This window comes from Rhipicephalus sanguineus, chromosome 7 (assembly GCF_013339695.2).
Source record: "Rhipicephalus sanguineus isolate Rsan-2018 chromosome 7, BIME_Rsan_1.4, whole genome shotgun sequence".
In the NCBI taxonomy this organism is placed as follows: Eukaryota; Metazoa; Arthropoda; class Arachnida; order Ixodida; family Ixodidae; genus Rhipicephalus; species Rhipicephalus sanguineus.
In genome coordinates, this window is record NC_051182.1 from 31,337,445 (window position 1) to 31,409,533 (window position 72,089).

Sequence of the window (72,089 nt, forward strand, 5' to 3'; positions counted from 1 at the left end):
TATGCCTACATTACAAATAAAGCGGTTTCCGGTCGACACAGGAGGTCGCAGCAAGTGTGTCGCTTTTACCGTCGCAATGGTAATTGGATCGTTTCATCAGACGCTTCCGCGGATGGCATTGCAAGTGCTACTGAGCGATATATATTAATACAGCTGGGCCTGAGCTGATCCAGAAGTAAAAAAATGTAAGCGCGAAGTGCTGTAGCATGACTAAAATTTTCCGGTTTTTGTTAATGCTGCAAACAACAAACATGACGAAGCAGGAAACGTCCGATACACGTGCGCAGAAAAAAAAAATAAAGGACATCACTAAATTTCAGGAAATTGGAGTATAATGAGAAGCCAGCGAACTAGGTTAGTCCTATTATTAGAAACATCAACACGCTAATAACGGCCATAAGGACACAGGTGGGACTGAAGCAAACATACGCAAATGCCCAGCTCTCGTATTACACATCTCACGCGTTGTGTATTCAAACACGTGGCACAAATCAAGGACAATACTTCAAGGTGTGTTCATCACAAAGTCGCAGATATTCGAATTTTCGTAGCACGTGTTCGGTCCTCAACGCACGTGTCAAAAATACAAATAAATGACTGATCATGTCAACGCATAAATAGGTGGTGAAAGCCCCGTCAAAAACACTCGTAGGGACCTGAGGCTTCCGAGATAGTACAGTACGTCTTGATCCGGTTCTGCCATGGCATTCGCAACCTTCGCTTTGGCTCTTCTGATGTCCGCTGCCATGGTGACCGGCAGCTGTGAGATGTTCCTTCTTCGCCGTGTTTTGTATCGTTTTCCTTATGTTTGTTGCCACAATACGAAATGATGAGAAATGGCTCGCCATCTCATTGGTGAAAGCAATGTCGAAGTGCTCATCAACTTGGTAGCCACGAATTTATTTTTCTCCTGGGTGGGGGGTGGCACCCGCACGAACGGGCCGGGAGGAGGGATTAGGAGGGTCGGCCGGTGGTGGGCAGTCGAGTGCTGCCTTGCGTCGTTTCATGCTGGGTATCCTATGGTGGAGAAACGCATCCTGCAAACCGAAGCCCAGTCGTTGAGCCAGCTACAGCTTAGTCGGTCAGAAGTTAATAGTTGGGTCAGGAGTTTGCGGGATTCCAGTTCCGTGCGAATGTGAAATGTCATCCAAGCTTAAATCCGCTGTCACCAAAACACTGCAACAATGTCTGCTGGGTGTGTACGCTAGAACTTGCGGGGCCTTTGAGGCTGCGTGCCCAGGATCCGCATCTATCCTATTTTTCGTAATTAGATATCGCATCCCAAAAAACGCCAGGCCTGCGCTGAAACCGCAGCACAGTCACAGCGAAAGCTGGAAGAGTGGCATTTCTAGAGCCCGTTGTAAACTCTTGGGGCTACTAATACAAGTACACTAGCAAGGTACCCACCGCGCCATAAATCACAATTTTTGTAAAGTTGTGAAGCACCTACTAAGCCATTATTCGTCATTCTGCGGAGAAGCGGGGCACCAGCTACACGTCTGTGAGGCATTATGCGCACTTTATTGAAGCGACGACTGATGACAATGAAGAATTATGGCTCAGCCCTTTGTAATTAGTTGGAAGCTTTAAACGGCCCACCAGTTATGTAATTTGCATTGGGTGACGCCCTGTTGCTGTTGCCCTCTCCCGTCATGCTGTATAACATACGTTGACGTGGGAGAGAGACGAAAGGGGGCGAAGAACTTTACTGAGACCCCGAGGTAATGGATCATGCGCTTATGGGCTTCCTTGGCAACCAATACAAGTGCGCTTGCGAGGAACCCACTACGCTATAAATTATTGCAATTTTTGAGAAGTAGGGCAGCAGGTACTGTGCCATTTTTCGTCATTCTACGGAGAGCCGTGGTACCTGCTAAACGCATGTAAGGCATTATGCGCATTTTGTTGATGCTGTGCCTGATGACGATGAAGAATTATGGCAGAGCCCGCTGTAATGGGTTGGAAGCATTCAACAACCTACTCGTTGCGCAATTCGCATTGTGTCACGCCTGGATACAGAATTCGCGTTGTGCGACGCTTGGTGCTTATTTTACTCTTCTACCACGCTATATTGCATATGCTAATGTGGTTCCTTCCCGACATGAGGCCTGTATAGGACCTTTTTGCAAAGCAGTTTCAAGCACCGGCATGGCTCAGAGGTTGAATACTGGGCTCCCACGCAGAGGGCCTAGGTTCGAACCTCGTTCGATCCTGGAATTTTTTTCTTATTTCGTTTTTTTTTCTTATTTCGAGCGATACTGGTTACGGACACCGGCGGCGGCGGCGGCGGCGGCGGCGGCGTACAACTACGGCGCCAAAAACGGCCGGTGAAATGATCTCATAACAGCTTTCGCTGTAAAATGCTTTCGGGCTTACCTGTAATGCGCCAAACACCGCAGCCTTATTACCACTTTCTTGTGTTACTGAGACTTTCCGACGGCTGATTTTCGAGTCAATTGTTTGTTAAGATCAAGAACGTTTCCCCTTTTAGTCATAGATGCTCAGACCTTGATCAAATGCTGTAGTCTTATTACGAGGAAAACAGTCTCGTGTCCTCCAGTTGCATTTGTATTTATCTCCCTACATTAAAAAAAAAGAAACCTTGCTGAATAGCGGAGAAGTTGCGAAAAGGCGATTTGGTATTGTTTTGTCGTTTACCGCTCTTTTCCAAAAGATGTCAAGACTTATTTTTCAAGACAGCAAAGAATAACAAATACTTTCACTTTTATATATTGCCATTCCTTGGGCACATTTTCACTTCATTCAGCAGTTCATTCCTATTTCTTTACTTCTCCAGCCGACTGCATCGCTGCAAGTGTGCCTGGCATTCTGGACCTTGGAACGGTATGAATACGCCAATGCATTTTATCGCGTTTAAAGAAAAGCTGAAGGCCTCGCCTAGAAGATCGTTGTCAGTACGATTCCTATCAAGCTGTCTTTGATTACAATATTACGGCACCTGCTGTTATTAAGTGTAGTACTAGCCAAGTAGTCGTTACTGGTCAGTTTGTACAAAGAACAAGTGAAGAAATGGCCAAAAAGTTATTAATTTATTATTTAGAACTTCAACCAAAACCACGTATTACCTGCGCTGTCCATTTTTTGTTGCGTCCTCTAATAGCGCCATCGCGATGCTTCCAAAGACGTTAATGCACGTATAGAAATATAGGCGTACTGAATTCAGCTTAATTAATTTCCTTCATGGTGGACGTACACAGCAACAAGCCTTAGTAACAGTGCGCACTTTTTGTAATATAAGCATTACATGAAACAAAACATGTTTCTCATAGAACACACAGTTCAAAATATCAACGTCTTCACGGAAGACACGTTGTACGGATAAAAGACGAGTTACCGCGTAAGACACAGAAGTTAATGAAATGTAGGAAACGTGACCATTGGTCAAATTTAGGCGAGGTACAGAAAACGCTACAGCGGACATAACTGCGCAGAGGAAACGTACCTGAGGACAACATTATGTTCAGTAAATGCTCGTATCTAGGAGTAGTAGCGGGATGAGTTGTGTTGTTTTTGTGCTAATTAGTTGTCAGTCCTGATCATAGGTCTGCAAAAAAACTGGAGCCCAGTCAGACTCACTCAAGAAATATATTTTGCTATGAGGACTCACTCGGGCTCAGACTCGCCAAAATTTTCCTCGACCGGACTCACTTGGACTCATACTCACTAAACTTTTTATCAAACGGACTCACTCGTACTCAAACTCACCTACATATTCCTCAGCCGGACTCACTCAAACTCAGACTCAAAGCTTGACCTAAGTCTGAGTCAGCCTGAGTGAGTCGACTCATGGGTCCGTTAGCGTAAAATTTTTCGATCATGGTGTCAATGCTCTTTAGCACAAGTATCTCAAGTAACTGGTGTTCTACGACACGCCTTTGATCATGAACCTTCAAATACGGGTTATCAGTGGTTTCAATCTAGTAAGGACATCTTTATTAAATACGCGACTCACGCGAAATATCTTGGTCAAGAACTTCCCGTGAAAGAGTTTGTGGGGAGAGGTCATGGCATCCCCCACCCCCTAACTCACATCTCGATCAATAAATATTAAGGTGATGCATGAACGCTAGTGCATTGAGATAGAGATATGTGTGAATAGACTTCAGTATAAACATAAGCCGATATAAGGCTGCAAGTAAAGCTGAAGTTGAGTGGATATAGGACCATAGGTCGGAAATAAAAGATGGACCTCACTCAGATTCACTCAAGAAATATATCTTGCGCTCAAGGCTCGCTCGGACTCAGACTCGCCAATATTTTCCTCAACCGGACTCACTCGGACTCAGACTCACTAAAAGTTTCCTCAGCCCGACTCACTTGGACTCAAACTCACCAAAATGTTACTCATCCGCACTCACTCAGGCTCAGATCGAGCCGTGAATCTGAGTCTGAGTGAGTCTGCGTGAGTCGACTCATGAGTGAGCTTGCCACTCTATGGTCCTGATTCAAGCGATATCTTACGCAACAGATCTTCACTCAGTGGAAAGCTTTACTATCAACTAACTGCTGCTCTTTCAAGCTCGGCAAGCTCAGGTATACGCACTAATAATGTGCTATGTATTGGGAAACTCTCAAGACCTGGTTGCAACTCCAACTTGTGTCTGAAATGAGCGAAACTTCGAAATAAAAATGATATTTATTTCAGCCTCCGGGGTAGCTTAGAGGGTAAGGTGTTGCAGTGCTACACTCGAGGGCGAGGGTTCGCTTGCAGGCCACGGCGTCCGGATTTCGACGGGGGCGAAATGCGGAAACCACCATGTACTTAGATTCCGGTGCACATAAATGAAACGCAGATGGTTTACATTATTAAGGCTAAAGCCTTTGCCTCATTAAGCGCGAAATTTGACCTTCGGCGTCCCGCGGAGTTGGGCACGAGTGATGCAAAAAATCACGTGATGGCGTCACCATATGACGTCACGATGGCTTAAAAAATCACCCAAATTTGTGACGTCACTATGACGTCACGTGGCGTCACTTCACAAGATGACTTCACCACATGAAATCGTAGCTTGGTCAATGGTGGTCCGATCGCGGAGGCAATGCAAAACCAGGTGAGGTGCCTCCGATCTTGAAGGCAGTGCAAAACCACGTTAGATGCAGAAAGCTTTCGAAGGATGGCGGGTTAGGATCAATGCATCGAATGAGAAAAAAAAGCGTGCAGTGTGCGCCGGTGTTTCCCACAGCACTGCTAATGAGCGATGACAGACAGAAGAAATATTACACACAGAGACCCGCAGTCCGCTTTTAGTTAACGTGCACGCTGCGAATCTTTATTTTTCAACTACGCAGAAGAGAAATCTCCCACCGGCACTACATTGCAGGTCAAGATCCAGTGCCTATATGTACGGGGTGGCCGGTGATGGTTATGCAGAGTTTCCATGTGGTGCAAAAAAAAAAGTTTGTATTTTTGTACTGCGCGCACAGTGAAATCCAATATTTCCAGTTTTAGTGCATCTAAACAGATGTGTAAAAAATATTTTTAATGTGACAGAAGTTTCTTTTTTTATCTGTGACAGAAGTATTGTTGCGTATTGCAGCTCTGAAGAAACTTATGAACGTAAACAACGCTATTGAAACGCAGACAGTAACCATTAAAAATGCGTTGTGCACATTTTTGGTACTTTGTATGTATCTTTGCGTTGTCTACATGTATGGTTTATTGCTTGTACGGTTAATGTAATATAGACAGCGCAATCTCAAGGAGTAATTTTAGTAGGTTGGGAATTACAGTCGGAAGTACAAAAAGGAAAATTGGCAGGTACACAATATTTCGCAAAATAAAATCATTCAAAAGTACAAATACAATTCGAAATTGGGGATTTGTGTGCTTGATATCTGTATGGTATGAAATGTTTGTATTGTTAAAAATAACAGCCGGATTTACCATTGGCCTAAGCATTGTGTTCCTAATTTCAGTGTCTTGGAGACTCCCTGGAGCTCTGCAATGCGACGTCGGTAAGTAGCAATTAATCTTTTTTTTCTTTTATGTAGGAGCGTTTCGCTTACATCCCGGGACGCTTGAACCGTCCGGAACACGAGCTAAACTATTATCCGACCTACAGTGTTCTTTATATGCTCCCAGTGACGTGAGCATGTGTGTCAGGCTACAGCACATGGTTACGTTGAAAAATGAAATAATGCTCACACTGCGTGCCACCGACACACAACAAACACAACACATGACAGAACACGCAGCAAAATGCAAAATAAAGCCTCTCATTGATGAAAGCCAAAATGCCTTTCGTTAACCGTGCCGCACAAGTAGCATTATCCGTGGAGGCTACATCTGTACAAATACATTGAAAAGTAATCTTAACTAATAAAGCCATAGTGATATCATCATCAATTGTTTATAAATTAAAGTACAGAACAGTCCACATCTGAAAACATTTTGACATAAAAAATGTGCACAATAAGCCACGTATGAAGGTTAAAGCTTTTAATATTTTAAGGAAAACACACAGCTTGGAAAAATTACGTCTTCCACTAAAAGGAACCATGTAGGGATGCGAAGCAGCGCATGGGTCCATTTGAAGTTCCGTTCGTCACGGGCACCTTGCCCGATGTTAGCGCGTCCTTGCAAGTGGAGCACACCATGAATTCACCGTAATTGCTGTTGCTGTTACTCGTCCCGAACTCTTGTTGGAGCACGCCACGCGGGTTCATAGCGCGTCTGCAGAATCTCGTTCCCCGACGCCATCACGTGATTGCTGAGAGAGTATAAGGGGGAGAGGCCACAGCGTCTTACCCAGTTGCCCTTACACAGGCCCGAACGCGCTAGCGCATGCCAGCACACGTGGTTTTGTCTGCGTTACTCCATGCTAGGACAGCATACGGAAGCCCGGGCCCCTAATGTGCTCTGCACGTATCATTATCAAGGCGGTCAAAGAACAAGAGGAACAAGACTTCTCCTTGACGCGAGCGCGCGCTCAGATGGCTCTGCTAGGTGGGACGGTCGCCAATGGAACTTCGGACACAGACAGCCCAGCGCAAAAGCTGCTTCGCATCTAAAAAATTATACCTCTTTCATTATAGGCCTAAGTTTTTTAAATATTTTCCGGAAAATGAATTTAAAGGAAGTTTTAAAGAAAAAAAAACGATTTACCTCATATCAGCACATTACTTTGTCACAATTCCAAAATCGCCAGGCTTGGTAAGCGACAAAATGCGCAAAAAGAAAATACGGGTGGCGACGCCACCTTGAATTTTCCGCACAAAACGCCGTGACGTCATAGACTTTGACGGTGTCCACTAGCTACTACGAAGACCCTAATCAATAAAAGTGAAGTACGTCGTCCTCTGAGAGGGCCATAGACTTAACGTGCCAAGTTTCAGCAAATCTCGTTGAGCCAATGTTGCCGGAGTACGACAAAATACACTTTGAAATCCGTCACGTCACACGCGAAGATTTCGACGCGAAATTTAAAACTGAGACTTTCAGCTTGATTTTCTCCTCTGTTGAAAGAAATTACGGCAGCTTCGCCTTGGTTGTGCTAAGCCTGAAGGGAGGGCGCAGCTGGGTAGCCTTCCTTGTTTCTTTCTTTCTTCTCTTTCTCTTTCTCTCTGTTTTAGATGCGAAGTATCTTAAGGCGGAGCTAAATACGGTGGTGGTGTGCGGCGTGGCCACCCTTACTGCGCATGCGCGTACCCTCTCCACACACCTCCTCTCCACTCCCCCTCACCATTCCCCTGCCATCTACCCTCTCCCATTCCCCCTCTCCACTCACCCTCTCCCCTACCCCTCTCTACTTTCCCTCTCCCTTCCCCTCTCCACTAGCCCTATCCCCTCCCCCTCTCCCCTTCCCCTTTCCACTCTTCCTCTGAAACGCGGGCTAGACATACCGAAATTCTCTCCTGCGCAACGCCGCGATGAGCTCGAGCGCATGCGCGTCCCCTCCCCTTCTCTCTCCTCTCCTACGCTGCCCCCTCTCGCCCGCCTGTCGACCGCGTTCCCCGCTCGCCCTGTGAGAATTAACGGCCAGGCTAGATGGAAGATACGACGCGCGTAGCGTCGCTCTTCGCGTTCCACGACGCGAGCTCGGTAGCATGCCCAACGAACGCCAACGGAACGCGATCGTGCAAGTGCTCCGGCTTCGCATCTACTCATGGTCCCCTTTAGCGGGAGATGGTGTAATTTTTCTTGAATGTGCTTTTTCTACCTGTTGTTTTCTATTTCTTCTTTTTGTATTTCTTCCTCTTTCTCGCTCATTCTGTCTCTATTTCTCTTTCTCTCTATGCTTCTTTCTCTCTCTTTCCTTGTTTCTCGTTATTTCTCTTTCTTTCTCTTTCTGTCTTGCTCTCTGTTTTCTCTATTTCCTTTTCATGTCTGTTTCTCTGTGTCTCTTTCTCTTTCTTTCTGTGTCTTTCTCCGTCTTTCTATCTTTTACTTCTCTATTTTTTTCTCCGTTCTTTCTATAGCTTTCTTTCTCACTCTCTCTCTCATTCCTCGTTCTCTCTCTTTCTTTCTCTCTCTGTTTCACGTCCTCCACTTCGCCAAGCAGAGTGTTCGTATAATGCTCGCACCTGCTGTGCTCCTAGTGGGGCTTGCACGATTCCTGTGGCGCACACCCACCTGTGGTTTTCTGCGTACACCAAAGGTTTTACGGCTGACTAAAGGTTTTACAGCTCCGCATTTAAAACCCGTGTTCGTGAAATGAACGACATTGGAGCTCTCAGAGTGCAGTTTATCAATCTAAACCGATCCATTGCTTCACTTGAGTGTTCTTTTAACCGTCGAACGAGCGCCCATTATAAATGCCACCTGCATATGATTGCGTTTTATAAGCGGGAACTTAGAAAGAGGGACTTCGTAAGCAGAGATTCACAGAGAGAGGGAACACAGGAAACGCGGGGCGGTTAATTAGACCGTCCAGTTTGCTTCCCTTCACGCGGGGAACGAGGGGAGGGGAATGAGGGACTAAAAATAAAGGAAGAGAACGCATATGAGTACAGTCAGTTTCGTAATAAAATAATTACACGCTCGGAAAATCATTATTGGGTAATGCACTTGGACTCACATTTCTCCAGAGCAGTCGAGCGTGTGGCTCTTTACGCTAGCACTACCTCGCGTTAGCTACAAGCTTCCGTTCATGTTTCAATTGTAGCACAAGGACCTAGCATGCAGTGCGACTATGTTTGGTACTACTATGGCATCGGTCTCCACATAATCTTGCAAAAAAAAATGCCGGATGAATCGGCCGATTGGCCGCTCTAGACAAGTGTGATTCTTACTGTATTTCAGTAAATAGAGTTTTAGTACTTGGACCCCAAGCCGGCGGCGCTTGAAGCTCTTGCGTTCGTTTGTACTCACAGCTTTCTTCTGTTTGCCAGCCGGAGTACAAAAGAACGCTGGAGTTTGGGTACGCGAGCCGCTTTGCGAAGCCTAGGCACTAAAACTCTCTCTTGGAGAGCGAAGCTTTTGCGTTCTTTTGTATTCTCCTTGGGCGCGCCTGGCGAACAGAACAAAGCGGGGAGACTACAAACGAAAGCAAATGCTTGGGACCCCAATTGCTTGGGTGCCCCAGTGCTATATCCCTCTTAGATGCACCTCCAGTTCAGACCATCAGACAACTTAAATGCTGACCGAAGCAAGAGGGTGACGAGCTGCTTCCCGAAGCCGCCGAAGGCTGTTCACAAGGATTGCTATTCGGGAGAGTTGGTGTTTCCTAACTACAGCATGTATCAGCGCGACACGTCCGAGAAAGGAACCACGAGAAACGCGAAGAGACAGGTACGCGCTAAACTTCCAGCTATTTCTTTCGTGCCTTTCAAACTGCTTCCTATATACGAAAGAAAAACACAATTCATCATGCACGCGCTCGTAATCCAAGAAGCAGTTCGAAGGGCATGAAATGAACAGTTTGAAGCTTAGTGTCCACCTGTCTCATCATCATCATCATCATCATTCTCAGCCTGTTTTATTCCACAGCAGGACGAAGGCCTCTCCCAATGATCTCCTGCTTATTCTATCCTGTGCGAGCTGATTCAGTTTTATGCCTGCGAACTTCTTAATTTCGTCACTCCGTCTAACTCTTCCTTCCTCGACTGCGTTTCCCATCTCGTGGTAACAATTCTGTATTTCTTACTGTCCACCGGTTTTCTGTCCTACGCATTCTGTGGCCAGCACAGGTTCATTCCTTTCGCTTGATGTCAACTAGGATATCTGCAAGCCCTGTTTGCTCCCTGACCCATTCTGCCGTCCCCCGATCTCTTAATGTTGTTCCCATCATTTTACATTCCGTTGCCCGCTGTGTGGTCCTCAACTTTTTCGCTAGTTGTTTTGTTATCCTTCATGTTTCAGCCCCATATGTTAGAACTGGCAGTATGTATTGGTTTTATACTATTCACTTTAATCGCAGTGGCAGATTTCCGGACATTATTTAGGAGTGCCTGCCGAATGCACTCCAGCCCATTCTTAATCTTCGGTGTATTTCTTCTTCATGATTAGGCTCTCCTGTTAGTAGTTGTCCTGGGTATACATACTCTTGTATACACTTCAATGTGTGGTTTTCAGTCTTAAACTCTGTTTCGCCAGGCTATTCAGCATTACCTTTCTCTTCATCATATTCATTTTAGACCTACTTTAACGCTTTCTCGGTTTAGTTCCTCAATGATATTTTGCAGTTCGTTGCTATTGTTACTGCAGAGCACTATGTCATCTGCAAATCTTAGGTTGTTGAGCCATTCTCTGTTAACCATGATTCCTTATTTCTTCCCAGTCTAGCCATTTACACTTCCTCCAAGCACGCAGTGAACAAAATTGATGATATTGTATCTCCTTGTCGGACTCCTTCTTTTATTGCAATTTTATCGCTTTTTTCGTCGAGAAGTAAGGTGGTTGTTGAGCCTTTGTAGATGTCGGCTAAGGTATTGACATAGGATTTAGTTACTCCTTGTCGACTTAGTGCTTTTAAGACTGCAGATAAATCTACTGAGTCGAATGCCTTTTCGTAGTCTATGAAGGCTAAATAAAGGGGTTTGTTGTTTTCAGCAGCATCCTTCATTACGTGATTTATCACGTGAATGTGATCCATTGCCTTTCCTGCACCCCGCTTGTCCTTTAGGTTGGTTAAAGCCAAGTGTTTCTCTTATCCTGTTTGAAATTACCTATTACCTTTGTAAATATTTTGTATATCGCCGAAAGTAAGCTGATGGGCCTATATTTCTTAAGTCTTTTATGTCCCCTTTCTTGTGTGTTACTATAAGGTTGGCAATTTTCCAGCTCACTGGAACCGTTGCCGTTTTGAAGCACTGAGTGTAGTGAGTAGCAAGTTTCTTTGAAATAAATTCTCCTCCACCTTTAATTAGATCGGCTGTTGTTCCGTCATCACCAGCTGCTTTTCCGCGTGGCATATCGTGTATGGCATTTCTAACTATCTTGCCCATCGCTACTTCCGCTCCAGAGTGGATGACGTATTTTCGAACTATATAGTTCAGCGCAGAATTGCTCTGCCACCAGAAATATGCCATTGAAGTTGTTGATAGCATTTCCCTGCTTGTCTTTTAGAGCGTGCATTTTATTCCTTCCTATACAGAGTCCATTCTTCACTGTTTCGATGCTGGTACCTTTTTGACTGCTGCTTCTATCGCTTTGACGTTGTAGTTCCTTATGTCATTGATATGTCACTGACTTTCCTCTCGTTCATCAGCTCTGTCAGCTCAGCGAACTGTATTTTAGACCTTTAGTTGGTCTCCTTCATGCGTTGCCGTTTCATTATTAAGTCTTTTGTGGATTGGGAGAGCTTGCCTAGTTCTACAGTTCCTCCTTTTGCATTGAAATATACCATGATTATGGTGTACTGGGTACGTCTTTTTCTCATTACTATTTCCTATATGTGTCCCGCTAATACATGCTGCAGTACAGTTCAACAGTCGATTCTGCCACGGGCGAAATTTTCTAGCGCCGAATTCGCAAAGTGTTTTCAGGCTAGAAGTGTTGTACAGAAAAAACATGAGCTAATCCTGACGTAAGACGTATTATTAGCACCGATTATTGTTATTAGCCAATAGAAATCATGTGTTAGGAAAACAAAGCTACCTAAATCGGAGCCCTTAATTACCTTATATGACAACGCTACGCGCTCAAGCGACATCCATCCGTTTAATGACATCGGTGTCATGGCGTTACCGTTTTACGAAGTCGCAAAAACTGAACCGCTTTCAATGCGGTTTCTGTGGAAAAAAAAGGGAGAATAACCACACGTTTTTGTTCTTTCCAATTCTACAGGACGAAGTGATGGCAACCGTAATGCAGCTGGTTCAGGTAAGTAGATTCCCCAAAATTAGTTTATATCAGAAACCGCCCATGCTATTTCATTTTCTGTGCAAAAGCTACGGGATATTGCACCAGTGTCGAGAAACATGCAATATGCTGGAGAGCTGAGGTGGTTGCGTTACACTACGGAAGAAGGAAAAACGCTAGGAGGGCGCGTGACGTGACAATCTTGAAGCCTAGTCATAAAAAGATAAGGCAGAAGAGCCCCACCTAAACAACTCATGTTATTAGTTTTGTCCCGTTCAAAAAGAGCAACACCATGTGATTTGTCCGTGTTATTGGAACTTTATTCGCCATGGAAAAGTCGCATGGTTGAAAAGTACGACAAGTCACCACGATCGACGAGGTCCGTCTTCCGAGAAGAAGCTTCTTAATTGCACAGTGTTGTTGAGACTTTTTGCCTCATTCCGCAGTGGCTTGCACTTCTGGACGCTTGTGTTCGTTTGCCTGACTGTCGAAATGCCTTCGTATGTGTGAAATAACGTGTGTTTTGTGCATGTTGCAATAGTTATAATATGAGGAATTATGTTGTGCACAGTTGACAAAAAAATGCTAGTAATATTTCCATGCATTCAATAAAAAACAAAGTAATGGCTAGGCTCCGTAATATGGTACTTCACTGCTAAGCAGAACGCCTGGGTTCTATTTCCAGGTCGAGTAACTCGTTAAAAATTTTTGCGGTCTGTTTTTGTGATGGCGTTGGTCTGCGCGGACACACTCGACGAATCGATTTAGCAGATGGCGCATGCATGTTTGCGTGTAAAACTGCAAGCGTAAAATAAAGTACGTGCGAGTTAAGCTGAGAAAATGAGAGATGACTGTAAAAAGCCTCCTTCCTTCAGTGGACATAAATATTAGCTCATTATTATGAAGACTAATAAGATGATGATGATTAAATATTTCATCTGATTGCTTTTATTCTTCGCCTAAGAAAGATGCAAAGGCAACTGAGAAGGAGGTCAGCAGCTCTTGGTTGTAAAAGCACCCTTAATTCCTTGTCCATGCTAGTTCTTCCCAAACGAAGCGTTGATAAACATATGCTAAAGGATCTATCGTTCATTGGTACATTTCTCTTCGTTCCTTCTGCAGTGCCTCGTTACAACGCTGACACAGATTAACGCAGTGGGTGCTGTGGCAGCGTTGATTGACATCGTTGGGATAGTCCTCGGCGTCCTGGGTGCAAGTGAGTACCTCGGTTCTTTTATTTTAGATATCTGCTGCACTACTAGTAAAGAAGCGTTTACAGGCTGCCTTTAAAAAGTGCTTTCAAGTGATCTGCATGCAGTCAATCGTATCAGTGCTCAATTTTCTACTCCAATAATATTTAGACAAAAGTTCCATCGTCTATATCATCTGACAAGTATTTTGTGCATGAGGAAAAGGAGGAGGAGACAACTTCATTAAAGAGAGATTTCAGGCGTTTGTAGACGGCCGCTTGTCTGCGATCACCTCTTCTACCCAGGCAATGATTGCTTTTTTTAGTTTTTCTTCGGGGGCCCGTATTAGGTACTCCCGTGTCGTTTCTGAGGGAATTGGCGATAGCTCCCTGGCTGGGGAGAGGCTCTCCCATTCCCAGAGGATGTGACATGAATGCAAGGCATTCTAATTTTTCCACAGGAGCCTTTTGCATGTAGGGAACTTCCTAGAATGCTGAGAACGACTGCTAGCGACAATTATGGCCAGGTAAAGAGGTTCAAAAACTCATGTAAATGGGTGTATTGGCGACCATTCTCTGCGACTGTGTGTGAATGAATTAAACAAGAAAAATTTTATACCAGGCCATCTCGATCACTCACTTCCTGTAAGACTGCGAAAGCTAACCTGACGTTGCATGAATAGATTTTAAGCTGAAGATGTGCCAACTATCTCAACTCATTCTAAATTATCAACATTGACTCGCAACTCCTACTCAAAAAAATGCTGAGATAATGTAAAAAAGCATAAACTTACACATTTGGCGCAATATTTCTGTCTTCCCCAGAATTCCGCAAAAGCATCTGGTAACTTAACCATTCAAATTTTAACCCTTATCTGTAAATATTACACTCAAAAACTCATTTTAAAAAATCTGGAGATACACTGTTCTGTCAATAATACGTAGCTTTCGTATGCTTCAGTAGTTAGTAAAGGACATTCATTTTAGGTTCACCGGACGAATTTGAGGATACATAGCCAGAGGGGCGACAGGACATTTTTTTTCATATTTTTTTTTTACATTCCCCGCTCAAGCCGCTATGTGTTAAGAATTGACAGGCTTCTCCGGTTTGATCACACTCGCTCATTGAGTTGGAGAGTTTATTGTTTTAACGGAGGTTCAAAATTTATTGACCTAATTACAATATCTTACTTCTCTAGAAGGTTCAAGGTTTCAACGGATACAGGGGCAGGTAAAGTTTTGCTCAAGCACGGCGAAAATGGACATTCATGAGTGTACTGCGTGTTGCATGCGAGGACACGAAACTAAACCTATAAATGGAGCACATTCCTTGTCGAACCGACGGCACTTCCAACGCATCTGTCTTGCTTCATTTGTCTTGGTGCCCTCGTAGTAGTTTCATTAAATGTTTCACTAAGTGGGTCAAGTCGGGATGTACGAGGCATGGTACGCATGTATGACCACGGCCGCTACATAAAAAAAAACAGGTGCGGCCTGCTGCGTGGCGCCGAAACGGCGTCCGGAGCCTAGTTCTCCTTGCGCCCGCTCTGGAGCCACCACACCGGTCCAGCTGTTCACGGAGAAGCGCTTCGACAGCCGCGTTTTTATGGGCGACACTTACTCCAATCAGGCCGTAGATTACGCGTTTTATAGCTTCACATTACAGATTGAATATTGAAGTCGTTATTAGAAATGCCAAGAGATGCGCAAGATCTAATGTGGTTTGGCAGGCCTTATCTACAGGAAAGCTACGTTCTGTGCTCGGTTCTGAGGCCGACTGTGGAACGAACGCTTCGATCTCGTCTTTTCACAGGGTGCGAGGAACTTTTGATCTGAGGGCTTTCTCCTGAGCTTTCACAATGACCTGCCCCAACTATTGCGTCATCAGCTGCATTCATTCGCCGACGTTTTCTGGGCTGCGCGTTCTTTTTTTTTGCATGTAGTGCGGATAACCGGGAAACACAGTTGGGACCGCAGTCGGAAGCAAAATCCTAATTATCGTGTTCTTTTTATAGTCATCTTTAGTGATATGTAATGCACATACCAGCGACCTGTCGCTTGGCTCCCACTTACTTGCTTTCCCTGATGGTCCTTGGCGAGAAATATTCTTCAGCCACGCTTCGCGACGCTGCAGATCGCTAGGGAATTCGTGGAACTTCATAGTAGCGTCTCTTCTCGCGTTTGAATTGCACAGCGGCACACAACAGCTTCGCGGCATCTCACCGCTGGAAAAAACCGTCCGCCACAGACGCGCACACCAAATAAACGCACTCAGGCGCAAGAAACATGAGGAAAGCTACTCACACACACGATCACACAAAAAAGCACACGAACAACGCATAAATTCCGAGCCGACCACATTGTAGCACCACGGCCGCTGCATAATGGTAGCACGAACTGGCCTCTGCTTTGCGGACCGCGCTAGTGGCGTCCTCACCAAAAACTGCGGCCGCAACTGTGAACTCGACCGGGACGCGCTTGTCCATTGACGGCCACGCGACGCAGCAGGCCGCACCTGTTTTTTTTATGTAGCGGCCGTGGTATGACATAGATTAATGGTAAAGAGTTTTATATGCAGGGTTTAAGCGGCTCGCACATGCTGGCCGACGCTTCGATGGGTGGACCCATCTTTGGTAGTGGGTCCACACAAAGGCAGATATCACTGGCCCCACAAGGGGCAGAAAGGGGTGTTGAGTCCCCGCCGGAAAATGATTTCTGGCTGCACATTGCAACCCACCAGCGCACAATCACGACGAGGACAAGAACGAAGACACCACGACGCTGTCCTTCCTCCTTGTCCTCGTCGTGATTGTACGCTGGTGTGTTGCCACGTGACACCGACAAGCCCAAGTTTTCAATACCCTGGCTACGCCCCTGGTCGACGCACCTATCAAAGAGTCGTCCAGCTTGTCTGAGACATTTAACTCCTTTTTATACAACCTCTATTCAATCATCTATGTCACATAGCGTTTCCATCTGTCAGCTCACATATTTACTACAGATCGACACCATCCTATGATATGAGCGACGTCGCGTGCGCGTCACCTGCACTATGACACGAACGGCACAAACGACAAGATACCGCTGCGTTCGTTAACTTAATATCAGAACATAACTGATATAGCCTAAGTGACATGGCATGATATGCATGCCCTGACATGTACTGTATTTACTCGTACACCACCAGCATGCTGATGCTGTCAACTAGTCTAAATTAATAAAGTGTTGGCTATCACTGGCTAATGGGTCGCCTAACTGTTAGCTAACTATCGCTATCTTCTCTTATACCAGTGTAATAAATGATGCAATGTACCACTATGCCTAGATCTTCTCGTTCCATTAAAGATGCGTCGCAATTTTTTCGGGAAAGGAGGGGGGGGGTCAACCATACTTTATGTACGCTAGTTCGTGAGCTTATATATGGGCGTGTATTTATACATATGCTAAATTGAAAATTTTCCTGGGAGGTGCGGGAGTTGCACCCCCCAGCATGCTGGCCGACGCTTCTATAGGTGCTACGCCAGTTGATGCATTGCTTTCGGTTTTCGTAGGAATTTTTCGGAGTTCATGTTTAGGCAGTTCTTGCGGAGAAACCAACGTCGACGTGCACTGCGATTGTCCTTTCTTATCCCCCACAGATCTCAGCGGCCTCACGAATCTCCTCATGCCCTTGTGCGCGGAAGTCAATGTGCCAGGATGCATTACGCTGCTGTCTCCAGATGACACCTGCACGGCACCCATCAATGTTTCTCTTCCGGACAACCTCAACCTCGGAGAGGTAAGCTTTCTTCTTGAGCTTTTCCGATAGCCCGAATAGTAAAACAAAATTCTATTACAAATATAATTCTGAAATTGCGGACAGTCGATAATTTCACAAATATTTGAAGGAAGGTCACCTAAGATGACCTTGTGGGATGTGGGATGCTCTGGACGTCTGGTACGCCTCCCAGATTTCTACAGACCCTGAGGGCTCTGTAGAAATCTGGGAGGCGTACCAGACGTCCAGAGCGTGTTGTGAAAGGAGCGGGCTGTGACGTCGGCGTCTGTGGATAGATGCCTGTGGATGGAGTGGCACTGCCCGGTTCGTTCGCAGCTATGTATGCGGGCTTGAGTCGGTCAATTGAGACGCGGACGTCGTTCCCGTTCAGGCGCAGAGTGAAGTTTTTATCGTCGCGATGGACGACCAGGTAGGGTCCGCTGTAGGGTGGCTGGAAAGGCCTGCGGACGTTGTCGTAGCGGAGGAAAGCGTGCGTGCATAGCTGCGAACGAACCGGGCAGTGCCACTCCATCCACAGGCATCTATCCACAGACGCCGACGTCACAGCCCGCTCCTTTCACAACACGCTCTGGACGTCTGGTACGCCTCCCAGATTTCTACAGACCCCGAGGGCTCTGCACTCCGCTGGGGGGTGATGTGGCGACACAATGCGCACAAACCGGCGCAGACACCGCCTCGTCATTAGCCAGCTCGGCGTGACATGGCCGCATGCTGCACCACGCCTCCGATAAGGGACAGCGCCACCGCAGCGTCACCGGAGGCTTACGTCACCGACGGCGGTTATAAACCCGAGCTGCTAAGCTCGGAGGTTATCATTCCTTCGCCACCCGACTAAGCGCAGCGTCGCTATGCTCGCCCCGCTGCTACTACTACGTTAAATAAACAGTCGTTATGTTTTATGTTGGGATGCGTCCTTCCATCGACACGGCATCCCACAAGGTCATCTTAGGTGTGCATAACATCACAGGGCTCCTTTATGGAATGGATGCTAATAAAAGGTAAGCCGAGAAGTGCATGGTACAAGTTGGGCGTGCGATGATCCTATCCCACCTCCAAGCGTAGAGCAGGAGGCATTGGGTAACATGAGAGGTTGATGTATCCATGCGGTCCACTTTTTCATCCAGCTATGAGAGCCTGTCCTGTTGCAGCTTTGGCAATGTTCACAAAAACACACGTGTTGCCACTGTACTATTGCTTTCGAGAAGGCAATAACTTGAGCTCGCAAGAGTCGAGACACAAGAAGGCGATGTGGTGCGGTCCTCGCCAGAAGGCTGTATATTGTTGCGGTGCAGGCGCTAGAATTTACTGTACATGCGAGTATATAGAGTAAGTATAGCGTAATTTGCTATAGTTTAAAAAATAAACCATTCACTTAGTATGTAAAGCTTGATAAAAATGGAGAGTACTACCGACCTAACTTTAAAATTTTATTTGATGAATTGCCATATTTCTTTATTCACGCAAAAAAGCTCCTTAAATCTTTAATTTGGGAGAGTTCGTTCATACTTATGTAAAAGCGCAAACCGACTCGGACGAGGACACGAAGAGACACATCACAAGCGCTGACTCGGACTTTAAGAGTTTCTACGCTCGCCCACAACGCCTCCATGACTGCTGGAGGACACAAACAGCAGCTTGAACTTTTAACGGCCCAACCTTGGGCTTGATGCAGTAGGAGGCCACTCTGGACTAGCTCGTCGATACGACGATCAAATTTGCATAAGTCGAGACTGGACCTGTGTGGTGGGGAAGTTCTAGAAAGAAAGCGGTCCACTGTAAAAAAAACATATATTATATTTGTTCTACATACTCACGAGAAGTCATGTTGAATCGTTGTAGCCTTAATTTCCTCAACTAAATTTTTGGCAGAGCTGCTACACGCCCAAAGTTAGCGATGTTTGACCCGATAATTTCGACAACAGTCAATATTGATGGTGTCCTAAATCCTGAAGTCGGAGTGAGCGCTTTTCATGTGCATTTGTGTTTCTTCGCGTCTGTCACTCTGTCGCGTTCTTCACTAAGTTCACTAAGAGTCCCTATGGTAGACAGAGAATATATGTTCAGTAGCAGCAGTGTTAACTGGAGTGCAAGAAACAGCCGTTACATTCATCAGTATATTTCCTTCCTCCGGGTAGTTCGGCTTAGTCTTGAAATAGCATACACAATGGATAAGCAAAATCTAGTTCTTTGGGTGGTCGCCTAAATCACGCACCGAATCGCTTCTTTTCAGTCACTTTTCTTCCGTTCCTAAAGCAATTTTTAATACGCATGTACGGGTGCTATTCACACACCAAATGGAGGCGAAAATGTTTGAGGCCCGTGTACCTAGATTTAAGTGCACGTTAAAGAACCCTGGGAGATCGAAATTTCCGGAGCCCTCCACTACGGCGTCTCTCATAATCATATCGTAGTTTTGGGACATTAAACACCAGATATTATTATTATTCACACACCAAATATGGGTTAGACAATTTTGTTTGCTTGAGGTGAAATCAAATGAACATACCGAGCTCAAAAGCTCGAAATAAAGGAATGCGTTTGTCTTGAATAACAAACGCCATTATGAATGTACACAAAACTGTAGTCAACAAACGATATGCGGAAGCATATTGCCAGATATTGTAACGCTGCTCACATAATAGTTTATGTGGCGTCGGCATTCTTTCTTCAAACGTTCAAAAATGCCTATCCCTGTGGCCTTCTTGTGTCTCCGCAGTGCAAGAATGAAATGGACAAAAAAAGCACAATGTGGCGCCTGTGAATTGCACTGTGTTCTGTATCCGCATCGTTTTGCACTGCGTTGTTCATTCATAGACCAGTTATAGTTACACCAGTTATAGACCGAACCATGAGAATGAAATAACTAAAAGAATAAGGATGGGATGGGGCTCATTCGGCAAGCATTATCAAATCATGAATGGTAGTCTACCACTATCCCTCTAGAGAAAGGCATATAACAGCTACATCTTACCGGTACTTACCTACAGAGCACGTATATATACGACTAATAGCCATTTATGGCTACGAATCAGCTGACGCAGGAGCCAGAACAAAAACCCCCGGAGCGCTTTCCTGTCATTGGCACGTCCCACAAACAAATACGTGAGAAAGTGCTTCTAGCAGCTCCACAGAACCCAAGTGCCGTGTGCGCTGCTGCGGATGGTAGCGAGGTGTAGCGAGCATAAAGGATGTTTAATGCTTATATTTAAGTAGTCGGCTACAAAAATGCGCCTGTTGATATACATTCCATTTACAGTGTCTCAACGATACCCTGCTTCTGTGCAAAGACGGCGAGCCTGTCACGGTAAGTAAGCGCATGACGTCACATTTTGTGAGCTTACATTTAAACAGACTTAACCGAAAGGAAGGCAAGTTCATCGTTTAGATCAGAATGAAGCATCTTGCGGAACAATTAATTTTATTTTTGGTTGCGTATTTGCAATAATAAAAATTGAAAATCTGCTGAGAACTTCGCTGAACATTAAGATGACCACGCAACACGGTAGGCATATATAGGTTCTATGGTGGTATTGATAAGAATACGACGCACTATTTATGTTCGGCTGACACGCCGACTGATACGTTTTACGCCGTTTGACAGGCTTACGTTTGAAAAAAATGCATAAGTTCTACCGCAGACCAGGATATATATTGGTTACAAGCCTACATTGGCTACTTTTCACATCAATTTCGCTGCGTACGATCGACAGCGCATCCTGAAGACGCAAGCGGTGGTCGCACAAACTTCGAGAGCGGTAACTGAGTCTTGATTTCAAATCTACACAGAGTATAGAACCAAGACTCAACTAGTCCTGTCGTGTATGTTCTTTTCATCTGTTGTTTGTGCGTTTGATGAACGTTATCACTTATACATACCTTCAAGGCAAATGCGGCAACACTTAAAAATGTATTCACCTGTCTTTCTCGCTTAGTGGTCGGTCTGTTATTCGTATTTTTAAACGGTCACCTTCATGCTGCTTAATAAGGACGTAGCGGTGTCAGCTCACGACAAAATTCAGGCAAGTACAAAATACTTAATCTTCACAGCTCTACGCCAAGAGCACAAACCTACTAATGTGAACATGTGAATGACATCGGTAGCATTTTTATTCGGCACAGTTGGTACGTCGAACGATGAGGGCAGGCTGGGTCAGGGCGATTTTATGGCATTTTCTGTGTGCTTGTCGCCCGCACCTTGTACGTATACGAAATAAAGTTCAGGTCATGTGAAAGCGCGGAATTCGTTGAACAGCGCTAGCACAAGTAGGCGGAAAGAGGTACAAGGAAAAAAAGCCGAGTTACAACCAAACACTTACGTTATGCATAAGTACAGCTGCACTTCCTATCTGTTCAAGCCTTGAAGAAGACAAGTCCACTTGTCGAAACGTCGGCTCGAGCACCCACCCCCTCACATGTAAAGGTTAGACCACGTGATTCAAAGGTAAAACCCTGAGTCCCACAGATTTTGAAAACGTTGTCGGGATGATTACCTGTGTTTTTACCTTTGAACCACGTGGTCTAACCTTTACATGTGAGAGACCAATTGACAACAGTATGCAATTTTTAGATCTCAAGCCACCCACCCCCTGTTTACGGATTTTTTCATCGTTATGCATAAGGTAACACAAAAAAGGGAAAAAAATTGACGATGATCGGATGCTAAGTGTAGAAAAATTTCGTGCGCGCGCTACTATTGAGATTCTTTCGCTATTAACATGCTATTTAAAATTGGGATACAGCTGCACTTCCAAAAATAGGTACTGCGCGAGAATCATTTAGGTGAAGACGCATGCGCACACTTAGACGGTCATTAGTACATATACCAGTGCCCTCGTCGTAACTACGATTACAAGTTAGCGATATTTTTATTATGCCATCTACTTGCGACACTCGACAAACTGGCGCGCATGATTCTTTAAAAAAGGTTCTTTCAATATTACTTGCATAATTCTGGAATTCAGTTTCTGTATCTATTTACCCGGGCTCTTGCTGGTCTCAGATTGTTGGTCTGGCTGGCTAGATGCCTGTAAATTGTAACAGTGGAAGCGTCGCTTAGCTGTCAGATGTGTTATGTGGAACGGATCAATGGGTCGTACATGTAGCTTTTCTACGGAGTTACTTGCTAAGGCACGTTGCCGGGCTAGTTGGTTGTGATTCGTAGTTCGTATGGCGTAGCGCACCACGACAGGGACAGAGAAGATGGACGCACACACACACAGCGCTAACTTGCAACTAATGGTTGTATTTGCGATCACGCATGCCTTTTATACGATAACAGTGAATCTATAACACCGAGAGAACAACATGTAAAGATACAGCACACAGCCTGCACGTGTCATCACTAATCACAACAATCTGCACCCGCCAACGTCAAAGCGAAGATTCCAGATACATATTTTCTTTAGCTGACAGACCCACGCGCCTGTTGACCGCCGTCGCCGAAAATGTGAGCAGGAAGGGAAGGGCAAACGCCGGGGAGCAGGCAGCCGCTACTAAGGCAGCCAAGGTTGCTGTAGTGCCCTACATGCATGCCATTTCGCATAATTTGCGAAGGATAGCGAGGAAGGCCGGTGCGGACGTGGTTTTTCTACTCCCGAACGATTACAAGAGATGTGCAGAAAGGTAAACGCAGAGAGTAACGGGAAGCAGGATTGTGTGATCAAGCACCGGAAAAAATTTGTCAATTGCAGTCGAGGAGTTGTGTATTGTATCCCTTTGACATGTGAACGCGTATACATAGGCCAGACTGGAAGGTGTGTGAACCAAAGACTTAGGGAACACCAGTACAATGTGGAAAAAGCTGTATCTGGTCATTTGGGAATTCACTGTCAGAGGTGTGGTTGCGCCCCAATGTTTCCAAATACCCGTATTCTCGATAGGGCCCGCGGCAGAACCACACGGGAAATAATTGAAGCCTACGAAATCGACAAAAGGAAAGAAAAAAGTGTGAGTGTGCCTGCTTTGGCTCTGTCAGCTAAAGAAAAGATGTATCTGGAATCTTCGCTTTTACGTTGGCGGGTGCAGATTATTGTGATTAGTGATGACACGTGCAGGCTGTGTGCTGTATCTTTACATGTTCTTCTCTCGGTTTTATCGATTCGCTGTTATTGTATAAAAGATATGTGTGATCGCAAATAAAACCATTAGTTGCAAGTTAGCGCTTTGTGTGTGTGCGTCCCTCTTCTCTGTCCCTGTCGTGGTGCGCTACGCCATACGAATTATGAAGGGTACGCATTTGGGCTGGTTGGTTCATAATTACGGGTGAGAAACAGCGCTAAAAAGACGGGACAAGAAAGGACACGAGACGACGGCGCTGACTAACAACCAAATGTGCTTTATTCCTTCAGTCAGCATAAATATACTTCACCACTAACGTAATGAAAATACAGAAAACTCAGCCTGCGCAGAGGCAGTAGGGCGATCAACGAGACATGAATTCTATCTCCTTCGGAAGGAGGGAAATCGAGGGGAAGCTTACACATGCCTCGCCGCTATTGTAGATGTGATAAGCTTCTGAAATGAGGCGCGCGCGCTCGTCGTGGTATTTTGACAAGAAAGTGGTATCGTTAAAAGATGGATGGCAACCGCAACTGTTACAGTGAAGAGATAACTGACTATCTGTAGCTTGTTTTTGAACCTTGTTCAAATGCTCGCGCATGCGGTCATTAGCGCACCGCCCCGTTTGCCCGACATAGTAACGCCCGCAAGAAAGTGGAATCTTGTATACAACTTCTTGACAACATTCAACAAACTTCTGCCTGTGCTTCTTAGTGCATCTTCTTTTCTTCTCTTCTTCTCGGTTGACTTGCTGGCACAGGCTACCAAGCTTATTTCGGGCAGAAAACAACAGCCTAACGCCTGCCCTGCTGACAACTTTCTTGAGATTGTGCGCGACTTTGTGCACGTACGGAATAACCGCGAATAACGGTTAAGGTGATGCGATACGTGGATGACTTTTTAATCTTTTACAGCACTAACCCTTCTGACGCGCAGCCTGCTGCTGCTACAATTTTTGACGTGTTCCTCACGGAATTAAGTTCTTTTGAACTTACCACTGAGCATCCCTCAGACAGCAAACTGCGCTTCTTAGACTTGGAACTCTCGTTCTCAAATAGCCATTTATGTTGGAGTTATGCGCCCAGATCTCAAAAGAGCCTTCTCCCTTTTTCCTCTGCGCACTCGAAGATTGTAAAACGCGGAATTGCAAGAGCTTCCATGAAGGCGGCGCTAGACAGGTCCTGTGACCACCTAGTTGAAGCAAGTTTTCTTTCACAAGTAGCACGCCTGAAGCTCGCAGGTTTTCCAGCAACGCTTTTGACTAACATTGCCGAAAGCCTCGTAGCAGGCTTTAAAAACAAGCGCTCAGCTGCTGTGCAATCCGAGACAAACTCGAAGCAAACTGTTGCGGTTATTCCGTACGTGCACAAAGTCGCGCACAATCTCAAGAAAGTTGTCAGCAGGGCAGGCGTTAGGCTGTTGTTTTCTGCCCGAAATAAGCTTGGTAGCCTGTGCCAGCAAGTCAACCGAGAAGAAGAGAAGAGAAGAAGATGCACTAAGAAGCACAGGCAGAAGTTTGTTGAATGTTGTCAAGAAGTTGTATACAAGATTCCACTTTCTTGCGGGCGTTACTATGTCGGGCAAACGGGGCGGTGCGCTAATGACCGCATGCGCGAGCATTTGAACAAGGTTCAAAAACAAGCTACAGATAGTCAGTTATCTCTTCACTGCAACAGTTGCGGTTGCCATCCATCTTTTAACGATACCACTTTCTTGTCAAAATACCACGACGAGCGCGCGCGCCTCATTTCAGAAGCTTATCACATCTACAATAGCGGCGAGGCATGTGTAAGCTTCCCCTCGATTTCCCTCCTTCCGAAGGAGATAGAATTCATGTCTCGTTGATCGCCCTACTGCCTCTGCGCAGGCTGAGTTTTCTGTATTTTCATTACGTTAGTGGTGAAGTATATTTATGCTGACTGAAGGAATAAAGCACATTTGGTTGTTAGTCAGCGCCGTCGTCTCGTGTCCTTTCTTGTCCCGTCTTTTTAGCTCTGTTTCTCACCCGTAATCACGAATTATGAGTTACTTAACGTACTCTGTATTAATGAGAACTAACAGACAATAATGCCAAAGAATGTACAGGGGACGTTATTCGTTGTAGTTAGGATAAAGTGTGAAGAAAGTAAAGTGGACGAAAAGATAACGCCGCCGGCAGGGACCGAACCTGCAACCTTCGAATAACGGGTCCGATGCTCTACCACTGAGCATCGGACGCTATCACGTGCTACGTGACCCCAAAAAGGCAGAAAAAGTGTTCCACACTCGCCGCTATGGCTGCGACTGGCACTAACACTCCTAGGTTTAAATGCACATATATACCCTATAAAGTGGACGAGAGGATGACCGCCGCCGTAGCTCAGTGGTAGAGCATCGGACGCGTTATTCGAAGGTCGCAGGTTCGGTCCCTGCCGGTGGCGTTATCTTTTCGTCCACTTTACTTTCCTCACATTTATATCCCAATTGCAACGAATAACGTCCCTTGTACATCCTTTGGCATTAATGTCTGTTAGTTCTCATTAATATTGTGTCTAACAAAAACGAGCCCTTAAAAGTCATCTTCTTTCCTTCATTAACGTACTCTGGCCTCTTTACTTTCATGCAACTTACAACAGCGCACCTCGTCTAACTGAACCTCCAGTGATCGCATGTATACGGCTGTAACGCCTCGACGAAAACGCAAATATTAGAGACGCTGCCAGTGACAATTCATCTAAAGCATAACAGCATTGGGTGGGTGCGCTAACTTTTGTGAGAAGATAAATGTGACTTCTATATTAAGGTACCGGGAATGAGGTAGAAAATGTTCACAGAAAAAAAATTGGAAGCCCTTCCCATATTTTACCTTCGTCCACGTGCTTAGCCGACCACCACTTCTGTTGGTACAGGCAACAACGACGATCATGCCTGAAACAATGAAATGCAACAATGAAATGTGGCTGCGTGAAATGACAGGTGACCTCGATAAAATATGAGATGGCCATATCAGAAACGGCTAATCGCCGACAAGACCACGATCGAGAGAGCCTCAATAAGGCCTTTTTGCAGGCCAGTTGGTTCATATCATTGAACGAGCAGCGTACTGCGCAAGCACTTAAGGAAGGCAGCGCTCTTTCCTGACTTTATCTGCTTCCTTCCTCAAGTGCTTGCCCAGTACGTTACCCGTTCAATGAGAGAGCATCAGTTATTCGAAAACGGCGCATACAATATTGGGAGCACTGGCTGCGGCCGAGCCGTAGACGACAAAGACTAACAGCCCTCTGCGCATGGCTTGGGCAGTTGCGAGAAACGTCAGTCGTGGCCTGACTTTCGGAAGTAAAGGTTGCAATATTTGTGCTGTCGTTCCTTCTGTGTCCTCTGTGAAGGCTCCGGCCGACCACTTGCCTTAAGCCTATAGATATATACAAGAAATACTCATGTGACCGGCGCACCTTTGAGGGCCACATTTCTTTGCGCTCGCAGGCGCAGGGTTAAAGAGCTTGTTCCGAAGAAATTCCGGCGTCGGTGACGCCGTCGTTCGTTGTGAGCGAAAGATCATCATCTTGTCCGTGACCGAATAATCGAGAAATGTTCAAATAAAATTAATAATAAAAATCTTCGGGTTCGAGTGAGAATCAAACCGAGGCCATCTGCGCGGCAAGCAGGTGTTCTATCACAGAGCCACGCTATTTCTTAACGCATGCAACGTTGCGTCCCAGAAGCGTAGAATCGCGCCGAGCGTGAAAACGTGAATTGCGCAACGAGTGCGTGTTTTAAAGGCCCACCCATTACAAAGCGTTCAGACGAATTTAATCATCATCAGCAGCAGCAAAAGCCTCAACAAAGTGAACAGCTGCGTAGGATCACGTGTTGCTTTACGGACGCGTAGTGGGCGCTTCGCTGATTCGCAAAAGTAATAATTATGGCGTAGTGGGAACGCAACAACTGTACTTGCAGTAGGCATTCTTGGATACTTTGAAGCGGCCGATGGTAAGGGCACAGTCGTTCGTATCTTTGCGGCGTGGTTGAGGCATGCACCGAGAACCGAAGGCTAGCAGTTTGAAGGCGATGCGCACGGGGCCCGATTAGGCTATCGCATTCTACTGTTCAAGGCGAAGCTCAAGCGTCTCTAAGTTTTTATTTCCTTCGGTCACACCTACAACCCATCCAGCACTTGTGAGGCCATAAAAGCTTCGCTTGAATATTTGTTAGCTCCCACAGTTACGTATACTGCAAAACAACGAATAGCGTTTGCTCCGCACCGTATACATAATTTTCAGACAGGTGGGGCTAAAAGTAGTCAGGGTGGTATCGGAGACAGATTTGTAGATGAGCGAACGTAAGTAAGACATAAAGGGATCATCATTCACTCATGGCAACGAAAAGATTGGAGCATTTAGCAGAAAGAAGCATTCTGAAACTTACGTGCATTACTGCGCGAGCTAGGAATATAATTGTGATTTCTACTTCAGTATAGGCCTTACAACGCCACTACTAATGAAACCGGCCGAGTGAGTGAGTCAGAACTTTATTGTGGTCCAAAAGTGGCATAAGCTGAACGCGACTGGAGGTCCCGCTAGCTCACCCAGGCGGCTCCACCCAGGAAGGTGCCGGAAGCTGGAGCCTCTCGGCGATGTCCCGGGCCCTCTGGACTGCCAGGAGTTGTTTGTTGAGTTCCATGCTGCGCATGGCAGCCTCCCAGGAGGTTTTGTCCGATAATCGTGACCCCGAATTAAAGGGGCACAGCCACAGCATGTGTTCGAAATTGCAGTGCTCGTGATTACAGTGCTGACAGTGAGGTGAAAAGTCTGGATCGATTCTGCTTAGCATGGCTGGAGTGATGTACGTTTTTGTCTGTAGTTGTCGTAGTGTGACCGCTTGCGCTTTATTCAATTTAGGGTGTGGAGGGGGGAAGAGCCTGCGCCCTAGTTTGTGAGCTGAGGTGATCTCGTGGAATGATATTAATGGATCCTTGAAGTCCATGCATCCCCGTTCCCGTCCCGTCTGAGATGGCCGGTCACCGCCGGTAGCTAGCGCGTGAAACCGGCCGAAGAATGAACCTGTCTGCAAAATAGCCCATAAATGGAGTTTGTCCTTTCTGAGAGGGCGTTTCTGCGAGTAATGCACCTTGAGTCCATAAACGGTTGGCTTCAGCATATGGGAAACCATGCGATGTGCTGTAGTGTTCCGATTTCTATTATAGTCATTGAAAAATCGCTCGAGATGTCACGCTACTTACGGGAGATTAGTTAACATTGTGCAGCAAATACATAGACGCAAATATGAAACTTTCATTGCGCTACAACTTAACTAAAGCGAGCTTAAAATTCTTAAGCTCCGCAGTTAATGTAGCCCACCATATATTGCTCAGATTATGGGTCCTTTTATACCTATATAGGTGATTCTAGCAACGTGTCTAATGGTATCGTCGGGACTCTTGCGATAGAGTGCTTCGTATTTCATACTTTTCTAATTAACACAAAAATCTAGCTTGCGGACGCTGTATGAAGATAGATACTGTTTTCACATTGGTCGGCATTGTCGTTATGTTTTTGCGAGTTTTAATAACCACGCATCACTGCTGCTTTTTTTTTCTTTTCAGGACACTGTTCTATTGAAGCTCGTGGAAGCCGTTGTGGTAAGCCATTAGATACATATATACGTAGTCTGGTATGCAGTGAATAATGTTATAAAACAGAACATTCCAAATTCCCCCATGTAACTGAAGATTAGTGGAACTATGCGGTCCCATGACTCCTGATACATTGATAATAAGTAGCTCGTCAGTGTGCGGATGTAGGAATACCTTGCGCCACAATTTCGCAGTTACCACAGACGCTGTAGAGCTTGTTGAACACAACATTAAGAGCATATTGACGCGAGACACCATTCTGTCTCATTTCATTACCATGCTGAACTCTTCATAAGAACAGTCTATTTCAGTAAATGCTCGACTTCGTTTAAACTTCCGCTGAATTAAAACCAGATGATTTTTGTTGAACACGCTGCGAAGGTTACTGCTAAAGTTCGAGCCAGCCTTGAACACAAAATAAGTCCACATCTCTGCTGCCATGATATCATTCCATTTAGTTGTTTATTGATACCCTCAAAGTTGAAAAGCATTACGAAAGGCAACAGTACAGGCTCAGGCTAGAAGCACGCAATATTAACAGAAAGAGTTTTGTTATAGAACATTAGTTATTACTGCGCGTAAAGAAACAGCAGCTCTTATATATAGGTCGTCACCCTAGGAAGGTGGTTATAGAGTCCCTCAAAGCTCCGTAGAACCGCTAAGTGCAAGGCTTTCTGCGACATCAGTTAATCCCGACATTTTAAATTACTGGTGTGTAAAAATGTAGGATGGCGGTGACATTCGGTCGTTTAACTTTGTTCTCGTTATCCGACCAGTTTAAATTTAACACCGCCTCTTGTACTGCTCAAATGTGAAGGGGAAAGAAATGTCCTTCTAATGGTAAACACTGCGTGCTACACTGTACAGTGCGTGCTGAACAATCTGCTTGAGACTTCTTCCGAAGGCGTTCTTAACGGCCTTGCCTGCGCCGTGGTGGAACTACTGAGTGGAGCTGCTGCGAATGCCAACTTCCTGCTGAAGATCACCTTAGGAGGCCTCGCCACAACCATCAGTTCGTCGATACAATGTGAGCTGGTGCTCCTGCCTCGCGCAGTTGGTTTCACTGAATTCTGTGCAAATGTATTCCAGTAAACATTCGTTATAAAAAGACGATCGCGGCCGCAGATATATGGTTTAAAGCGACTTCACTTCTTCGTTTGGTTGGGGAGTAGTCCTCACCAGGAGCGAGCACGAGCGGGAGCCGTAAGCATGTAAACTAATGAATAATTAACTAATAGTCACTTATTATCTCAAACCTAAAAACGAGACGCACTGCGCGACATTAGAACTTTAGCCCACAGTAGAAGTAACAGGCATGATGGCAGCGGCAGTCACTTTCGCAAACTGGACGGTCAACTGGCCCTAGCGGAGCGAAGGCCTGACGCATATGATCTTGTAGGAATGACCCGTTGCCGACTCTCCATTTGCTGCAGGCACCGCCGGCTTATAAAACACTGGCCCCGTGTGCTCCGTGATGCCCAGGACACCACGTGAGCAGAGAGTGAGCGGACCGCTACTGTCCGCGCCGCGTGATGTAGGGAATGTCGTGTATTGATTGCTGTGGCGAGCAGTCCAATGGCCTGCCGGAAAACTCATGCGTTTAACGCATGCGGTATTTGGTAGTAAACACAGAGGCCGCAAAAATGTTTCCATTTGCTTTAGGCGCTTCCTAAGAGACATCAAGACGAAAGCATTTTCGCGCTCCTTGCCCCGTCACCGAACCCTTTCTCGAATGTTTTTTTTATATATATATATAGGTTTGCAAGTGGGCTACTTGTTGATCTTACATATTGAGTGGTTGCAGCAAAAATTATACGCACAGGCGAAGGAAAGAAACACGAAGGCACTCCTCAGTGTCTTCGTGTTTCTTTTCTTTGTCCGTGCGTCTAAGTTTTTGCTGCAACCACTCAACACGTTTTTCTTTCCCTTCATTGAACCCTTGCTAGGGTTTTCTTCTCTTTCCTCTTCCTTCTATTCTAAGTCGATTGTACTGAACCAGGACAGCGGCTGTCCTTTTAAAGATCTGCTTGAGATGAACTTTAACCAACTGTCTATCATGCAGTGAACATAGCCACTAAAGGTATGCAAAATAGTATCTGCAGCGCTTTGACACGTTCAAATTTCACTTGCTCAAGCGGCCATAATATGTGTCATTGCGACTTGAGAAACCAAATAAATTCTGAAAATAAGTGTGACGAGATGCATCAACTTGAATAACTTACTATTTACTTTCTTTCCAGGTTCGTAAATGAAGTGCACATTGGGACAAGCCGTCACGAAGGAAATAATATTCAAATTGGGTGCTTACATTTGGAGCCAGTGCCAGTCGTCGTAGGAACAAGGAATTTCGCTTTGCAGCGGAAAAAGTGCATACAATCTTCTAAATCATATAATTCCAAGTGAAGAGGCAAAAGTGTGCCTAGAATTGTAAGTGTCGAGAGAGATAAACATTATGTGCAAGCACCTCAGTTCCGAGTGTATTATTTCTCCGTTTACTGCCAATGGATTCCTGGAAGGAGTAGCCCACCCAGCCATGGACCCCATCCGGGGAGCCTCCACCTCTTCAAACCTACCCGAAATAAAGTCTTACTATTACAACTCACACGGCGGAAGCGGGCACTCCTTTGCATCCTTGGGGGCAGCCCCGAACCTTCGCTGGCTTCGGCCGTTCCGTTTCTTTCATCACTCTTTTGGTAAGATCGACATTAATTACTCTATTTTTCCCTACTCAATAATATTAAGCGCAAAAACTTTTAGATGGAAGACAACAATCACGGACAAGCGCTAACTTCCAACGCATTTTTATTTCTAACGAATACCTCGTTCCCAACCAACACATGACAAATTTAGAACATGAGCGTGCGCAGCACGTCCACGTGTATCTTTATCAACGCCACCATTATCAAGGTCACCGCCGCCGTCCTTACCTTCTCTTTCCGCAGTTCCCACCCACCTTCAATTCGCGGCTGCAAACGAGCCACGCCTTATGATAGATTATGTGGACGTTCTTTTGGAATTGACTGCCTACAGTCGGTTACAACCTACAGGAATAAGTACAATCTCCACACCCAGAAATGCGGCGCGCCCGAAATTCATCTGAAAGGGAGTCAGGCTAGGCGGTTTTCGTAGTAACCATAGGCGTGCGAACAGGGGGGGGGGGGGGGGCGTCCCCCCTAATCACCTAAGAGGGGGGCGCAAAATCTGCCCCGTACATTGACTCTTCTAGTCACCTAAGACGTGGGGGGGGCGCAACATCTGCCCCATACATTGACTTAGTAGGGTGGGGGGCGCTGCGATGAACCTTTGCCCCCCCTGATGGGGAACCCTGCGCGCGCCTATGGTAGTAACCGTAAGTGCTTTCTCGCTGGTAATGTAACAACTACACGTATTAATAATGAAAAGTTCGTTGTCCCTGCTCAAAATATTACGTTTCACTGAGCAGTGATGTCTAAATCTTTGGTGAAATTTGCCAGGAAGTTCAAGTTTTGGACCGTGAACCCGCAACACGAACATGCGTCTGTATTGGAAAGCCACCTACTCCATAACAATAATTGTTGGGGTTTAACGTAACCACCTACCTAAAATACGCGAAAGGTGCTTGACGTCACGGAAATGGGCAAGTGCAATTTGACGGGGTATCTATGCTAATTTTATCTGGGTGAGACAGTGTCAGCTGTGGGCGGAGCTTACAGTTATTCTTAGGTTCTAACGAACCATAGCTGCTAACGAAATAATGGAAGTTACACTAGTACCTTGAATGACACCTATATTTTCCAGATAATCAACATCAGTTAATTGCCTCGTGAGTTCTGTTCGTAGCCCGACAACTCAGGAAAACTCTATTATACCGGTCAACGAAGATTGAATTTGTAAGTAACAAATACGAAACTTGTTATTTACATCCAATTTTATCGGTAATGGCAAGAGATAGGAATAGAATAAGGTAGCCCAATCTTATTTCTGTCAGTAAAAAATATCCGTGGGGGCACTCGGACATATTTTGTCAGTGAAACGCAAGAAGAGAAACTAGATGCCAACTTCATTTTAGTAGTTTGATCACATTAGGCTACGCGTTCATGAGCAGTCGTCTAAATTACTGTATCACATTCTGGGGTCATCCCCGGTCACAGTGACATTTGTTCTGCGCAAAATGTACTAAAATAAATTAGCCATTCGTATTCTGACTTGCAGTAGCCGACGATGTCATGTTCCAGATCTGTGCAGTGAACTGAAAAAAGCTCGATATTGCTAGTCCAATAAAACTAAACATCTGCATACTTGCATACTGAGTTGTTCAACTATAGCTTTCTCACATTTTCCCTTGAGCAAAAAAAAAATAATAACAAGTATTATCTCAAATTTTACGCCTTGTTCTCTATGTATAAATTTCTTGACATTCCATGACCCGAGCTAAATATAACTCTCTAGTAGGCAGCTTTGTTTCAATCGAACTGTGGAAATTCTCGCCTTATAATAACAAGCATATCCTCTTTCTCTAAGGTATTTAAACATCAGCTTTCATTTCTCACGAATGACATAATTTTATCTGATTTGAGAGACAACCTTAACTCGTTGCTTTGTCGTTCTGGGCTAACGAATTATATTTTTCGCACTGTTGTTGTATTATAATATGGTAACTAATAGTTCAGACAGTGTAGAAACAACTACCTGCTGTAGGCTAACTTGTGCCCGGCAAGCAAACAAAAGATGAGCGCAGCGTTGCTCGTCTGAGATCGGGAATGCCTTTTTCCCTCGAGAGGCGCTCCACTTCTTCCCTGTACCGACAACAGTCATGCATCCCGAAAGAGTGTGGGCGTGCAAACAAGGACACAGGAGGAGGACGAGACAGCACAAACATCATTCATTAGCGACACACTATCCTATATGATGCGATGATGCGATAGCTTGCGGCGAAGACACCTGTTATCGCGGCCTATTCATGTTTTATCAGCGTGTCGTTGCCCTCTTGGATGGCGCACGAACCTGCGCGCGTACTTTGAAGATAGTTTCTGTCGTGCATCGGTGTTTTTGTAAATAGTTTAACTGTCTATGTATTAACTGCCATTAATGCCACTAATGAGCCACTAATGTTATCAATATTTTGTTTTTGTGGTCCTGTATACTATAATTATCTTTTGTGACATTATGAGAGGCTCCAAAACAGTGCTTCTCTATAGGACCAGTGTTCTGCACTGCATACGTATAAACATATATATGCGCAATAAAAACTGAATAAAACTTCAACAACTACAAAAAATACATGTCAATAAGGGAACATCACGGGGAGACAATAAGCTCGCAGAGCACGGTTCTCTGCACAAAAGTCGTGTGGTTCTATAGTTTCTCCGATAGAGATTGACGAATGAACTGCCACAGCAATGCAGACAACAACACGTGTCGTCACATCTAATTCCAGGAAGCCTGTTGATGCAGCGTATGAAGAGCTGCGGGCAGTTCGTCCTCCATCTGAACGCAAACACAGGCGAACAAGATCAATCTTAGACCTGAGGACCTCCCGCAATGTGCAAAAGAAAATTCAGAGGTATTTAGAAAAGCTTGGCCGACAAATACATTTTGTCGGCCAAGACTGGAAGACATTTTGCACCACAATGGACCCACGAAAATCATTGTCTAAGACATGACACGTTGTACAAGTTCTACCATGTTCTCCTCGGCTACTACGTCCCTACCGCGCATTGGCCATCACCAGGTCATACAGCGAGAAGCAAATCGTGGAAGAATTCTGCCTGAACACATCTGGCTCTGCAACAACAGTCGTTCCACTGCTTCGATGCGCACCCCCTACAGCAGACGCCCGTCTCGATCTTCCTTTCACGCTGCAGGAGCTGCGTGCGGCGATTTCAATTTCACAACGCCCCTGTGCGCCTGGGCCTGATGGCACCACCTATTCTACCCTGCGCCATCTTGGCCCTCGAGCAACCGAAGAACTTCTATCCTTGTACAACCTTTCTTGGACATCTGAAACTGTGCCGGCACATTGGAAAACAAGCAAGATCGTGGCATTGCTGAAACCAGGCAATTCTCCCCGTGATCCGCTTTCCTACAGACCTGTGGCACTTGCAAGTTGTGTAGAAAAATTCATTGAACGAATGGTTCTGTTGAGCTTAGAATGGTTTCCGGAGAAGCAAAGGATATATCCAGACGCGATTACTGGCTTTCGGAAGGAAAGATCATCAATCGACAGTGTGATCGATTTAGTAACGACCGTTGAACATCGGAAACGGCGCCACCGATTGACGGCTGCAGTCTTCCCTGACATCAAGGGTGCATTCGACAATGTTCTGCATGACGCGATTCTGAATGCTCTTGAAGACTGTTGTATTGGCGGCCGTATGCATCAGTGGATAGCCAGCTATCTTCAAGAATGAACAATATTCATGAAAAGTGTAGACGGTGATACAAACAACCATCGCGTCTATCGGGGCGTGCCTCAAGGTGGAGTCATCAGCCCAACGTTATTTAATATCGTACTTGTTCGCTTAGTTTAAAAGTTAGGAGGCAAAACCTCGATCACTGTATACGTAGATGATATCTGCATTTGGACCACGAGTCTAACGCATTTGCAAGTACAAACGGACTCACAACGTGCGGTATTGATAACGTCCACATACCTCAATATCCGCGGACTGCAACTCTCACCGACAAAAAGTGCAACCCTGGCATTCACGAGAAAGTCCATGGCTTGCTACCCTGTAGTGATTCATGGGAACGTCATATCTTCGGTAACTCACCACAAGTTTCTCGGAGTTATCATCGAGCGTGATTTATCTTGGTCGAATCACATCTCTGCACTAAGAAAAAAACTAGACAACTTTGTCCAGGTCATTCGCCATACGCCTGCAAAATCGTGGGGATCATTGAAATCATCCCTACTACAGCTATACCAGACACTTTTTGTTAGATACCTCCGCTAAAGTGCTTATGTTCTTTCTTGTGTTTGCACTTCTGCTGTCCGTACACTCGAGGGTGTTCAGGCTCCCGCTCTCGGAATTTTCCTAGGAGTACCTCGATGTGCTTCTACTAATGGCGCTATTGCAGAAGCACGTGCTTGTCCAGCTCGCGTTATCTTCAACACGAGTCACTGCGAGTACAGGTTATTGGCATCGAGACTATCCACTGATAGACGTTATTAACACACGGCCCAATGCTGCATACAAGGAAGCTATGATGTCGCAGCAAGATCTGCTGCCCTCGAATTATGTACCACAAGCGAAACCCGGAATACCTCTCGGGACGATGCCTAAGCCGATCCCTGGGATAACAAAGAAGTCGAAAATACCAACCACTGGACTTAAGCATTTCGCTTTATCGCACATTGCCTACCTGTATGGATATATGGGGCATATTTTTGCTAATGGCTTTGTCATGCAGAACTCCTCAGCAGCAGCTTTCACGGTACCTCACATGGGCATCACGAAACGCTTCAAGATAGCGCATCGGACATCTACTGTGGCTGAGATGAGCGGCGTCTGACAAGCTGCCCGCTACATTGTACAGCAGAGTCCCGCGAAATGGAAATTATTTTGCGACTCCAAACCAGCACTTCATCCAATCAGCAATTACATGAAGCAAGGAACCGCATAGATTACTTTGGTATGCGACATAATGAATATCCTAACTGAGGCATCTCAGTCCGGACATACAGTTGCATTGCAATGGATTCCCTGTCACTGCGGCATAGCTGGTAACGAACAATATGACGCAGAAGCAAAAATGGCGCACACTTGCGGCGAAGTCATACCAATTCACTGTTCCCGATATGACATCAACGGCTTGCTGTCTAAGTCTATGAAAACATCTATGACACAATTATGGGATGACCCTTATTATCGCCAAGTACGCCTTTACAGACTTGAATCTGGTCATACTTTTCAGCTTCCGTTCCGGCTTAGAAGAAACCAGGAAGCACTACTACATAGATTGCGGCTACGTGTTGCATATACACGACGATATCTTTGCACGGGCGTAGGCAGAAATGTTTTTCAGGGGGGGGGGGCACCTTCTTGATTCGAAGTGGGGCTCGGGGCTCTGTGTGACAGGGTGGAAAAAACAATTGGGGGGGGGGGGGGTGCACGGGCTCCGTCTACCACCCCCTGGCTACGCCACTGTGCCTTTGTAACATTGGGCAGTAGCAAAACCCTAATTGCAGTGTGCGTCACACGTCAGAGATTATTCGCCACATCCTGTGCGTGTGCCCTCAATACGCGACCGAAAGACAGTCACTTTAGTGCGTCATAGATCGTCTGGACTCCCGACCCTTTTCGGAGGAGAAGCTTTTGGGTGCTTAAGAACATGCAGACCACGCCTAACAGAGTTTAGAGTGCCTCTTTATTTTATTTCCAACATTCGGGTTGCTGAGGGCCGTGGTCCAAAAGCCTCTAATGGACTTGACTGGGACCACGACCCCTTACATATGGCTGGCATAGGCAACAAGTTTATTACAGTGGAAATGTACAAACTGAGCAAACAATCTTAGTTACAGTTTCTACAAGCCTAGTAAAGCATAGAGATTGAAAATAATAAAGTCAGAATACCAAACTGAAAACACAAAATACAAATGATCTTAATTGTTCCCTTATACATACGAAATCATTCAGTCTGCAACGATGCAAGAAATACAAGATTAGCACCAAATTCAGATGCGGCATGTGCGCATACGCTTGCTACACTTGCTACCAAAACACGCACAGCCAAATGAGAAAGAGAAAAATGCTTAAGAAACAAAGAAAATTCGTAAACAATTTACAGCTATAAGTCGAGGTAACAGCACGTTTTCTATATATATATATATATATATATATATATATATATATATATATATATATATATATATATATATATATATATATATATATATCTTACTATTTCTAAGCGAGACAGGTTTAGATGCTCGTCTTTAGAGCATGTGCGGTATCAAGACTTTCGCGTGTGTCCTGTGCCCGCTCAGGACAGAGTGTACAGTGACACATTGTGCCATTCCATAGTCACCTACCATCATACCTCCCCCTTTCTCTTTCTTTCCCTTTCCCCTTACCCCCGTGAAGAGTAGCAGGCTAGAAACCCATTTTTCAGGCCGACCTATCCTCCTCCTTGTCATTAAACATCATCTTCTTCTTGGGGGCTCTTGAGCTTTGCCTTCAAGAGTAGAACGCGATAGCGTAATCGGGCCCCGCTTGAATCGATTTCTCAATTGCTATCCTGGCATCGCTTCTCGGTGGACAACTCAGCCGTGCCGCAAGAAAAAGAACGTCTGTGCGCGTAACATAGGCCATTTCAAGCTATCTTAGAATGCCTACTGCAAGTACAGTTGCGAAATGCCCACTACGCCATAATTCTTCCTTTCACAAATTCCTAATGTACCCGGTATGCGTCCGTAAGGCAACACGTGCACCGGCGCATCTGGCCACTTCGTTGATGCTAAGGCTCATGATGCTGATTAATTATGCCTGAGCGCTTTGTCACGGGTAGAACCATCAACTACTCACTCGTTGCACAACTCATATGTTTTGAAGCCTGGTGAAGTTCTACGCTTCTGACACGCAATGGTACATGTGTTAATGACACTCCTCGTACTACTTAACATTCATACACGTATAGTGTTTTTTTTTTTCGAAGCGATTTCGAGCAAAGGTGTCGCTCGGTGGTAGAACACCTGCTTGCCACGCAGAAGGCATGGGTTCCATTCCCACTCGCACCAAAGATTCTTTCATTAAGGTGAAAGCCTCATATGCCTCACTGAACACGAAATGCGACCGTCGGCGCCGTCTCGCGTCCAGCGGCGTCGGGGACGAGTGGCGCAAAAAATCATCATCACGTGATGACGTCACCATATAACGTCATCATGACGTCACAGATCGCAAAAATTTGTTACATCATACGACGTAACGCCACATATTGCCGTCGTGTCGCCCTGCTTTGGGCGGCGAACAAAACCGGAGAGCGCGCGACCTCAAGAGAAGAAAATGAAGACGACGTTTGGCGGTGGCACGTGGAGCCACGGCTCGCGTTCCCTGCTCGCGCCGTTTCTGGTTCAGCCGCCTCGTTCCTTCATTCCTGTGGCATAAGTCTACACCGTCATCACATGACATCATAGCTTGGTCAAAGTAGGGCTGATCACGGAGGCATTCAAAACCACGTGAGGTGCCTCCGATCCTGGAGGCAGTGCGAAACCACGCTAGGTGCACAAAGCTTTCGAAGGGTGGCGGTGCAGGATAAATACATCTAGGGAGCCTACATGACCGGCCGTTCACGTAGGCTTCCTAATTATTTATTTGCGTCTATTTCAATGTTTTGCTCACGGACAACGCTGATTATTCGCTCACAAACAACGACGCCGACACCGACTCTGACACCAAAATTTCTGCGAAACGAGCTCTTTAACGCTATCGCGTTAAACCGTTCGCGGCTGCAAATGGCGACATTGGGTGCATTTTTCGAACAACGAAAACAAATCTAAAAACTTTGATACGAAATAACCTTCTCAGCAGTTGGAAGGCGAGCTTCGAAGGCTGAAGCGCACTCTAATTTATTGACACTTTTAACGCTGCATTAAAGCCATATGTTCACAAGCCTTCATGAAGTATACAGATATAACAAGTTTTAGCTGACCAGTAACATTCCATATACAACACGAAGGGAGCTCGAGCGAAGCGCGTGCTTTTTATTTCACCAAGAAATAAGGAACATGTTTACAGGCGTGGAAGTGTTCAGATTCTCGAGATGACGCTGCTACAGTGCGACAGTTGTATGAAAGACAGTAGCATAGCGAGAAATGCATCGCAGTCACGGTCAAGCCTGCTCGACCGCATATTCACGGCTTTTGTTTGTACCTCCTACAAACTCGTTTCAGGGGTCGGAACAAATTGTAATCCCTAGAGGCGTGGTCAGTACTGTACTGTGGTATGTGGCAGTATGCCTCAGTCAAGATCTCACAGGGTGGATATAGAGTGCTAGCGTAAACAGTGATGGAAGCGACTTTACTTTTTGGAGCAGATTTCGGTGCAGGAAAAGCACCGCTTTGGAGCAGCCATAAGTGTATTCGCAGCAGGAACAACGCCAGTTTGGAGCAGCTACCGGTGTTTTGGAGCAGATGGCAAAATATACGCTACAGCTCTTGAAATTCAAAGCAAAGAAACGAACAATTAAAATGATGGTTGGTTATCGAAGGCACCGTGAAATGAGCTATATATTTAAAGTATCAGTAGTTGTAGATTGAAATGAGATCAGGGCCGATAAAACTGCATACTAGCATACTAGGATGATAGCATACAGATTACTTACGCTTTCTTTATAGCGCTTGCGAGTTTGTCACACGGTTGAAGTTCGTCGTCTACATTTTCCCAGTGCCGTTTTGGAGCAGGCTCGGAGCCGTTACTAACAAAAATCACGGTTTGGAACGGCACGTAGCATCATTTCTCTTTTGAAGCAGTTTGAAGCAATTGGGACAGCTCTTCCATCCCAACATAAATGATTAATTCGTTTTGAATAGGCTATATTTTCGAATATATCGCACGTACACGCATGAAATAAATATGAAAAGAATCACGAACTCCCCGTAAACAACGTTCATACCTCCACAGGAAGAAGTCGCAGGGCGTTAAATCAGGGGATCTGGGCGCTATATCCAATCCAGCAATGCGAAAGTTCATTGTTTATGTAGTCGTGAACTGGGATGTGCCATTGTGGGTGTGCCCCGTCTTGCTGGAAGACAAAATTCCTGAAGTCAGCACCTACTTGCGGGAACACAATTGCAACATATACAGGTAACGTTTACCGTCCACAGTTTGCTCATAGAAAGAAAACGACCAATTCATATTTCTTTGTGACATCCACCATTGCTGAATCTCTCTCAGTCGTCACGACTGCACGTGCCCTCGTGCTGCCCCTTGGAATACGCAATACAAGCTTGGTGAGTTTGTTGCTGTTTTTTCTTATATCATTCATGTGTGTGCATGTAATAATTTTGAAGATAGAGCCATTTCCAAACGAATGAATCATTTATGCTAGCCCTGTATTATCCTGGAACGCACTGCTCTGGATCAAAAGAACAGTCATAGTAATCAAGCCAGGTGGCATCTTCCTTATTGCCCTCTGTACGTTTTGGAGAAGCTCACAATAGTACCAACTACTGATGGTCTCAAGAGTGCGTAGCTAGTGAAGAGACAGAGGCAAGAAAAGGCAGAAAGGTTAACGAGAGGCACTTCATGTCTGCTATCCTGCACTCAGAGAAAAGAATAAGGAGGTAAAAAAAACGCGACAGACGCTTCCCATTGTTCCTGAAACATGTCGCCTTCAGTTTCTCTGCTCGAAAGTCAAAAGATTTCCGTGGCGTGCTGCTGTTAAAGCTTTCTTTCTGAGAAATCCGCGTGGATTTTCCCCCGTAGCTTCGTCCTGCAAATTCCGAGTGTATAACAACTTTTGCTTTCAGTTTATTTCCACGTTAAGAGTCCTCGTGCTTCCAGCTAGCTAGCTGTCGAATAATCCGCAATAACGCGGCGATCTGCTAGCCTCTTGCAGGCTGCCTCTCTTTAAAGCTCTTTCACGACACTTACTGCTGCTTTTTAAATATAGCGCCTTCCCTTGAAGCGCTTAATCCAGCTGCTTCCAGAAGGAAGTCTATACCCCGCTACCTTCCGCCGTAGCCTTCCATGTTGTTTCTGCACTCACTGAAAACAAGCACAAACGAGCAACATTCTTACTAATCCGTGCTTTCCGAATGTTCTTAGGTTTTTAAGCTGAAGCACGTTCGCGTAGATTGACATCATGATAATAATCATCAGACATCTCATAACCCCTGCAGGACAAGTCATTCATCAAATTATCTCCAATTTACGCTTTCCAGCTCGAACTGACTCACTGTTGTGTGTGCAAATAACATCATTCTGCAATTACTTGTTGTTGTTTTTGTTGTTGACCTCTCGTCATGGCACATACCCAATGGAGGGGATCGGCCGGGTATATGGCGAATTCGTCCTATATTTTCTGTATGTTGTGACTCCTTATTACGCTATTTGTTTTGAATTAAAGTGCCAATTATGAGTAATGAAAAATTTTAATACTCATGGAATTTAGCAAGATATTTTTTCAGTCGCAATGATGTATTCCTGAACAGCAAAGAAAACATCCCTGTGGCTGTACCACAGGGTAGTGGCCCAAAAAGAAAGAAGAATGGATTCCGATAATTCCAGGCCTAGTTTTCGAAGAGGTGGTACAAGTATTCGTTTCCTGCTCCGTACAGGGTCGACAGGGTGATACGCTTCTTTTGCTTCCTTCAGACTCAGCCCCACACCAGAACAAGAAACGGACTTTTTGGTGCAGTGTTTGAGCTCCCCATTCTGCATTGACTTTACAGTTAATAAACTGGCTTTGAGCCCAAAAACACCACGTAAGGCTTTTGCTCGATGGAGACGGAAATGGAGACGGAAAAGTTCCGGTGGAAATACCGCATCACTTCCAGTTTAGTAGCTCGAAACGGTGGAGGAAAAGAAGCCGGGCGTAGCTTGCACTGGTGGCGCGAGGCTAAACGCACAGCGGTGCTGATCGGCTCCTAGCTGGTCCTGGCAATACGAAGTGATGCCAAGTTGGACGAAGTGATGCCAATTGATACTAAGTCAAACGAAGAAATGCCAAGTGATGCCAAGTTCCAGTCGAGTCCAGCACAGTCGCTCCTTGCCGTATCAGCCGTACTACGTCGTGGACTACATTAAGATAGTCGAGTCAAGCAATCTCGCTCGGCAGAGCACTGCGATTGCCCGGTAAGCGACTTCCTCATCGGCAGTGCGAACCTTCTTCGATCTCCCCATGCCTGCGTCTGGCGCAGCACACCACCACCACGCGCCGCGGCTTTAGACAGAACGAACGCAGCTGCAGACAGATGCATTAGGCCAACATAAAAAAAAAGAAAACGGGAAAGAGATTTTTTTGTCGAGCCAGGTGGCACACTTGTCACCGCCCCGTTATAAAGGGGACGCTCATAGCATCCATCCATCCATCCATCCATCCATCGAAGGAGCGCATGCACAGTTGGCCGTTACATCACGTCTGACGCAAGCTAGCGGTTGCGCGCAGTGTCCAGGCAGGCGGACTGGTAGCGGAGCTGATGCACAGCTGTGCAACCGGTTGCTAGGCGACGCGAGGGGACGTCATCGCGGCTCGGAGTATTTTTTTTTCGCGTTGGACAGATTACGGCCGGCTTAATATAATGGAGCATAGCTGTTTGACGCTATTCAATATCACCGGCGGACGAGAGCCGTAAGTATAGTGTGTGAAGGGGCTTCAGCTCCCAGACAGTAGAGCGGCCAATCATGAAGCGTGTTGGTTCCGAGTTCGGATACCGGTCGAGGAAGACTTTTTTTGTATACTGAGTGGGCTTTCGTAGAAATTCGAAGGGTCGTCCTTTGCAGCTTATTGCCACACAGCGCGTGGATAATAATTTCGTCCTTTCTCCAGAAAGATTGCGTAATATTTTCTTCACATCAATATTTACTCATGGTTTGATTACTTACGCCCAATTAAGACTTCTTATAGCTACACCATTTCGTGCCTGCTTTAATCGACAGTAACATTCATCGCTGAATGCAATTGTTTAGTTTGATACTTTGCATTTCATTAATTGCAATATCCTAATGTTCCAGGTGAGCTGCGGCCTAGTTTTCGTTCTTTCCGCAATTTTCGCTTCTCTTAGTGTGCTGTTTTAGCCCAGTGAAGTTTCATAATCAGTTTAGATACGTTCCCATTGTTTATCTCTTTGTTTTAAAACCAATCAGCTACGTACCTTTACATTTTACGCTTTTGTTGTTGTTTTTTATGTATTTCTAAGGTTCAGTTCTCAACAGTGGGAGCGATGAATTAAGATTGATCAAACTATATTTCGCACCACACATACTGATTCGAAATCAACAACGATTGCATGACATGACATGACATGACATGACAAGAACTTTATTGGAGACCTGAGGAACTCGAATCTGAGGAGCCGGAGGCCCCCAGATCAAGTTGGCGGCTCCGCCCACGTTGGGACTGGAAGTCCAAGTTCCGTCGCGATGTCGTGGGCCCTCTGGACGGCCTGGAGTTGGGTGTGGAGATCACTACTCTTCAGGGATTCCTCCCATTCATCCTTTGAGAAGGGTGGAGAGGCAGTAAGGGTTGGGCACAGCCAGAGCATGTGGTCGAAAGAGCATGAGTTATGGCCGCATTTGGTGCACGTCTGTAAGTGGTCGGGGTCTATCCTATTAAGGGACGGAGGAGTGGGGTACGTACGGGTTTGCAGAAGTCTGAATGTGGTAGCCTGAGGCTTGTTCAGTTTTGGGTGGGGTAGTGGAAATTTTTTCCTGGCCAGGCGGTAGTGGGAAATAATTTCGTGAAAAGTACATAGTGAATCTTTATGGATGTCGACCTCGTTACGAGCCTGGCTATCGTGGCAGCGCGGTACGTGAAATCTCGCGCTAACCGATGAGCCTGCTCGTTAGGATTACATCCGAGCGGGTTAACTAAGCCATCGAGATGAGCTGGGAATCACGTGATGTGGTACCCCCCTTCGCTGTTCTCCCGCGTTCGTTGCAGTGCTTTGTTCACAATATTGTTCGCCTGTTCAGACACGAGGGCGCTCGAGAAGGATCTAACTGCCGTGCGCGAGTCCGAGAATACAACAGCAGGAGCCTTTGCGCTGTGAAAAGCCAGAGCGATCGCCGCTTCCTCCGCCACGTGGGCAGCCTTAGTATAAACAGAGGCTGCATTAAGCATATTGCCTCCCGCGTCAACGACCGAAATAGCAAACTTATCTCCACCGTCATATCTGGCAGCATCGACAAAGAGGGCCTCTAGTTTCTGTTGATTGATCTTTTGAAGGATGGCCTTGGCTCTCGCGAATCTTCGACCCTTATGGTGCACTGGGTGGATGTTTCGCGGGACGGGGTCAACCATGATGCGATTTCTGTTCTCCCGGGACAAGCTAACTTTCGTCGCCTGTTCATGTCTAGGCTGAATACCCGCTTCTGCTAAAAACTTAATCCCTGGCTTAGTGAATGAAAGTCGCGTTATCTGAGCCGCTGTGTGAGCTTCTATTAGCTCGTCAGCGGTATTGTGGAGGCCTAGCTCCAGAAGCTTCTCGGTGCTCGTGAAATGCGGAAGGCTGAGCACGCGCTTGAGACCAGTTCTGATGTGGGAGTCAAGTTTTGCCTTCTCCGCCTTAGCCCAATTAAGGTAAGGCGCAATGTAAAGGACATTACTGAGAAAGAATGCCTGGTAAGCTCTGAGCAGATAGTCCTCTTTGAGACCACCTCTTCGATTTGAAACGCGGGATACAAGTCTTAGTATATTACTGGCCTGTCCAGTGAGCCTGTTGAGGGCCTGCGAGTTACAGCCCCTGGCATCAATGAGGAGACCTAGGATCTTTACCGAGTCCCTCCTCGGCATGGGCTGTCCATTCTTAGCTCGAATTTCTATCGGCAATGTTTCCAGAGGCGCAAGGTTTCGAACCCCCTGTCTAGACGGTCGGTATAACAGTAGCTCTGATTTATCAGGGGAGAGTTCAAGGCCCGTGTTTGAAAGAAAGTCCTCCGTAGCCTCCAGTGCGCTTTGCAACGAATGTTCAAGCATGGCTAGCGATCCGCCCGGTGCCCAGATCGTGATATCGTCCGCATAAATGGCGTGTCCCACGTTCGGTATTGCAGCGAGGCGAGTGGAGAGCTTGTGCATGGCGATGTTGAATAAGAGTGGGGAGAGCACGGAACCCTGTGGGGTGCCGCAGTTGCCTAGTTCGTAAGGCCCTTCTGAGACCGTGCCTATTCGGAGGTGTGCCTTGCGATCCGCGAGAAAAGATTGGGTGTAGTCATGAAAACGCTGGCCCAGGTTAAGAGAGGAAATCTCAGTCAGGATGTGTCTATGCGATACCCTGTCGAAGGCCTTGGATAGGTCCAGTGCGAGGATTCCCCTCACGTCCCGAGTCGTGTTATCGAAAATTGACCGCTTAAGCAGAAGCATAGCGTCCTGTGTGGACAACGCCCGTCGAAAGCCAATGAGGTTGTGTCTAAATAGCTCCTTATTTTCTATATGTTCAGTTAACCTGTTATGTATCGCATGCTCCGCAACCTTTCCGATGCATGAAGTAAGGGAAATAGGCCGCAGGTTGGCGATATGCGGGGGCTTGCCTGGTTTAGGTATGAGTACGACTTTTGCAGCACGCCATTCTATCGGGACCTGCCCAGTTGTCCATACCTCATTGATTTTGGCCGTGACTATCTCAAATGCCCTATCATCTAGATTCCTGAGAAGTTTGTTTGTGACTCCACCGGGTCCCGGAGCTGACCTGCGATTTAGATGAAAAAGAACATGTCTGATCTCTGACATGGTGAATGGTTCGTCTATATCAGGTGCGGGGTCTCCCATGTAGGTTACACGCTCTACCGATCGTTCCCCATCTTTGGCGAGGGGGAGATAGGTATTTGCTAAGTTGTTAGCTAAATCCCTTTCGGCGAGACCGACTGCGATTTCCTTCTTTATGAGCCTATCTGTTGCGAGGTTAAGGGCGCTCTTAGACTGTTTATCATCGAGAAGGCTTTTCAATAAGCTCCATTTGCTACCCCTGCGCATACGCCCGTCCGTTTCGGTACACGTCTCATCCCATTGCTGCCGGGCAAGTTGGGCCGAGTAGGACTCAATCTCCTTGTTAAGAAGCGCGATTTTCGCTCTGAGTCTGCGGTTATGTTTCTGGGTCTTCCACTTGGTCGAGAGGGCATGTTTTGCCTCCAGGAGGTGAGCGAGTCTCGAGTCCATTTTGGGAACCTCCAGGTCCGTGGTGATATCTTTGGTGGCTCCTTTAACGGCCTCGTGCAGATTCTTTAGGAGATCTGCGTACGTCTCGTTGGGCAGTGCGGCTTCATCTCTGATTTTTCGAAAAAGGTCCCAATCCACAAACTAATATCTGACGGGTGGTCTGGGTTTGACGCGCAACAGAATTTCAAGTATGCAGTGATCACTGCCTAGCCCCTCCTGAAGGTTGTCCCACGTGCCCTCGATTCCTCGGAGGAAGGTGAGATCGGGGGTCGTATCTCGGCTGACCGAGTTACGAGACCTGGTGGGCAGCCTAAGGTCTGTAACAAGTATTAAGCCGAGCTCCGCGGCGTTGAAGGCCAAGTTCGTCCCTTTGGCGCTTTTGTAACCGTACCCCCATTCCGTATTTGGGGCGTTAAAGTCACCCGCAACAACGAGAGGCGTGTTTCTTGCCGCCCGAGCCGCGGCGCCTAGTAATGTTTTAAAGTCTCTTTTCCTATCCGATGGTGAGCTGTAGACGTTAAGAATGAAAATGTTACAACTGCTTGTTCTGCTGGGTATGATCTCTATTAGCTGGGCCTCGAGGCCTGCCTTGTACGCGGGGACCACATGCTCAACAAATGAGATGTTCTTTCTGATTAAGACAGCGATTCCTCGGCCCTTACCTCCTCGGTACGCAACTGAGCGGTACCCCGAGAAAGAAATTTCGTCACCACAAAGCGTTTCCTGTAACAATATGACTTGCGGCTTCTCCGCAATAGACCTGATAAGCTGTCCCAATGGGGCCTTGCGCCTCTGGAAACTTGCGCAATTCCACTGCCAAATTTTCAGATTCTTGCTATCCGCGTTCGCCATTTTGACTACTGAAGATTATCCAGTTGCCCTTTAGCCCCACCGTCGGGGTTCGGGTTTGCCTGCTTTGGTACCGTCGACGTCGTGAGTCTGCTTATGGCTTGGACCTTGGGTCTCTCTAGTTGAGTTAGCCTCGTCTCCATCCCAGAGAGCATTGCCATCATGCGGCCTAGGGTCTTTTCTATTGAAGTTAGCCTCCCTATGCCCTTTCTTCTGGCAGGTGGAGGAGCAGCGGTCGCTGTATCCTCGCTCGACTCCACCATCTCATCCTCATTGTCTGTCTCGGACACTGTTTCTGGGTAGGGAGCTTTACGTTTGGGTTTGCCAGCTAAGGGGCCTAAAGCTTGAAGTTTGCCTTCATCGCGATGCGAGAACTGTTCTCTAATGCTATTTAGGGCTTCCTTAAGCTCTGCAAGTTCGCGCCTGAGCTGTTGATTTTCCGCTTCAAGTGATTGGATGCGGGGATCATTCACTTGCTCTGACTGTGCCTCACCTCTTGTTTTTTTGGCCGTTGCAGTCTTCTTTCCCGTCGAGGACTCTCCGCCGGAACCCTTGACTGTGTCGGCCCACGTGGCCCGTTTCGCGTTCTGCGACCGGGGTCGGGATCTCGACCTCGATGCGCTGGTGTTCCCCTGTTTCCGTGAGCCGGGCCGTCGTCTGGAGAGAGAGCGCCCCCTCGAGTTCGAGCGCGCTTGCATGAAGGAACTGTCAGGTGGAGTAGTAGGTGTTGCTGAGCTTCCCTGTGGGTAGGAGAGGTTGGCGTCATCGCCACCGGCCATCTGTGCTTGCCGCGCCATTTGTCGTCGCCTTCGGCGCCGACGTCGTACGATGTATGGGATGTGGTATCGGTGTCGGCACGTCCTATCCCCAGTGATATGGGGGCCTCCGCACGCCTCGCACTTGGGTGTGCATTGGTGCACCCCCTCTTCTGATTCTGAAGACTTAGCTTCGCCACATCCGTGGCACTTGTTCTTCTCCTCTGCGCTACTGGCGCACACGTCGGCTCGGTGACCCACGTGGCCACACTCATAGCATACGTCTACCTGCCGTTTGTACAGAAAGCATGGAACGAGGGCGGTGCCGCACATGACTGTGTTTGGCACCCGCATACCGTCGAAGAGTATAACAACAACGTGTGTGTTCTTAATTCTTCGGACTTCCAATGCCTTAGGGTTTCGTGGGTTCACAATCATCCTCTTAAAGGGGCCCTGCAACACTTTTTGAGCAGGGTCAAAAAGCGCTGCCAATCGGTAGTCGAGGCTCCCGAGAACACGCGAGCCAAATATTATAGCGAAGCGAGTGGCCTGGAATTTACATTAAATTCTCAAAGTCAGCTGAAAATCGCTCCCTCTTCTCTCGACAAATGATGTATTAGTCCGCAATATATGACGCGATTGTCGGCAGTTCCACCATTGGCTGATGTTTTAATAACGATAACACCCTCATTATTACCTTAGTTATTAATTTTGAGCTGAATAAGTAGATAATATGTATGTTTATATTGTGTTATGCCGTTAAAACACCGAACAAACATTAATATTAGCACTTCCGGTCTCACCGACAGCTCATCTGCTCGTAGTTGCGTGGTTGCGTTTTCTTCACCATGTGCAGTGCCGAAATCGTGAATATTTCTGTGCTTTTGACCATCGCCGGTTGCCGTTGAGAGTGGCAGCCGTTCGAGTGTTGCCTCGTCAGCTGGAAACTGCATCGTCGGCACGTTCTCACGACCGACCGAGGCAGCGGTGCAGCATTTCTCCGATAACGATGCTGGCGCCGGCTAGCTAAGGATACCTGTGTTCGCTGTATGGCGAGAGTCCCGTTCGCTGTCTGTTCAGTATGTCATCGAGCCGTACCTCGGCGTATCCTCCCCGTAGTCTCAGGTTCCCAAAAACCGCGACACAGCAACCAAGCCGACTCGCATTTTCACGGTAGCTGCAGACAGCTGCGGGGTGGGTCCACGCCGGCCCGATGCCCCACGATCCTTTCTTCTAGCTGTAGTTCTTTGTTGTCAGCCCGCACTCGCTGTGCGCCCGCATTCGAAGAGCAAACAGCATCGAAGTACCGCCACTGGGAGAAGGGTGCACGCAGCTTTGCCGTGTTGAATACGATTCAAGCGCGAGCAGTGCGAAGAGGCGGTGTATCGGAGTGTGGCTCTAAATCCATCTCAGCTGTCATTCGTTCCAAACGCGCACGCAAGTTTGCGTACATGGTTGGCAGAGCGATGAAAACACTACGGCAGTTCGAGGTGCACACCCAACATTGCCAAACCGATTCGCAGTTTTCAAGCACGCGCGATACACGGTGCCATGGGCTCCGCCGCTCGACGACGACCGCGCGAGCCGACCGGAAGTGGCGCCACAGACCACGTGGTTGCGCCGAGACGCCAGAGAGAAAAAAATGAAAAAAATGCCGCCGGCGCTGACGTCGCCTCCTCGCACCTTCGCCCTCCCTCCCTCCCTTCACGCCGCGCGCAGCTTTCCGCGCGCTCGCTGCGTTGAGTTGAGGGAGAAAGCTGCGGAACGTGATCTCTATAATTTGGTAACACCACATAGACTTGACGGATTCGAAAAATTTTTGCGGCATATGACTCTTGAAGAGTCATACGTCAATAATGAGACTATTCCAATATAACTAAGAAAGGTGTTGCAGGGCCCCTTTAAGGGCTCCGTCGTCAAGGGAAGGGTCGATGTTTCTTATTACACCTTTACACGTGCCATCGGGGGCAGCGATGTAGGCTGACACCTCAAAAGCTCCGAGTTTGGTATGTAACTTTTGGATTCTTGAATAAGCCCTCGCGTTGTGATCATGAGGGGTAGAGATAACCAAAATGTTCTGCACCTTGTTTGGGCACACGGTGTCCTCGCCAGTCTGTTGTTCCGTCAAGGCCGCTGCCATGGCCAGGGCTTGAGCGAGGTGTATGATGTCGGCTTTCGAAACGTTGAGGCCTCCCTTGGGGCGCACGATGATCTTGATTTGGTACTTTGGTAATGTCGGTAGCCTAGAAGCTGCCGTGATCTGCTTCATGAAACTTTTGGCCAGCGATTTGGCCGTGCGGCTGCCAGCCGGCGTGTTCTTGGTGCCATCTTGCCCGCCATGTGGCGACGTACTCGTTGGTTGTTACCGCCTGCCGCCGAGAGCGGTCGTCCAACCCGCTTCATTGAGCTCCTGCAGGTTGATGTCCATCCCCTCGGCGACTATAGTCCCGGGCATGGTTTCCATTGGTCAGCAGTTCGCTTGGGTGGCCGGGCGTCTGCGCGGTTAGCGTGCAGGAGCGCCGGCGTCGAGGCCACCTGGGCCACCTCGCGCAGCAACGCCGTAAGTAGGCTTAGTCCGCTAGGGTTAGCACTCGTACGGCGTGTTCAGAGATTCAAAATCACACAAGATGGTGAAAGGCTCACCCACCGATAAAACTCCACTCTCGGTGGATTCCTGAGAGCTTGCCGCTTCAGAAAAGGTATAGTTTCCGTGCGTCCATTCCGGAAAAACTGCCGAAAACATTGAAAGAAACGGGGTCCGATGTGAGCACGTCCGCACTACTCGGCGCCCCCTGGCGGAGCCACGATTGCATGACTCCCCGTTTTTTCATTGTCAGCGTCACCGCTGTCTTTTCGTCACTGAAAACATCCAGCAGAACACGAAGCCATGAGGTGTGCGCTGCTTCTCTGACTATGCAGGAAGCGTATTCTCGTTATGAAACTTAATGTGCGCCATCGAACATAAAATGCCGTCGACGTCTTGGAACATTCTTCAGTCCCTGTGTTCAAAATATCATCTTCGCTGATATGTACTGACCTGTAAGTAATAATAATGGCTTATAATAAATAGTGCGTGTGTGTGTTCCTTTTTTCTTGCAATGTGTTTCTAGCGCTACAGTTTAAAAATTTTGTATTTATACCAAACCGCTCCATTTTCTATTTTGCTCAAGGATTCCTGTGCGGGTCACGGGAGCTGCAAGATTTTATTGCCGGTGTTAGTTATGGCCAGGTTCTGTTTTTAAAAAATTCAAGCAAGAACAACGAACACTGCGTTTGTGGAAGACACAGCAACACGCAAGCAAGAGGGTGACGTCTAGGTTATGTCCGTTCTTCATGTCTTTCTTCATTCCTTCGTTTACTTGTGCCAGATGGCAAAAACAAATGTAGGGGTCTAGATAGTCCGTGTCAGCTAGAAAGTCGGTTGACATATCCCTGTGCCGCCTCCGAAGCTGCTTTTGGTCTCCGTAACGCATTTGCAGCCTCTGGGACAGCTTGTCACCATTCCAGCCTGAGAAATACGACACTGAGAGGAGAACAGAAAGTATGTTAGACGTAAAAAGAGAGAGAGCTCCACGCGACACACACCTGCAAAGAAATATGTTCTGCGCCTCCGGACTACTGCTTAAGGCTTAGTAATGATTGAACCATCAGTGACAAGCAGTAATTTTATAATTGATGGCATTATTCATAAGCTACAATTTTATATGTCGTCGTGTGTACATTTCACTGTTTTCTAAATTTTAAGAAATGTAAAGCGACCCTAATGCAAATACTTAGGCGTCTGAGAGTGGCACTCGCACTGACTGTGTTGGTAAACTTCAGGTTAACTATGAGCCAACTTCTTTTTCTTCTCATTCAATGTGTAGAGCCTTGGCCCTCAGCCCCCGAAAGCATGCACCTAACGTGGTCTTGCACTGCCTCCATTATCAGAAGCATTGCAATCTTTCTTCACTTCACCTAGTATTGCGCTGCCTCCGAGATTTCCACACCTTTGCTATGCGATTATTTCCCGTGATTATGTCATCATGTGACGTCATTTTATGTGACGTCACAGTCACGTCACGATGACGTCATATTAAGTCAAATTTTGGCGCGATTACGGCGTCACGACGGCGTCATCAAGCCTTAATTACGTGACTTTTTGCATTGTTCGTGTTGACGCCAACGCCGACGGTCGCTATTCTCCTTTGATGAGCCATCTTAGGCGTTCGCCTTAAAATATAACTCTTCCTTTGAACCACAGTCATAAATTTCGAACCAGTTTTTCGAAGCGTTTATACTAATTGCTGTTTATACTAATTTATACTAATTATGTTACACCAATTCAATTTATCACATACATCAATGCCCACTCTATCATATGGAACCCTTATCTGAACTAATTCCATCCCTTTTATATTTTTGTTTTCATTTTTATCATGGTTTTCGGACAACACGCACCGGCGCTTGACAGAACGGTCTGGAAAATAGCAAAGAGCGTCACTCGGTGCTCATGCCGCTAAAAATCAGTTTTGCAGAATCTCGGAGAAACGTTTATGCAAATTAAAATTTGCCATTCACCCGCTTGTTGCACAACGCTGCAAAGAAATTCGTACAAATTTCCCGGAAAGAAAAGCCTATTATTTGACGAAAATTTTGTCCAGGCCTGCGTCGCCGGGCTAAGAGGCTCTTCTTTTTTAAGAAATATGTAGACATTTCCGTATACATTTGTACTACATGCGGGTGGATGGCAAATTTTAATTTACTTAACCCTTTCTCCGCATTCGGAGATACCAAAAAATTGAATTGCGATTCAGTGTCCACAGTCCGTGTGCTTCTAGTCGTCTATTAATTCGCCGCCCGCTTAGCTGCTGGTCTCCTGGTTAGTTGAAAAGGCTAGCTGACCGCCCTAGGAAGGCATTGGTTCAGGGTTTGATCCCCCGACCGGACAAATTTTTTGTCAGCTCGCCTTTCTAAGAAATGTTGAGAGAGAGAGGTTCATTTACAGAAAGGCAGAGAGGTCGGCCTGAGCGATAACATGCTCTAGCCTGCTACTCTACACCGGGGGAGGGGAAAAAGGAGAAAAAAGAGTGATGGATGACGATGGTAAGTTAGAGTTGAGATTTCCTTGAAACTTTGTGCTACAAGTGAGTTGGATGGCTACATATTATTTCATATGAGCTTCCATCACGGTTGACGGTATACGCAAGCAGTTGTGCTTCTACACGTACTTGTTGACGAAATATAAGGTTTACTTTTGTACTTTGTTCCCCGCTCGGACTTATTGACAACTTCACTTACCCAAAAACTCTTCAAAGCACTTTTTTTATCGCCACCTTCATCCTCATGTTGAACACCTTCTCTCTTCCTCTCTCTTTACAAACATCCGGCTTCCCCAACGCTGAGTAGCAGGTCAGAACGCTGATTCAGGCCAACCTCTCATCTTCTGTACCATTTATCTCTATATCTCCTAAGACTTTCCCGCTGTATATATAAGAGACGTTTTATATTGGCTTAATTTCCGCCGATATACGCGTCGTGCAATGAACAAGAGGCCATAGAACGATGCAGAATTCAAGTGTAGAACGTCTCACCGCGCTGCCACATGGTGTCATAGCGTAAATGTCAGTTCTGGAACAAAAAAAAAAGAGCGCATATAATGAGAGGCGGTTCACCAGGCTCAGATCTTGTCTTCTAGCACTCTTCCCTAATACAAACGCCGCATTCTACAGTAGTTTACGGGACTGGCCATCATCACCCACTATATTCGATACTTGAGTAAACAATATTAATCCTGACTGCATGCACCTGTTTCTTTCATCACATTTACCCCGACGTGGCATGTTCCCATGCGCGAAGGTGTAACTATATTGTGCGGCTGTATTCTTTGCTGGTAATGATCGTAGCAAACATGCTATTTTTCGTTTGTGGTAGTGCCGATATCGCATGGCCGACATCTGCAAGATGCTGTAATAGTCACCTGATTTTGAACACTGCGTATGACATGACAGGTTATGAATTATTCTGCTTAACCATGCTCTCTCGTTACGCCACAAATGAAAGCATGATGCGTGTCTGCGATGCTGAATTCTCGCATGTGTTATCAACCCACGTATTCGGTGAAACTACAGTGTCTGGCTAAAGTAGCGGTGAAGTGAATCACCATATAATTACACTGTACGATTAACCGCATTTCCAGTAAGGCCTTCCATAGTGAACTAACTTAATCCGGCTTCGTATTGAACAAAACCTCTGAATATGTACAGCAGAACTGTTTATTATTAACATCGCAGCAATTTCAGTAATATATCAAGGTGGTACATTTTCTCTACACAGGCAAAGTATAGGTACAGCTTGACTAAAACGGGGAAGTGAATAAGAAGTACCTTAAGTACTAAAAGCATTCTCCAGTCGAAAAGCTGCGAAACAAGAATGTGAACCTAGTCATACGCATTTGCTGTCATCCCTTATTGTGTTAAGGACTTCAAGGAGGGACCTGGCAGCACAACGAAACTATTAACGATTCTGCTATCTGTTACAATATATATATATATATATATATATATATATATATATATATATATATATATATATATATATATATATATATATATATATATTCCTTTCTAGGACGCGAGATCGATCTTTCCTATGCAGCGTAACGTTTTTTGCTGAACCCCATAAGCAATAAATGAGAAAAGTACTCGTCGAGGCAAACAAACAGACACATAGAAACACGAAGGCCTTGCGCCCACAACAAGTTGAGACGTTCCGACTAGGTTTTAGCGTATACGTTTTGTACTGACCATTACTCTGCATAAATAGAACGAGTAATCATTTAATAAACGCGTGCCAATATAAGTCAAATGCGAAAATGCAACGATATGAAGCAGCGGCTCGCAGGGGTGACTAATAGATACACGTATTTGAGTAGAATTATGCGGATACATCTCAAGATGTGCTTGCCTACCATGTACGTGCTTGTCCTTTTGAGTTCCACCTGTTGGAGTATCGAAAACGTTTCGCGGTCTTAGTCATGTGCTTTAGACATACACTTGACATAAATTGTCTCACATGTATAACTGCACCAAAAAAATTGGTTTTTAACTTCAAATTATGTTTTCTTTCTTGTGCAGCCAAATGTTTTCTGTCCTGTTTCATACCATATAGAGGCGCACATAACATTTCAGTTTGGAGTCGAATCGCATCACTTACTTTAAATACTACTTACGTGAAAAAAATAGCCATCGTCAGTAAAACGAACATCCCAGTCTTGGAGAGAGACATCGTCACCTTGTGTGTATGGCTGCCGGTATGGGTTTTTAAATGAACGCCAGAAAACAATTTTCACGTTTTCTTTTTGTCCGTCCACCGTGGCACGTCAGCCTTGAATGCCAATACGCTCGAGTCACCGGAGCAACGCATCCCTTTCAACAACATGCGGAACAATGGCTAAGTGAAAGCAGCCATTGTTTGCAATAGTGATCGGCCCCAAACAAACAAGTAAGAGGACGTAGCAAAACACGGAAGAACTGAGGAGGCAAATTGACATAAGCATCCTTGTTTGCAATGTCAGCTAAAGGTCGAACACAAGCACGCGTACGCAAACACACTTTCGTACAGCACAGCCTCATTTTCGGCATAATTGGCATCGACTTTTATTCATTATTATATTCTTGTGGAGTTTCCTTGAATAGACCCGTCAGGGGCTGAGTAAACAGGAGCTCCAACTACACATAGTTACGATCTCTCTGACCGTGAAACACAGACGCACTTGTCACGTGACGCAGGCAGCACACCCTGACAGGCGGTTGTCGGGCTTCTGTATACGCTTATACGCTAAGCGGATGCACCCCTCTGTGTCACCTGCTTGTTACGGTTACCGAAGACGGAAAAGGAGGGGGGAATGACGTGACCGAAGCGGCGTAGACCGGCCGTATGGACGCGGAGGATAGATGGCGAGCGCGCCATTTTCCTAGCCGAATAAATATATATGCCCAAGAAACAAAGCAACAGCAACAACCAGTTGGTGTCCGTCGAAATAGCCCCTTCGAGCTATCGCTTTATACTGTAGCGCTTGCTTGGCTATCATAAAACTGCTTTGTTTTTTTCTTGAGCTGCAAAACTATGACCGTGGGATTCACAGAGCGAATACGCTGTCCGACAAATGCTTTTGTCTAGCAACACGCTTGTCTCGATAAGCATCATCAACGATACGAGCTCTGCAACCAAATGTAGGGGCAATGCTGTAGATTTATCATTACCATCGTGATCATCGTCAGCCGGTATTGTGTTCACTGAAAGACGAAGACCTCTACCAGTGGTCTCCAACCCACCCTGTCCTGATGGCCGTACATGGAATGATGTGCATTCACTCATTTAATAAATTGGTAAATTGTTAAACATTGCTAAATTGTTCGCCGTTGCAGGGTGGTGAACGTACGTGAATACGCCGTACGGTGACTAGCGTGTGGGAGCACACAGGAGGAAGAGGAGCAATAAACTTTGTTCAGTAGAGTTGTCCGCGAGTATAGTCCAGGATGCCGTGGGCCTGAGCCGACAGCGTGGTCCTGTTCACCAGATGTCGCTGGTCTTCAAGGCTTGAGAGTGTCAGCTGGGCCTCCCACTGCTCGACGTTCGGTCCAGTGACACGCAAATGGAGAAAATATCACTACACGGGGAACGTGGCCCTGAACACCCACTCCCCCATAAAGAGCGAAGAGATGAAATGCTTGAAGAGTATATCTGTCAAGCAGTTAACTGTGCCACGGATGTTGCTTACAATCTCCCTTTCTCATGCGGTTCTGCCAACGCAGACGAGAAGGTGCGTGGACACAACATTACTGAAGCATGAAGACGCAACACGTGACAATAGCCGTTGGCAATTTTCGCGGCAATTATAAGGTTAAAGGGGCAAAAGTCATCTATGCTGCAAATATTTTTTCTGTGACTATGCAACTGAGAAGTCATTTTTTTATAAAAGACCTACGCATATGTTTTGTACGCTAGTAGAATCATGCCCTCAGAATTACTGTCAATTTGTTGAGAGATCAGTGATGCTTTCTTTCCGGAGAAAGTGGTGATGAAATGTCATTTTCTGTTTACTGTCACTTTGAGAAATGGGTTCACCGTGTACCACAAAGTTATCAGCCATCACATGGTACTCTGCAGTAAACATTAAGCCACTATAATATCTCTAAAGTCTAGCACACTTGTGCAAAGGTTTCTAGTTGTATCAGTAATTCAGCTAAAATCATTGTTTTGGTTAGAGATTCTATGTGAAGTATAAATATGGGGTTTATTAAATTGTTATTCTGGTTCCTGCTGCTAGGGCGCACTCGTTCAGATTTCTGACCCAGGAGTAACCGCAGAAGTAGCATGCGTTACTTTTTTTCGGTAACGGTAACCATAACGCCTTACCTTTTGTTGTAGGTAACGTTGGGCGGTAACGCGTTCCTTTTTTGTTAGCGTAACGAGTAACGTGTTTAGTTCTTTTCGGTAACGCATACACCATTGAGTGTCAGTACTTAGGTTACTTTTTAATCTCGATCTTTGGGTGCGGCTGGAAGTACAAAGGAGTGGCTTGGAGTCCCGGGCACTAAAACCCGCTAATGAGTGTGATTAAAGGATTAAAAAGAGGAAGCGTAAAAGTAATATTCCTGACACCAGGGCAAAGTAATCTTTACTTAAGGGAGCCTTCGTTGAAAGCCTTCGTTGATCTGCTTTTCCCGCAAGGGAACTGTCAGGGGAGGGAGACACCCCTTTTTTCTCGTGTCACTGCACATCAACGCCTTTCCGGACGGTGTCCGCCTGTCTGAATTCAGGACTTTAGAATGCTCGTTTAATTGTCAGAGGTCTAAGGTTGACCATATGCAGATGACAATTCGAAAACGAAATTGTTTTCATTTACATTAAACAGCATACTCGAAGCGCACTTGTGCATGTGCGCTGGTCATCGTGATGCCTTGCGGGAGTTCATAACTCGCACGCCTCTAATGCAAGCGTCAAAAGGTAGGTTTCTAATTCGGATTGTGCAAGAACTGCAATAAAGGCATCAGTATTTTCACAGGCCTCTCAGTTATTTCCTAGGTTGCAAAAAAAAGAAATAAATAAATTATTTTAAAATTGGGCCGAATTCACAATACTTCTCGTTCGTAGTGCGCATGGTATTTGCCATTGGCTGTCCGGCTTCGCTAATGATATGTTGAGTGTCATGATTGGCTGAAATATTCTAGCGCAAGCTTTTTCGGCGTAAGACATTTTTGTGAATATGGGCATCAGAGAAAATGCGATAAGGTTTTTAGAATAACAGAGAGCTGAGCTCTCTGTTATTCTCTGGTCGCTTTCTGCAACCATGCTCGGATTTAACATAATGGACTTCTTTAAACGTTCAGCGACAGTGGCCACTGCATCACGAGGACACTCTACATCTAAAAGACGCGTAACCTGTGCGTCTTTTAGATGTAGGGCGATATAGGAAGAAACGTGTCGTAGGTATACCGTACATTCACCTTTAGTGCCGCGCACTAAAAAAAACAGCTTCTGATGTTCAAGTCGTCACACTCTGTTATTGAAGCGTGGCACAGTAAAGTTTTTGTTTTGACAACGCCCTCAAGCTGCCACAATTCAATGGAACAAAGCTTTAACGAGCAGGCTAAGCGTCTAAAGGCGGCTGGCTTTCCTGACACTGTCCTAAAGGCGTTCAAAAAACGAAATTGAAGAAATTAAAAAAAAGAATCGAGCAGTAACAATCGATGGGTCGTCGTCTGTGTTGACCACCTGACGCGCTACGCAGAAACTGCTGCAATACCTGCTGCAACGGCCATGCACGTGTCGCAGTTTATGCTTCGCTTTATAATTCTCCGCCATGGTCCTCCACGCGTTGTCATTAGCGACCGCGGACGACAGTTCGTTGCCGACGTCGTTGAAGAGATCCTGCGTCTGTCTGCCTGCCATTTCCGCCATGCCACACCATATCACCCGCAGACCAATGGCCTCGTAGAGCGCACGAACCGGACTCTCACGAACATGCTGTCTATTTATGTCGATTCCAAGCACAAAAACTGGGACGAAGTGCTACCTTACATCACATACGCGTACAATACCGCGAAGCATGAGACTACAGGTTACTCTCCATTTTACCTGTTGTACGCTCGTTCCCCACGATGTTGTCTCGACACTATACTACCTTTTACGCTAGACGTGGAAACCTCGGTAGCCGAGACGCTCTGCCGCGCAGAAGAAGCCCGTAGCATCGCACGCCTTCGAACTTTGGCATCCCAACAGCGTTCTAAGAAACGTTACGACGCCTGCCATCGCTCCGTATCTTATACTAAGGGCGATCTTGTGTGGTTATGGACACCAGTCCGCAAACGTGGTTTGTGCCAGAAGTTCTTGGCACACTATTCAGGTCCATTCGTCATTCTTGACCGCCTCAGCGACGTCACGTACGTAATCTCGAGCGTCACAAGCAATGGTCGCCGCTCTAGCAAAACACAGCTGGCACACGTTGCGCGCCTTAAACCGTGCTACCATCAACCATCTGAGTGACTCGCCCAGAGGGCATCGTCTGCGAACCGGGAAGTGAAACGCGCGAGCGAAAATTCGACGAAGAGGAGAACGAGGCTGGACTGGCTCGCGAGCGACGCCGTTGACTCTTGGCCGAGCTACACCTCTGCAGTTTCCCATCTTGTAAATAAACGCTTTCCATCGTCACAATATTATACCACGCGCCCGTGAAAATGAGACACGATTTCCTAATCGTGAAAACATTTGCTACAAGGCACGGGGGAAGGAAAGGCATGGCGTATGAGTCGTGTTCGCGGCGCCATGCAAGCTGTCATGCCTCTGTGCAAGCACTGAAAACCGGAAATCAAGGAGCATTTGGACCACTCGCCATGCCATTAGATTTACCGAATGCATTACAAATGTGTATCGCATACCGTTTTCTTGTGGCAGTGTGTGCATATGGGAGTGAACTAGGCGCTGGGTCAATGGCTCTCTTGAAAGAACATATTGCCACGCCCGCTTCTTGTTTTATTTTTATCTATTCGGGTTTGACAAACAAGGACGGTTATCAACGCTCGACGCTAACCGCGCCGCAGTGTTCGAGAAGCTTCACTATTATAGTAGATCACTTTGTTAAGATTGTGCGCAGGACACCGTTAGTCTAGATTATTCCAGAGCTTGCGCGACCACCAGTGATAAGACTGGAAAGTTCGATGCTTGATGTATAAAAGACGGCGCGTCCCAGCCATGAGCAGTTTTATCGACGGCCGACGCCCTGTTCGCCGCTATCAGTGTACAGCGTGTATTGCTGTACTTCGAGTATTCATTTCTCGGCCACAAGTTCGGCCAAATAAAGGGTTTCATTTTGAACGCGCCGACTGCTGTCTTCGTTGACGTCACGACCCCGTGGCATCTGGTGGAGGTGCTTCCCGTTCCATGTACCGAACGCCCCCCTCCTTCCGTGAGCCAAGCCCACGCCGTCAAGGGAACATCGACACCAACCCTGACCAGCGAGCCAGCCGGACAGGGGCGTAGCCAGAAATCTTTTTCGGGGGGGGGGGGGTTCAACCATACTTTATGTATGTTCGTGCGTGCGTTTGTATGTGTGCGTGCCTATATACGCAAGCAAAACTGAAAAATTTCGGGGGGGGTTTGAACCCCCCCAACCCCCCCCCCCCCCTTGGCTACGCCCCTGCAGCCGGAGGCTGCAAGGTCTTGAACTAGAATACGGACCCCTGCCCGACAAACCCAGGATCACAACGAAGAAGAAAACAGCGACAATGACAGCTACCACTGTCGTCATGAACCAACCGAGGGAGCCGCCGACATTCCGCGGATCACCATGCGAGGATCCAGAAATCTGGCTGGAGGCATACGACCGGGTCTCCACGTTCAACAACTGGGACTGCGACGAGAAGCTACGCCACGTCTACTTCGCCCTTGAAGATGTCGCAAGGACCTGGTTCGAGAATCGAGACTCAACGCTAACATGATGGAACCTCTTCAGCACCGGATTTCTGCACACCTTCACGAGCGTCGTACGGAAAGAAAGGGCTGAGACCCTTCTGGAGACCCGTGTACAGCTCCCCAACGAGACCGTCGGGCTGTACACCGAAGAAATGACTCGCTTATTTCGCCAAGAAAGAACTTTTCGCCGGACTTGTGCGCAACCCGCCGAAGATGGTGTCGGAATTCGTTTCGGAGGCCGCCATAATCGAAAAGGCGCTAGAAATCCGCACTGGGCAATATAACAAACGCATTTTCTTCTGCTAACGCAGGTTATCTAAACTGCTATGTATAACCCCCCCCCCCCACTGTAATGCCTAAATGGCGCTGTGGGTATGAGAGTAAATAAATAAATAAATAAATAAAAAATAACCACCGCATGCCCACTTCGAGCTACGGGGACATTCAAGCGCTGTGAACCAACGACCTACGCGAGACGATCAGAGCGGTCGTGAGTGAGGAGCTGCTGAAGATGTTCCCCAGATCGCAACCTCAGATGGATTCGATAGCTGAGATCGTTCGTGAGGAACTTCAGCATTCACTGGGAGTTGCTGCACCGCCGCCACCTGAGCCGGAAGCCATGAGCTACGCTGCTGCAGCCCGACGCAACGCCCCCTCCACCCCCACCCCCCCGCGCCCACATCAAGACGCCGCACCGCCGCAGCAGTTCCGCCGGCAGACGCCACCGCCACCACCACCGACGCCATACCGCCCGCCGACAGGACAACGCAGCGCCCCCCTACAGACCGACGTTTGGCGCACCCCTGACAACTAAGGGCAGCAACCGATGGAGGTGCGGTTACTGTACGACGAACTACCGAAGATCCTCCGCCGACGACGTCGACGCCGCGGCGAAACCTTCTGAACACGACGCGAACCAGACAGACTCCTGACCAGTGGCGTATCAACTCGTTCGCGAGGGGGGGGGGGGGGGGAGGGGGCTGGCGTCACTCACGCTGTCCGCCGTGTGTGTGTGTGTGTATATATATATATATATATATATATATATATATATATATATATGTATATATATATATATATATATATATATATATATAGAGAGAGAGAGAGAGAGAGAGAGAGAGACCTACATTTTCTCTGAAGTTGACGTGATTTTTTATATTCATAGAGATGATTTGAGGATTTCCTTTCCAAATCTGTTTGTTTTAAATTAAGAAAGAATCTGCACAAACAGATTGTGCAGGCTGGGCCGCCTTATACCGCGACAAAACAGCAGTGTTTAATAACATTTTGGAAATATTAACGTGAAGTTTAAAAAGTACAGTCACATTTAACCTGTTCTTCATCTGAGCATTCCATCTGCAAACTTCACAGTTTGAGTTTGGCGTTGAAAATACGATGAGTATGAAGAACCTGCTATGACTCTAGTAGTTTAAATTCGCACTTATTAAACAAAACATGTGGCTGGCAAAGCAAGGTACTTCGCAGAAGCCTTCAGGATAAGCCGAGTGCCAATTTCTTTACTGCTAGAGCCCTCTAATATAGTCTTTAAAACCAAGACCAAGTTCAGTCAATTAATATTTATGGAAACCTCATTGAGCTGGTTGTGTATAGTTATAAGATTGTAAACGACTATGAATTTATATACTAGGTGTCGTTCGTTGCCCTCCTACGTTTCCGAGCTTTGGTGGGGGTTGGACAGAAAAGCAAAGTGGCCCTTTACACCTCCCCTCCGGCTTCTCCAAGTAAATGGCCTACTTAAACTGTGTAAGCTCACATTTTCTTTGAAAAAATGTGGGCGATTATAACGTTAAACTGCCCCGCATTGTTTCCTTCCGAATAAGCTGTTAGCTAATAATGATTGCTGGAAATTTTCAGGGTCATGCCCACTGCACCTGCTCGCAACACGACGCAACAAACGACGCGTAAAAGGTCGACCGCGTAATTACCACTCACGCATGACTGCGTAAAAGAATGAATAATAATAATAAACTATTTTCATTGGTCATTGGTTCATCGCTAGTAGTCGAAATTTTTCGGTGTGCAATAAAATCGCCTCCTTGTTACGCGACCTCACAAGTTTGCGAAAACTCGCGGAGTTAAGATGAAGTGTGCACAATAAGGAGCGCATTACTGTGCTAAACAAGCACAATTTTTTTTTTTCGGAACAACCAGCCAGTGTCTCTTTCTGAACATAATTCTAGAAGGCTGCCCACCAATCACATTTGAAGCGGCTACTTATAGCAGTGGGCGAGATGGATTCATGTGTGTTTAATAGATGCTTTCAGTTGTAGTATAACTATGTTGAGCTGTTTTTGCACCTGTACAAATCTCCGTGAACTCATCGTTGCTGACAGAGAGGTAGAGAGAGAAATAAAGAGTATTAAGGCCCGAACACACGTACGCGTTGCAGCGCGTCAACGCGTGACTTTTTGACGCGGCGTCGCGCCCTTTCCCTATGGGGAGAGAGGGCGCGCGGCTACGAGAAGCTGTGCGCCCTCCCTCTCCATAGGGAGAGGGCGCGACGCCGCGTCAAGAAGTCACGCGTTGACGCGCTGCAACGCGTACGTGTGTTCGGGCCTTTAGGAGCAGACACAATACTTTGCAAGTGGGCAGCCTTCTTAGTCCAGAAAACCATGGACGCTGATCATTTCCCTGGGGATCAAGATCTAGTTACGGGGCAAACTTGAAAGCTCGGCTTCTCAATGTGCTTGAGCGCACTGCCTTGTTACAAGCCGCGGCAACCGCTGCAGGCTACCATATGGTAAGCAAGGTGAAGCACGCTAATCGGAGACTATATATAAAGTGGGAATTTTTTTAGCTATCCTGGCTAGGCACAACTAAAATACTCGACACTTCTGCACACTCATCAACCCTCAGCAGCTCGCAGTGGTGCTATTGGTTTTCAAGGAAAGAAACTAAATTTCGTGAAAATGGAGAGCGTTTGATCGGGCTATAAAACGTTTACTGGTTCCCGCCCGTATTTGTGTCGCCGAGTACATAAATGTCAGGCCAGGCAAAATAAAATAAAATCATGACAGATTGTTGTAATATTATAGAGCCCCAGCTGAGCGATAGCCTCCTCTGCAATGCTGGAGCGCAAGGCGCGAAAGCGTCGCCTAGGCAGCCCGCACCGCAGAGAGCCCACAGTACTTAGTCGTGAGACACGCAGGGCAATCTTCACAGCAGAAGCGTAGGACAAATTTCATTATGTGATTACGTGATTACTGTGTTGAAGGAAAAATTGGCCTCACTTGTTGGTTTCCCAGTCTGTAGTCGACAGTGACCACTGTGGAAAGTGGGGGGGGGGGGGCTCCGCCCTCTTAGCATTTCTCAGTGGGGGGGCTAGCGCCCCCCTTGCCCCCCCTTCCTCCCCGGTAGAGGCGCCTATGCTCCTGACGACGAAACCTCGCGCACCGGAGAAGATCTGACGATGCGGCACGGAAGAAGCGGAACAAACCGACGCAGCCGTGATCCGACGCCACGACCTAACCGCAACGCTAAGCGACGAACTAATGACCTCGACGTTCTGATCGACGGCCACAACGTGACCGCTCTCGTCGATACTGGAGCCGACAAGTCCGTCATCAGTGGGCCGTTCGCCGCAAAGTTGAAGAAAGTTGGGTCTGCTTGGGAAGGCTCCGAAATCCGGACCGCTGGAGGCTAGAGTTACTGTATATGCTACCTTAAGGTAGCAGAGTTGCGCATAGGTCCGTCTAGCAACCACAGCTATGCGCTGAAGTCGCACTTCGTTTTTGCAGGCGACACGCCTACCTTGACGCCGATTAACCTGTCTGGCGTGTCGAAGACCGGCAATAAACATTGGCTGTCGATGGCGAGTGTTAATTCAGTTCGCTGCAGCGGCGGCGTCGAGAAATAATAAAATTGGCCCAAGCGGCAGCTTCTCCGCAATGCATGGTTGCTAGCGGCGTTGGAAGACAGATGCGCAACTCTGCTACCTAAAGGTAGCATATACAGTAACTCTACTGGAGGCCATCTAATAACGCCGTCTGGAGTCTGCACAGCAAGAGTCATCATCAATAATCTAAGTTTCGCAGTCTTTCGCAATAAGTTTCGCAATCTTGCAAAATTGCTCTAGGGATGCCATACTTGGCATGGACTTCTTAAACCATCACGGCGCCGTCATCGACCTAAGAGCCAAGTCGATAACTCTATCGTCGGAGAAAGCGACACCGCGGGATACGAACCCATGTCAACATGCCCTGAACGTTGTGGGGTCTGATCGATATACGCCGCCGCCCTCGGAACACACGGAGACAGTTCACGCGGTCGTGCACAAACGTGCAGGTTTAGTAAAACATTTCTTTACATATATGGCGAGCTTGCCGGCCGAATTAGTAACATGTAACACGCTAAACTTATACGCTAACAATGAATACTGGGAAACAACACGCACACTCAAGACAATGTAAGACATACAATACAATATAATACAAGACATAGATAAGACATTAAATAAGACAACATAATACAATACAAATGCGAAGGCGGCGCTGCAGATGCACGACTCACCACGAGGGCCCGAGGGAAGCGAGCTCCGGTACCATCGCCCACGGACCCCAGTGTGGCCGTCGTCCATCCGCGCGCGCTGCCACACCCCAAAAGAGACTCACTCCTGTTTCTATGCGCCAGCCTAAATTCTCCGCGGCGGCGATGCCGGCGCCACTGCGCTAAACTCGCGAGTTACAGCCAGCGCATCCCTGACATTGGACGAACGTCTCCTCTTACGCCAAGCACGTGCGTTCCAAACACAGCGGCCGCGCCCAAGTTACGGCAATCGCCTTTACAGGGGTGATATAGCACCCCCACAACGTCCTCGAGGATCAAGTCGCCATTCCGCCTAGATCAAGCGTCATAATTCCCGTCGGCACCGTAAAGGCTGAAAATATCGAATGTGTCATCGAGAACGATCAGCGTTTGCTGCTAGACCGTGACATTTGCGTCGCCAGAGGCATTGCTCGGTGCACGAAGGAAAAGGAAGCGTGATGCTAACGAACTTCAGCCAAGAATACAGCCACCTAAGCAGGGGCATCGAAGAAATATTGGCCGTCAGCGATGCGTTTGCCTATTCAGATTCTCACGAAGCTACAACGACGACCCCAATGGCTGAGCCATTCTTCGACGTAGACCCAAGAATTCCCGCTCGCCAACAGCAACAGCTCTGTAACAAAATGGCTAGGTGGGCTAGTTGGTAACGCATGATTAAAAAACTTTGAGCGCACAAAAGGACGTAGGACCAGAAGGAAACACAAACCACAAGCGCTCTGAAGGAATACAAGGACTGTTTCTCGTCGTCATCGCGGCTCCGGCAAACGCCCCTTGCTCATAACGGAAGAAAATGCTCGACCACTCCGTCAGAGTCCCTACCGAGTTTCGACGCGACAACGGGAAGCTGTTAAGAAACAAGTCGGCGAAATGCTACGCGACGACATCATCCAGCCGTCTTAAGAGTTCGTGGGCGTCTCCCGTAGTGTTAGTGAGGAAGAAGGATGGAACCCTACGTTTCCGCGTCGATTATCGTCGCCTGAACAAAATCACGAAGAAGGACGTGTACCCTTCCACGGATAGACGACGCCCTGGATCGACTCCACAACGTGAAGAACTTTTCATCGATGGACCTCAAGACCGGCTACTGGCAAATCGAAGTCGACGAGAGAGACCGAGAAAAGACTGCCTTTATAACACCGGACGGCCTGTTCGAGTTCAAGGTCGTGCCCTTCGGTCTTTTCTCGGCACCTGTGACTTTCCAACGTGTTATATGGACACAGTGCTGGCTGGCTTGAAGTGGCAGACGTGCCTCGTGTACTTGGACGACGTCGTTGTGTTTGCCTCAAGCTTCGACGAACACCTCCGGCGCCTTGAAGCTGTACTTCAAGTGATCAAGACTTCCGGGCTCACCTTGAAGCCTGAAAAGTGCCGCTTCGCGTACGAGGAGCTCTTGTTTTTGGGTCACGTGATCAGCAGGGATGGTGTTCGCCCAGAACCGCGGAAAACAGCTGCCATCACTGCCTTCCCGCCGCCCACCGACAAGAAGGCCGCACGCCGATTTCTCGGAACGTAGCGTGTATTAGCGCGGCACATAAAAGAAAGGGACAGGACACAGACGTAGAGATAGGTAGGCGCTAAACTTCCAACTGTTTATTTCATGCCAATCACACCCATTTCATACATCCGCGAGAAAGCACAACTCATCTTGCACGTTGTCTTAAACCAAGGAAGGTCATCTCCTTTTCCGAGAAGGAAATCGATGACGAGCTTACACACAAGTGTCCTAATTCTTTTATAGCTTCGGCTTCTTTTATCTCCCGTGTGAGCCGATCCCTAGACCTACCGATAACAATGCAGCTATACAGATCAGGGGAGCACCCACAGCCTTTGCAGTGTGCCGCCAGGAAGCCTCCCGCCGTAAGCTTATTTCTCGCGTTATAGCAGTGCTCGCGCAATCTGTCATTCAGACACCGTTTTGTCTGCCCAATATAGTACATCCCGCAGGATAAAGAAAACTTGTAGATGACACAGGATACACAATCAACGAATCTAACGTGGTGTTTCTTATCACAAGCTGGGGGAGCAACATTTCTTGGACAAGTTAGCTTGCAAAGCTCCCCTGTAGTTTTTTGGGCGCTGAAAAAACGACGCGTACGTTAGCCCTCTGGGCCACTTTTTTTAAGTTGTGACAAAATGTGTGCATGAATCACACCTACTTTGCAGCCTGAGTACTCGGAAACTTCACGCCTGTTTTCTTTGCGAGACTCCATGAGAATGCGTTCGGCTACGGAAACCTGTAGCAGAATTGGGTAGCCCGCGTCATTTAGACGCTTGCTTTGGGTGTCGAAACTGGACGCCATCTTGTGGTGACACGATTTGGTCAGGGCATTTTTAAAACACAAGTTCGCGATGCCCCTCTTAATGAGTTTTGAATGCGCGGAAGCGAAGGAAAGAAGAGGCTTATTTGCCCGCGGCTCATACCACCAGCACGTGTGGTTTTCTGAGAAAAATAACCTGAGGTCTAAAAATTGGCCGCGTATCTGCGAGCTTCGCTGCAAATGTCGTGTAAAGACGATAGAAGAGGCGCTGTGTGAGATATGGACGCTATCTGGCAATACGTCGGGAAACACGAGTGCTGTGTTGCGTGCTGGTAGTCCCGGCGCAGCAGCAGGCGAAGACCGGCGGTGACCAGCGCGACCGGCGGGGACGCCAGCCAGCCCGAAAACGCGGTTTGGCGCGAAGCGCTGAAGCTGAGAAACGTCCGCACTCAACGAGTACTCTCCACACACTCTTTTATTTACACGTCGCCTGGGTAAAACAGGAACGCCAGAGCGGCGCCCACAACCGGCAGCCTGAAGGCCGCCCACAACGCTGCTTTTTCATTTTTTAAATATATTTTTTCACCTTCTTGGCCTTCTCAAAACTAAAGTTTTTCAACACCAACCCATGGCATTCGTACAGTGCAATACAGAACCGAAACACAACAATGAGCTCGTGCGAAGGGCACGGAGGAAGGCAAATTTCAGCGCAGTCGCATTTTCAGCTTTGTTGAAACAGCGCTCACTAGACGACGACGAAGTAACAGAAGGCGCACGACAGGCAGCGCCTGTCCTGTGCCTTCTTTTACTTCGTCGTCGTCTAGTGAGCGCTGTTTCAACAAAGATGAACGCATACCAACTCGCTCAAGCTTCCATTCTTATGCATTTTCAGCGCAGCTTAAGAAACTAGGGTCCTTAAAATTACGTATGTATGCATTTTCTATTAAAGGAACACGCCACCTAATAATTACCTAGTGATGTTGCACCTCAGATATGCATGATATTTACTTTTTGATCGACAACGTTCACAAGTATGAACAGCCGCACCAGTTCAAGACGGCTGGCCCTTGGGCAAGTGGTTCAACTTTGGCCGAGTGGCTGAATCGAGGGACGTGCCGACAAACAGAAAGACAGACAGACAGAAAGACAGACCAAAATTTCTGCGTTTAAGTTCCCCAAGAAAGACTATCGTCTTTAAAAACCGAATAGAGCCCCCTTGCGGAAGTTCGCAAGTGACCTCCAGGGGCGTAAAGCATTCCTTAATCGCGGGCATCACCTCATCAACCCTCGCCTCTACGTCACCAGATGTGCAGTCAATTAAAAACAGGAAGTCATCGACAAAGCGAACAACTTTGCACACTTTGGTGTTTTGTAGCGTTTTAGACAAGGTAATGCTAAGGCCAGATAAAAACAAATCAGTAAGAATGGGTGCTATACACGAACGGATACACACGCCCTTTTTTTGCAAGTACAGTGCGTTGTTCCAACAAATAAAGGTGGACGATAAGTAAAACGATAAAAGTTCTAAAAAATGACTCATTGACAATGAAGCTTCGTTTTGGAAGCGCGTGGCGCCATATTCATCGATGGCATGTTCAATGGAAGACAACAGAGCACTGTGAGGGATTGAATAATACAAATATTTTATGTCTACCGAAAACGCTTGGTAGCCTGTACGAGGATGGTCCTTCAAGAACCCAACCACTTGATCCGAGGATTATTCACGGGCAAACAGTTAAGCTTGGCTTGAAGAAACAAAGCGACTGACTTCTGCCAGGTGTTATTCTCCGATACAATTACCCTTAACGGGACGTCTGCTTTGTGGGTTTTAGCACTGAACAATACCTGAAGGTGACATCGCTTGCTATCATTAATACTTTTCCGCAACTTATCGAGATTGAGCCTGCCACAAAGTTTTCTGGCCTGCGCCTTAACCTTAGTCAAAGTGATGTCATCATTTCGTTTAAAAACACTGGAGATGGCCTCGTCTGCCTTAGCACAAAACGTACCAGTAGGCAAAACGGCGAAGCCACCTTCCTTGTCGGCGGGTAATACACACAACGCAGTCAAAAAATCCGCAACGCGTTTGACAGAGTGTTTGGGACGCATGATATTATGACGTGAAATGACATCTACGCCTTCTGATACAACACGCGGCGCATCCTCCTCTGGGACAAGTCTAGCAAGCTGTCTCACCATGGACAACAGTTCCTCCGGTGGTCTCTTCTTTTCGACCGCGAAAGTTCGCGATTTTCCACGTTTATATTATTTAATCTTGGAAGAATTTTGCCTTTGGGTGTTTCCTCGAGGGCAGGACCGCCGTTGTTCCGAAGGTATTCAAGCGAGGACTGGCGTCGTTTTTCTTGCGAGACAGCGTTCTTCTGAAGAACTTCTTGCCACTTCGAGCCAACTACCTTCTCGTGGTGCCCTCAGCATTACGACCAGAAGTCCTTCAGGCCCTACACGATGATTCAACGGCTGGACACTTCGGTGTTTTCTGCACGCTCGCAAGTACACAGGAAAGGTATTATTGGCCGCGCCTTGCCGCCGACGTCGCTCGCTACGTAAGGACATGCCGAGACTGTCAGCGACGCAAGACACCGCCGACAAGACCAGCAGGCTTTCTTCAGCCAATCGAACCTCCTCGCCGACCATTCCAGCAAATCGGGATAGACCTACCGGGGCCGTTCCCAACGTCGACTTCCGGAAATAAATGGATCGTTATAGCTACTGACTATACCTCACGCGCTATGCCGAAACAAGGGCCCTGCCCAAAGGCAGTGCCGCCGAGGTAGCCACGTTTTTCGTGGAGAGCATCGTCCTTCGTCATGGCGCCCCAGAGGTACTCATCACCGATAGAGATACGGCCTTTACTGCTGACCTAACTCAGGCGATCTTGAGGTGCAGCCAGACAAGTCACTGTCGGACCACCGCCTACCACCCACCGACCAATGGCCTCACCGAGCGTGTAAACTAGACCATGGCCGACATGCTGGCCTTGTACGTCGACGTCGAGCACAAGACGTGGGATGCCATCCTTCCGTACGTGACCTTCGCATACAACACGGCAGTACAAGAAACGACGCAGCTATCGCCATACAAGTTGGTCTACGGAAGGATCCCGGCAACGACGCTTGACGCAATGCTGCCTGCTACCACCGACGAAGACAATCTCGACGTCGCCACTTATTTGGAACGCGCCAAAGAAGCTCGACAGCTCGCTCGCCTACGCATCAAGAACCAGCAGAGGGTCGACAGCCGTCACTATAACCTTCGACGACCCACATGGAGTACCAACCCGGTGACCGCGTGTGGGTCTGAACGCCGTTACGTCGACGGAGGCTTGGCGAGAAGCTTCTTCGATGATACTTCGGGCCATACAAGGTGCTTCGACGTCTCGGCGCTCTTGACTACGAAGTAATCCCGGAGGGCATTACGAACTCCCAGCGACGCCGCGCACGACCTGAAGTCGTGCATGTCGTGCGCCTTAAGCCGTTTTTCGTGCGTTAGCGAACCTGGGGACTCTAGTTTTTTTTTTCTTTGTTAATGTTTTTATTTGTGTATGCATTTGCTTTTTTTTCCTTCTATGTTCTTTCACAAGCATCGGGACGATGCTTCTTCAGAGGGGGCCAATGCCACGCCCGCTTCTTGTTTTATTTTTATCTATTCAGGTTTGACAAACAAGGACGCATAGCAACGCTCGACGCTAACCGCGCCGCAGTGTTCGAGAAGCTTCACAATTGTAGTAGATCACTTTGTTAAGATTGCGCGCAGGACGCCGTTAGTCTAGATTATTCCAGAGTTTGCGCGACCACCAGTGGTAAGACTAGAAAGTTCGATGCTTGATGTATAAAAGACAGCGCGTCCCAGTTATGAGCAGTTTTATCGACGGCGGACGCCCTGTTCGCCGCTATATCAGTGTACAGCATGTATTGCTGCATTTTGGTTTTCATTTCCCGGCCACGAGTTCGGCCAAATAAAGGGTTTCATCTTGAACGCGCCGACTGCTGTCGT

The 72,089-nt window shown here is 46.9% G+C and overlaps 1 protein-coding gene and 1 long non-coding RNA gene across 2 annotated transcripts; one reads left to right on the forward strand and one right to left on the reverse strand.

Moving 5' to 3' along the window:
• Window positions 1-628: 628 nt before the first annotated feature.
• On the forward strand, window positions 629-31,501 carry LOC119399358 (uncharacterized). The gene is made up of 10 exons (XM_037666173.2): window positions 629-762; window positions 2,798-2,844; window positions 5,938-5,976; window positions 12,248-12,283; window positions 13,385-13,478; window positions 17,090-17,229; window positions 20,486-20,533; window positions 28,868-28,903; window positions 29,765-29,924; window positions 31,138-31,501. Exons 1-10 carry the CDS (start codon window positions 702-704, stop codon window positions 31,143-31,145), a joined length of 669 nt encoding a protein of 222 aa, XP_037522101.1. The 5' UTR covers window positions 629-701; the 3' UTR covers window positions 31,146-31,501.
• Window positions 31,502-51,374: 19,873 nt separating this feature from the next.
• On the reverse strand, window positions 51,375-55,685 carry LOC119400657 (uncharacterized). Its single transcript, XR_005185141.2, has 3 exons — window positions 55,505-55,685; window positions 53,868-53,904; window positions 51,375-51,817 (listed from the first exon to the last, which is right to left on the reverse strand). It is a non-coding gene; the product is annotated as an uncharacterized LOC119400657 (long non-coding RNA).
• Window positions 55,686-72,089: the final 16,404 nt, after the last annotated feature.

Bases quoted from the DNA above. Each gene is read 5' to 3' on its own strand.
- LOC119399358 (XM_037666173.2), top strand. From the start codon at position 702: ATGGCATTCGCAACCTTCGCTTTGGCTCTTCTGATGTCCGCTGCCATG. The intron at 13,479-17,089 runs GTGAGTACCTCG...TATCCCCCACAG, and splicing joins CCTCGGCGTCCTGGGTGCAA to ATCTCAGCGGCCTCACGAAT. The intron at 28,904-29,764 runs GTAAGCCATTAG...TACACTGTACAG, and splicing joins AGCTCGTGGAAGCCGTTGTG to TGCGTGCTGAACAATCTGCT.